This window comes from Lytechinus pictus, chromosome 7 (assembly GCF_037042905.1).
Source record: "Lytechinus pictus isolate F3 Inbred chromosome 7, Lp3.0, whole genome shotgun sequence".
NCBI classification, from domain to species: domain Eukaryota; kingdom Metazoa; phylum Echinodermata; class Echinoidea; order Temnopleuroida; family Toxopneustidae; genus Lytechinus; species Lytechinus pictus.
The window spans coordinates 24,138,052-24,210,140 of record NC_087251.1 but is presented as its reverse complement, the minus strand read 5'-3'; the positions used below and the strand labels follow the sequence as shown (position 1 = coordinate 24,210,140).

The following is a 72,089-nucleotide window of genomic DNA, read 5'->3' as shown; positions in this document are numbered from 1 at the left end:
TTGTAGAGGCAGTTGAATATTACTTCTCCTATCATTAACCAGCTCCTCATCCCAGATTAGAAGACCTTTGCGTTGATGATATCACAGATGATGTTAAAAGGTTACGCCTTCGGGTCTTCTTCTCCTGCATGTACTGTACCAAGCTCTTTGAAGATGGAATCTTGGATGCCATCCCAGATCATCACATCCTGCTCTGCTGCATCCTCCATTTTCTGCTCCTCCATGCTCCAGAGTCTACTCTAAGGTCATGTGATATTGATGCCTTCATAGCACAAGCCATATGCTTCCAGGGTCATAGCCCATCATCACTGAAGCAATTGCAGGTTTGTGAGATTATTAGTTTTCAAAAGTGTCATATCATATCATATCATAACTTAATCACAAATACAATAGACAAATGACCTACCATTGTAAAGCTTAGAATTTCCTCTTTCATCTGATATTACTTAGATTATTCCTCATTCACGCATGAGTGAGCAAAAACAATTTGAAGAAAGGATACCAAAAACTCATTTGGCGGGGGGTATCTGAATTTCAAAAAGAAAATCACATGCCTAAAAAGTTCAATATCTGCTCTTTTATTACCTTAATCACAAAAAATGGTCAAGAAGTAAAAAAGTTATGTTCCCTGGAAAGATTGCTTGTATTTCCATAATTTCATAAAATAAACGTGTTTTCACCGGTTTCCCACAGAAGCTATCGCATGGTTAACAAAAGACTTAATGCATGGCTGATCGTCAACAAAACGCAGTGTCGAGTGAGTTTGGACGCTAGCCTGTAAAACCTCTTCATTTTATGAAATTATTGAAATTCAAGCCTTATTTCAAATAACCAGAACTTTGTTATTTCTTGACCATTTTCTGTAATTGAGGTATCAAATTAAAGAGCAGATATTGAACTTTTTAAAAATGTGGTTTTCTTTTTGAAACCCAGATACAGCCCGCCAAATGACTTTTTGGTATCCCCTCTTCAAATTGTTTTTGCTCACTCATGCGTGAATGAGAAATAATCTAAGTAATATCAGATGAAAGAGGAGATTCTAAGCTTTACAATGGTAGGTCATTTGTCTATTGTATTTGTGATTAAGTTATGATAAATCATCGATAAATCTCGGTTTCGTTTTTTGTGGGACGCACTGTATAGGTTTTGGGTAGAAGTAAAGGTTTATAACCCACTGTCTGGGCATAAGAGAGCATGTGTCACCATCCTGGTTTACTCACTGCAAAGTGCTTGATGAATTCACAAAGTGCATTAATAATTGTAATAATTGATAAGGCATTTCTTTTTTCTTTGGAGTGAATTGTTAAAGGGGGCGTGAATTAAATTCGCAAGTTCGGTGTTCAGTGGCCCCTTCCTTACATAATATCTCAAATTTGAAAGGAATATGTAAACTGAAATAATCAGCTATGATCCAAGGGGGAGGGGGGGGGTGTGACCCCGCTATTTTAAAACCTAATGTAATGTTGTTTTTTCTATTTTCAGCCCGAATGCTAAAGTTAGAGCAATCACTTGCATATTTCATAGGTGAAGAGTCAATTTTGATGGCAAAAGTATGCCTTTCTATTATTATTATTTGACAAAACTTTTCAGTCGCTCGTTTTGCTCACTCGCGGATCATCAATTATCCAGCTTTGACTTTTAGCAACAAATTTGGCACAGTGAAATTAGTTGCTGTATACCATGACATAGGAAAAATCACTTCTCCTTTATATGATCAATCTTTATAATAAGAACATTAAGAATGATGTTAATGTTGATATTTATAATAATTAATGAAAAATAGTAATAATGATATTAATGATATTTGATGTCTGGTGTGTAACCTAATTATTGTACCTGCAGGTTCCTAGAGTAAGTTCCAGGGGAGTTCACCGAGCAGCCATCTTTGTGAGAGGCCTAACTACAGGTCTCTTTGCCAACTCAACCTGTTGTCTTCCATTTCGTATGGAATCACTGATGCCATGGTACACGTTTGATGGCAAACTCTTTCACATTAAATACATAGCGGCAGAGGACGGAAGTACCCTGGAGCAGCTTTGTGAACATAAGGTAGAAGATTCTTGTTACTCCTCCATTCAATTTCAGTTTCAGTATTTTCCATTCACCATAAAAACATAGATGATATGAAAAGATTGCAAAATATACATATGAGATATAGTTACAGATCGAAAATGAAACACAATTACGATTTAGGGGGTAAGATAAAAGGGCGTATATAGTATAATTCAACATTGACCCTGAGAATATAAGGAATTGGGTAATACATTACAGAATATAAGCTAAAATAGCGTGACATAAGATGCAATATATCATGTTCATATATTCAAGATCATTCCTATCACAAATACATTGAATTAAATGAAAGGGTTTGTCTCACAGTTAACCTAATCTAAAATAAGATCAAACTTTTCTGGATAGTTTCAGGGTCAGTAATGTATTCTTTAAAGTCCTACGGAATGTTTGTTCAGACTGTTCTTTCTTAGTGAAATATTTTTTGAAAAAGTTGGTTCTTGTGCGTAATGTATTTGAACAAATTAATTCATATCAACAAAAAAATAATTCAGAACAATAAGTCTTGTGCTTTTGCACCTTGAACAGGGGCCTGTTTCATAAAGAGTTACAACTGTTGTAACTTTGCCACTATGGCAACTACCCTGGCAACAGGGCTCAGCAGCCAATCAAAATCAAAGTTACCATGGTAGTTGCCATAATGGCAAAGTTACAGCAGTTACTATGAAATGGACCCCAGATGTGAATATGTTACTGCCTAAGCAGTTAAATCGTTATCAATTAGTTGTTCAAATATATGTAGAAATATGGCAGTCAATAAAAAAGGTGTGATAGACTTTGTTATACATGTTTGTTTTTCAGGTCTATCACCTCTGGTTAAGCATTATACAATACTACCAGATAAGCAAGTGAGAAATTAATATAAAAAGAAGGGTCAAGTAGTTTGGTGACAAAAGAAAAATAAAATCGTTTTTTCTGAGCATAGTTTGAATGGCATCTGCTGTATTGATAATCTTACACTAGATCAATACAAAGGTTATTTTTTTTGGGTGAAATATTTGTAAAATGTTTGATAGTGATAAATGATCTCTGAAGAAGTTGAGAGATAATATGGTTGCTATGTACATGGATCTTCAGTTCTGTGTGGGATAGCAGCTGCAGGTTGGGATGATAAATGACACCTTTTGGACTTTTATTCTTGTGGAAAAAAAGGAGATAGGGATTGATGAGTGAGAAAATGAATAGATGAAGACCAAGTGAAAATATGCATTGATATAGATAAAAAATGATGATTAGAAAACAAATCACATTTCGGTGTATTGAAACTTCAGTACACCACAAAAGCCAACAAGTTGAGTTCTATCACTGTCTTTCTCATGTCTTTCAAATACATCCATTATTACAATCAAGAGAAAGTTGGGCCGGTTTGTGTAGCAGTCAATGTCATTGTTCTGATTTCGCTATATTGCCATGTTGAGCCATGAATTATGGTCGGAAGCTGTGATGGCACTTCTACGAGCTTGTCACTTCAACCAAGTGTGCACAGAGTAAGCTAGCATGATGATTAATAGATGTTCATGCCATGTTGATGGAATATGATGAATGCCTTCATGAACCAGGTGTAAATCAATTTTATGATTCCACTCCGGAGTAAACGATGAATTTTTTTATTTACTAAGCGCTCCAAAAGTGCAATAAAACTTGTGAGATGAGAACTCTGACGTAAGAGAAATTGTTTCAAGCAGACAATATCATTTAAAAGAAAATTTTGTTATATCATCTGTAGCAACCAAACTATGTCACAAGCTCACCTTTTACATTTTGCAGCTTTATTTGCTTGATTTATTTTTATTTCTTCTCCTTCCCTTACAGTGTATTCCCCTTCTCTATCTTATTTTCCATTCTCTTTCTTTGTTTGGGAGATGTGCACAGGATTTTCCTCTGATCAACTCTCTGTTGCTCATTTTAACACAAGGTTTGAATATATTTGTATGATGAATAAATAATTCATTGAATTTTGAGCTTAAAAAAACATAAATTTAATATTCATTCCTGCTTGATGATCTGTGCGCACATTTGATGTAAAAAGCTCCCTGCACATTCATCTGAATGTTGGATAAATTGTGACTCTTGATATGCATAATTTTTGTGAAAATGTCACCAGAATACCCGGGGGGGGGGGGGGGGATGGTACACGCGTGTATATTGCATTCGGAGATGTGACGCTCCAGTGGGTCGATTTTTGCACAAAAAAACATCCTTAGACATCGGTCCTATTTTTCAGCTGAATAATCCTTAGACATGGGTCCATTTCTGAAAAAAGACAAATACTTATAAGAATCCCCTGTAAAAGCCCCCGGAAATGTCTATGTTAAGTCCCGGTCAAGAGTACGAGTAGCCGGGACCCCCTGACGAGTAGATTCTACCTGTAGTATTTCCACACCTTAGTATGATAGCAATGGGCAACGGGGTACGTCACTCTATGCATATCTGGCACACTCGGCCGACTGTATACAGTACCTTACATATATAGTGCACGCATGCAACGGATGCATGTTTTTACCCCAGGATTTACCCTAGAATTTATGAAATTCCCGGGTAAATCCGGTCTGATGCAAAATGGGTCTATGTTAAAGAAAATCCTTAGGTTTGGGTCTGTATTTTGAGAAAAAATATCCTTAGACATGGGAACCTGTTTACGGTCAAATGACCCTCAGAAATGGGTAAGGGTTTAAGCCCCGAGCCTCACACCCCCGTCCAATCATAATCCAAGTACCCCCCCCCCCCCCCCGGCCAGAATACATGAGTAGAATGTTAGATGATGTTTTGCACAGATGTTTTCATGGAATATAGACAATATTAGACCACTTTTGATCAACTTTATGCCAATAATGTGAGCATTGAAGGTTTGCATGCTTGTAAGAGTGGATGGAGAGTTTTGCTGTAGCACCATGTAGGTTAGTCCTGAAAAGGACTGTTGATATATCTTTCTGATAGTAGCTCTGAAAAGAACTGGTTTTCTTGACATTTTGAGCACATAAGCTTTCCTCTTCATTATCAAGCTTATGTGCTCGAAACATTGAGAATAACAGTTCTTTTCATAGCTACTATCAGAAAGATAAACCAACAGTCCTTTTCAGGACTAACATACATGGTGTTACTGCAAAACTCCATTTATGCTAATAATCATATAGTTATCACTACTCCTTAAAAAATTCAGTCTAAACAATTACATAATAATAATAAGAATATTGCAAATTCTTTGTACCACTTTTTTGTATCTCTGATTCTACTATGATCCAGTATCAGAAATCATCATGGGGTTCAAGCATAAATATCAGAGATCGATTTATATGTGTATGCCTGTGAATATTTTACCATATTTAAAAAAAGATTGATTACTTTTAATTTCTGCATACGCAGGGTAATATAAATGTAACATCACAAATTAATAATGTAGTTTTAGCCCGGGGGGGCCACTTACATTGGCGAGTGGATACCATGCGCAACCAAAAAAACATGTAAAAAGGATGTCTTTTTCAAGATAGGGCACGTTACGTACGTAACGTAGTAAGGGTGTCAAAAACACTAAAATAATGAAAAAAAGGTATCTATTTTTGCTAGGAAAGCTTCGTGTTTAGGGTCAAATTTGCGAGGGTGTAAAAAATTAAGACTAAAATGTTTTATAAAGGATGTACTTTTTGCCCCAAGAGTCAACACTGTTTAGAGTATGATTTTGCGCGAGATGTGCAGGGGCTGTACTAAACCCAATCAGGTAAAACCGACGACAGTGCACATAACAATAAAAGTATCGTTCTACTTGTTTAGGGGGTCAATTCAGGGAATACTTGCCAAGAGTATTGTTTTGTTTCCAATACTTGTTAAGAGTAGGGTTTCACACACCAATCCTTGTTAAGGGGTGCATTTTCAGAATATGGAAAATACGTGTTTAGGGTGCTTTTCGAGACCCCATGGTCGCGCATGGTTTCCACTCGTCAATGGAAGTGGCCCCCCCGGGAGTTTTAGTATAAGCATTGGATCAATAATATTGAAACAAAATGATTTATTCATTAAACAAAATGACAAATAAAAGGAATGCAGAAGACTACCACCATGAATGATAAAGCTTGATAATGATTTTTAAATAAAATATTTAAAAATGACTTTATGATTTACATCTTAATGAATTGAAATATTACATTATTCACATCCTTGTAAAAGATACATGTGTGAAGGCTTTCTGCTTCTAAATTCGGCCCAAAATATTATCAATAGCATTTCATCCTAAAGTGAGAAAAGGATTTTAACTCTCATGATTACGATGAGAAATGTAGATCTCCCATGTTTTTAATCCAAACATTAAACCTCTGTGAAAGGAAATATTATTGGGCTATCTTCAGAACACAGGAAGTTATCAAGCAACAATAAAAATAGTGGTCTAATGGGATATAGTAGACCGTGTGATTTCAGAAAATTCCCATTAGTTAGGTAGACTTTCATGTTAGCTCTACTGCCACTTATCCTCTCAATGGCCATGACCAATTTATTTCTTAATGATTTAGCCATAGTCACAAGTAACCTGTTACCTCAACAACCATGACAGTATGGGAATATATCAATATTCTGAAAGGAGAGATCTTCAGCTTTCTAAAGATAAATATATATATCATTTATACCAAAGTATTTCTATCATAACATCCTTAAGATATCAAATTATCCAAGCAGCAATTTCCATTCAGAATGAAACGCTGAGATTCTTTATAAGATAGCTTATTTATAGTACCATACCATCACATGCTATTCAACATGAAACCCATTATACTCATGGACCATGATTTGGGCTCAAGCAGGAATCCTACACTATGGCCAATGAAAATGGGGTTCTGGAATCCTGAAATTAATCTCTAGGAGAATTAGCCAAGGGGGGGGGGGGCAGTCAAATGTATTGCTGTACACATGCGTGACCAAATTATTTCCAAACACCCCCTAAACGAGTTTTTCTCTGTGTGCAAAATAACCCCCTAAACAAGTTTTTTGCGGGCTTCATTTAGACATTTTGGCCCCTAAACAAGTTGTCGCCAGAATATGACCCCTAAACAAGTTTGACAAATTTCACGACTGTTTTCCCGTTTCCCAGGCCTGTTCCCATGCAGGATCGTTGCTTACAATCGGGAAGAACCCCAAAACTTTTCAGAAACAAAGAGGAAAAACCCCGGGGAAAAAGCTTGAGGAAAAAACATACCCCAAACACGTTTGGCTAGTCTTAAAAAAAAGCTTTGGAAAAAAAATACCCTAAATAAGTTTGACCCCGCGATTGACCATTGACCAGTCTTTCAAAACCACTTTTTTTTAAATCGTTGTTTTTGATACACTTAAAGAGTGCACGTGCGGCCCTCGTCCAAAACTGAAAAAACACCCCTTTAAACACGTTTTTTGGGTCACGCGTGTGTACAGCAATATATTTGACTGGGCCCCCGGGAGAATTAGTCAGGTTAAAACCTTGAAAATGTGCAAACTTGGACAGATAGAGAATCCCTTATTGAATAGGACTAGTTTTATTACCTTATTTTAAAGCTTGCCACTACTTTTCATGACCTTAACTCAAGCTCCAAAACAAAACAAAACAATGGATACCTAACATATTCTGATAAACTTGTTTGTTTCAAGGCAGATTCCCATGATTGTTTCCAAAGTATTATTGAGCATACATATCACTTGAGTCATTACAGGAAACAATCGGGTGAATTCCCATGCTTTTTATTACCAGGATCATCAAATAACTTCCGTTTTCTCAGGGTCACAAAAGGTCTCCGAAGCCATGGTCAACTACATGTAGAGTACCTAACGACATACGCTATTTCATTAATAATTCTATTGTTTTAGATTTGATTTTTTTATAGCCCTTGAGCAGAGGGAGTAAGTGTGATATTATGCAGTATTTCAAACAATTTGTTGTGTTACGATATGGAATGTAAAGTCTCATTACAAACTCCTGGTCTAAATAAAACTTCTTCTTTTAAAGGGATGGTCCGCGCTGAAAGTATTTATAGCTTAATAAATAGAGTAGAATTCACTGAGCAAAATGCCGAAAATTTCATCAAAATCGGATAACAAATAACAAAGTTATTGAATTTTAAAGTTTAGCAATATTTAGTGAAAACTGTTGTCATGAATATTCATTAGGTGGGCTGATGATGTCACATCCCCACTTGTTCTTTTGTATTTTATTATATGAAATTAGGTTTATTCAAATTTTTTCCTCCAAGAGCTAGAAAAATTGGATTGACAACTGATTTAGTGCGTTAGATATTTATTGCTGCAACTTATGTAAGGGAGACATATTATTCACACAAGTATGAAATAATGAAAAAAAATATGATTTGATGTAATAACATAAGAAAACGTAAAGTGGAGATGTGACATCATCAGCCCACCTAATGAATATTCATGACGACTGTTTTCACAAAATATTGCTAAACTTTAAACTTCAATAACTTTATTATTTGTTATCCGATTTTGATGAAATTTTCGGTATTTTGCTCAGTGAGTTCTACTCTATGTATTAAGATATAAATATTTTCAGCCCGGACCACCCCTTTAATATTCAGCAAATTAAATAATTATACAATCTTGCGTGACCTTGAGTAGGATACATGGAGCCTATTTCATCAAATGCCAATATTTCCATGTATTCCTGAAAAATATGACCATCCAAAATTATAGTAATCATTTATGTACTTCCTAAAATAAAAAAAATACTGATTTTCCTGTAGGAATCTCAAAATATGTGATGATCATGATAATGATTTCGATTATCAATTTTCTTTAGATTTTTTTTTAACATGGAATGAAAGATACTGAACTAATGATTCAATAAATGTGGACATAGTAAGTTTTTACGTTCTTATGTGATGAAATCCAAAGTTATTTGGCCAAACCACACAATGTGACCACTTTGTCAGGAATTGGTCCATCAAACCTACTCATAAACATGTTATTAAATCACTGTCATTGTTGTTGTTTTCTCTGTGTGTGAACAGGGAAAAGTGTACAGTCTCAGAGTTATTTTTATGTTTCATTCTTCACTTAGGGGACCAAAGGGCAATGTTTAGTGCTCTTTTTACTGCCGATTTTCACTGATATCCGGCTTTGTGATCTTTTTAAAGAAAGCTACCAGGAAATTCACATGCTCAAAGTGTACTTTCATTCTTCAATAGTAGAGAGGAAATTCTTAACAAATCTACCACTTAGTGATATTCAATTTGAATATGTGAGTCATGTCATGAAATATGATTGGATCTTTACTCCATAGTATCATTTGCAATATGAGCTATTTCTTTGTTTTGCAATTTTCATACTTTAAAGACCAAACATTTGGTACTTTTTTCAAATTGATTCCAATTATTTCAAATGCATCCACTTCCCACTTTCAATTCAATTCAATTTAGGTTTATTGCAAAAAAAAAACATGATTGGCAGTCACAGACTGAATTGTACATGTTTACACAACGCCAATATATAAAAAATAATCAAAATAACTAAGATTAACAATGAATATACAAATTAAAATTACATATGTGCAGCTAAAAATGGAGTTAAAATGGATAAAAATAAAATTATAGATAATACAATATTGCACATTCATTTCACAAATTGCAAACTTATTTACCATGGTACTAATTTAATAATCTTGTCAGACTTGGAAGAGCACTGTTCTGAAATATTTTTGTTTTACATGGAATCTCCTTAAATTTATTCATATGTCGTAAATAGAAAGCGTTTGTTTTCAGTGGAGGTAACCAGTTTTTGTACAATTGATTCATTTCTAACTTTAAAGTGAAATCTGTGTTTATTCTTCGACTTTCAAGTTTTACTCTTCGACTTTCAAGTGATGTCAAATTTAAGGTATTTAGAGCCATGTCATATGATAGATACTTGGTTCCCAATATTATCTTGCATGCTCTTTCTGGACAGTTTTGATATTTGAAGTAAGCTAAGGTAAATTTGGATTGTAATATTAAAGAAGTGCATTTTACCTGGATCTCCTTTCATAAAGACATGTTATAATATCAAATGCACAATTTCTATAACAAGTTTACTATCAGCCAATCAAATTGAATGATTTCAGTAGCTTTAAACTGTTATTGAAAAAAAAAACCAAAACAAATTTGTTATTGTAACAACTTTTATAAAACAGGCCCCTGCACTTGAAGAAGTCCTATCATTGAATCATGATTGAGGTCTTTGTAGTACTGTAGAATTGAATTTTAACGTGCTTGACACTGCAGTATCCCTTTTCAAACCCCATTCTTTTTGCCACTTAATATTTGAGTTTTGTAGAGCTCTATTTTACAACAAATGAAAACTCACTAAAATCAAAATAATGCTGATTGAACACAGCATAAAAGTTTGTTGTTGATCTTATGATAATGATAATTAATATACTAAAATAAATTTTATGGTCAAGTTCAAGGGTTCTATATGTTCAATATTTGATGAGCTGCTGAAGAAAGAAATACAGTTCCTTTAGCTTCCTCATTAGAGGTCCACTGTTTCTCTTATGTAATCTGTATGTAGAGGTGCTTCTCAAACTGTAAAGAACATTTTCATTCTTCCATAAATATTTGATAATTTTCTTTCCCATGAATGTGATTATTTTCCATATAGCCAAGAGCCGTGGAAATGTTTCATAAGATGAAGGGGTGGATCATCCGAGGAACAAGACTCCAGAGCCACTAGGAAACTACTGATAATACAAGTAAGGAAATTGTTTTGATGGATTTTTATATAGTTGGTGTTAGATTTTGTATGTTGATTTGACATGTGGCTGCAGAGGGGGGGGGGGCACTCAGATTTGGAAAAGGCAGGGCGTGCATCCCTGAAATCTGAAACTATAGTCTATGCCATTAAGAACTGAAATTTCTTTAAAATGAGGGGCTAAGAACTAAATGGCCCTTTGCAAATGGGGGTGCTTGGGAAGTGGAATTATAACATGAAATTAGGGTCAGTGAGAACTGACACCTGAAATAAGGGGCTTAGGAAAAGCAGTATGGTCAATGAAAAAGGGTAAAAGAGATATGCTTGGGAACTGCTGGCAAGGTGTGAACACGGGGGGGGGGGGGGGGGGTAGGCTTAAGGGCTAGTGCACATACTCATACTGCCATTATACATGAGTCCCCCTCCGAGTTTCATGATTTAATGTGATAAAACATCCCTTGAAATAACTCCCAAATAGTCATTTATCGTGTTATTTTTGTGGTTAGATTTTGTTCACAATGTCTTATAATTGGTTATTAGATGTGATGGAAACCCTTGGAAATTTCCCCAGTAATGAACAAAAGAAAATATTTAACTGCTTCTTATACTTACTCTACATGTAGATGAATGAATGGAATTTTTGAATTACACAAAGAAAACATGTATTAATGTCAATATAACCAGAAAAAGCTCCTCTGGTATTCAGTGTTAAATCAATGACTTATCTCTTTGTTAAGTAAGTTGATAACTCATTATATCTCGCTAAAGAAATTTGAAACTTGCAATTTTATTGTCGACTTCCTACACCAAATCTTATTTTACTTGATATTCGTATGATGAAGCACATGAGAGACAAACAGGATGCGTTTCTTCCACTCCTATCTTTCAAATGCATGATATTGAAAAACATAAGTAACTATAGAATTCCACCCAGTCTTGGAATGATAATAAAGGGCCGTAAGCATTCCGTCTTGATCTTTATTGGTATCAAGAGAATATTGAACCAGTATGAAACTAGGTCTGTACTCTTCAAGGAAGACACAAAGTCAAGAAATCATATCGAAAAGTTAATACCACCTTCTAGATGTTTAGTGTTAATAATTTGTTTGAAAAAAGAAACAAAGGTTTGCTCTATTTTGTAGAGCATGAAAAAATTTGGATGTTATTAATTCAAGTTCTTCAGTTTAGTAATTGCAGTGAATTTCAGTATCACTAGATATTCATAAAACAAATATCAAATCCAATCTGTGAGCATGAAGAACTTGTCAAGTACTTACTTCAAAGTGAGTTATTATTTTTCAGTACCTGCACTAAAATCATTTATTACCAAATAATGATGAAATCAAAACCTGAGCTGCGATGATCCTGATTCCCAGCTGTTTATTTTATGAATATGAATGGGGTAAGAATAGGAGGGGACAGGACTGCCAAAAATCTTCCTCCTCTCCAGGGGTCAATAAACACGTAACGAGATTGATGCTTCTGGTATCATACCATGTCTCTAATATTTAAAGGTAGAATCCTCCTGGCAAAAAATTAATTTTTCACAACTTACTGCCTACATCTGCAACATTGGATAAGCTTCAACATTGCAATGATTGAGGATTTTCCAGGGGAGCGTTTCATGAAGGACTTGTCGGAGATTTACTCCGACAGTTACCATAGTAACAGTGACTGTCGGCCAATCAGAATCAAGGAAAGTTGTCAGACAAGAATGTTGATGAAACGCTCCTGGGCTGCTTTTTTAGTTTCCAGTGCTGTTTTGAGTATTTCAAGGGCTAAATTGCCCTGAGTCCCCATGTCATTTTTTTCCCTGGAATCACCTACATGTAAGTATATCAGGGATCTGTTTCACTGAGATTACATTTGAACTTGGCTTGCACTTATACTTCCATGCTCGGAAACTAAAAAATGAGCAGAAACTCTCATCGTAATCACACTTTCATGGAGTAATGTTTTATGCTTCTTTTTTTTTCCAGACGCGTGTTACCCTTACCTGTAAGGAGAGCTCAAAATACGCCGTGTGTTTCGAAAATTGTTGTATTCTTATGTTGTGATCTCGCTCCAACTGGAATTTTTTTTTGTAATGACTTCATTTCAAAGCATTTAGAATTAATGATGCGTTTATGCTCTCTTAATTTTGTTAGTTTACAAATGCATATGTATAGAAATGAGAAAGGATGCAGCCACAGCAATGGCTTCTGCCCACGACCCCAATTGATCACAATAAATTAGACTGGTGGGAAATGACTAGTTGCTACTTTTTTTCACGTTACAGTTATAAGACGGGTGTTTTCACTGATAATCCTATAGAAGTTGTGAATGTTATATTTGAAGGAAATGTTTGAGTGACAAATATTCAGGAAAGAAGAATAAGGCGAAATACCTAGAACCCCCCCCCCCCCCACTGAAAAACACAAACAAATCAACCCTCAAACTTCTTTTAAGAGAAAGGAATCGGTTTGTTGAGTTAATATAAGATGGGTGCACAGTTGCTGATTCTCACAGTATGATAGTGGTATTTGTCTCAGCAGTAAGTGACTACAAGTCCATAGTCTCAGTGAGATGTGCATGGTTCTCGTGCCTTCACTACATGATAGCAAGTTGGTTGCTAAGCAATGCAAGGATGATACCACCATGTTGTCTTCTCTAGACACAGTCAGGATGATTTATGTCAAAGAGTCATTGGAATTTTGTAAAGAATATGGTTAATAAGTGGGTTCCAAAAGAAACTTATCAAGCTTCGCAAGCGCACTACACAAATTCCACACAGTCAAAATGAACAAAATTTTGACACGGGATAGCTTCAATGATATTTACTAAGCACATGTCAATAATTAAGAGATTGGTTAAGTAACAAAGATGCTGTAGCCCCTCAAATCAATTGGTTCCGGAATCCAAAGTCACAAAATGGCAAAAGAAAGACCAATGAAAATGAGATGCGATTAAACCAAATGGTCATTCTTTGCTTGACTGCTATTGAGTCCATTCATGCATTATGCTTCTTTGACCTCAATAGGTGTGTTTATAAATGTTAATTTTAACTTCTTTAACTTCTTAGTTATTGAGGCAATCAATTTAACATGCCAATGGTCATACTGTGAACTTTAATAAACTGGTAAGTTTGTTTAATCCCATCTCATTTTCATTGGTTGACATGTGCTTAGAGAAGATTATTAAAGCTAGCCTGTGTCAAAATTTTGTTCATTTTGACTGAGTGGAATTTGTGTAGTGTGCTTGTGAATTTGATAAGTTTCTTTTGGAACCCAGTTTAGTTGGTTAAAATGTGGTAAATAAAGAGAGATAGATTGTATATTTTTCCCGATCTACATATAATAGTTACTAAAATACAAAATAAAAAGATGATGAAGAAGAAGAAGATGAAGAGGAGGAAGAGGAAGAGAAGGGATAAAGGAAGGATAATATGACAGAAGGAACGAGGGAGGAGAAGATGAAATCAAGGTTGAATATGCTGTTGATTTTAATTATTAGGATCCTTTTAGATTTTTTTGAAAGAATATGGTGTTCTCCTGAATTTAGAAGTTTGAAGGTTGTGATCCATTGTCCTGGATACTTTAACTGTCCTTGTACAGCCTACTTCTAGAGAATGGTTGTGTCATAGAAAAGAATAATAAAGAAGTAAAGTATTGTGATACTTCATTTCATAAATAAATAATTGCTGCTGCTGTTGGTGATGCTTATGGCAATAATGATCTTCATCATAGTGATACGAGTGAATGAAAATCATATAAAAATTGACAATAGTTTGATACAATATGTTCAGATTAATTTTATGATTTTAATTAAGGTTCACTCCATCCAGTGCTCCTGATAAGATCTATAACTCAGCTCTTACCAATCATAAACTTGCATCGATGCAGAAAATGGATAACCCTGGAAAATCAGTCCTATCCAATGCATCCTTTATTACTCCTTTTCAATATCACAAATAAAATTAATTTTCCATTAAACTACAAAAACCTGTTGTTCCCCATCACCAGTATGCACGAGCGCACACATCTTCATTTATCATCCATATGAATTCCTAGAAAATCCTTCATTTTCAAAACATCTTTATAACTTTTTTCAGCATCATTTAGAAATGCACATTTTTAAATTAGGAACCTGTTGTTAATCGTCAGCATGGTACTCTCTCTAATGGCGGAAGGATGCCATCGTTAGTCGCTTGAAAGCCTACATCTCTTAACGTAATCATCCTATTCTTTCTGGTTGGCACGTGGAGCCACGGGCCACGGCTTGAGGCGTGGTCACCTCCCCGTGCAGTATAAACCCTTTTATAGCTGGACACAAAAGCTCTAAAAGGTTGTTATATATACACCATCAATTCGATCAACAGGTTCATCAAATCACTAATACACAATGCCTTTTCACTCATATGCAGCGAGTCGCTTGGATGAAGATTACTGTTTTTTATTTGTTTGAATTATAATGTTTGAAATTATAGGATTGAGGGCATTTTATCCATGGGGCAAGTGGACCAGACCTCAATTCCATTTACTGATTTTAATTAAGTTGTTAAAAGTTTAATTATCTTTCAAGCCTGACTAGTTTGTATCAAGGATAAGGAAATTATAGATCCTCCAATTATGCTGAATTTAGAGATACACTTTAAAAACTTAGGTGCATTCATTCCATCCAGAGTTCTGAGAGAACTGCACTCTCAGGTGTTAAAAATACACCATGGAGTTTGAAAATAACACCAAACATTGCTTGGTGTTATTAATAAGTAATAACAAACACATTGTGCTATGATATCACCAATGAGTGTTGAATTAACACTATGAACATAAGACTGGTGTAGATTGTTTGGTGTGATCCTCTGTGAACACTGTTAATGTAGTGTTAACACCACTGTTTTTGCAGTGTAAGGATCTGAATTTTGACTATTCCAAGCTCTTCCTTTACTCTAGCATCTTGGAGGAAATACTGTTTCTCTCCTATTCATGAGGCAAAATCATTCCTAATTTTCAATAAGAACGGATGAATGGTCTGCATAAGCAGCAAACCAATTATTTGATTTTAAAAAATAATTAAAAAAATAATAACACTGACAATATAATCAAAATTGGAGGTTGAATAAGAAAGTATCAAAATTTAAAGTAAGGAATTTTCTACCTCACAACATGGTTTGAAAATGAGAGAGCCAATGATGTCACACATTTAATATATGCTGTTGATTTTTTAGGTTCACAATATAAAATGAAGTATTTTTCCCACCAATGTCAGACTTCTGAACGTATAAACCTTTATTATTCCTACTTTTGAAGACTCATTCAAGGATTTATTTATTATTGAAGTGATATTTCTTATGATTAAACACAAACGAAATAATGAGTTGTGAGGTTATCCATTTACATTTAGAATGTCATAGCTTTTTTCATTCTTGATGAAACTTTCAGTCTTGTGTTCAATGACTGTACTCTATTTATTCATATCATTTTGTTATTAGGGTAGACATCACCTTTAATTAACATCAATTTCTGATTAAAAGTGAAACCAAGGTTTCTTCCATATCCCCTGGTAAAACTAAACTTCCAGATATAAATGGCCTGTGAATTCCAGTTTATTAAGATGACCTAATCGTTTCAAATGTTATCTATTTGCATTCTGGATTGTGCCTTAATTGACCTCTTCTGCAAAGGTTACATTGACCTTTGATTTTACTGGTAGGAATTACATCAGGTATAGACGACTTAATAGGATCTGACAATAAAACAAAGAGAAATAAACCAGTGTCAATTGTATCTTGTAATTGGAGAATTGGACAGTGAAGCATATGTTAAAGCCCTCTAGGTGAACACTGACATTCATAAAGATCTTTATATTGGTTTGAACAACTGTGAAACAGAAATACTTTTTGCTAACATTTTAGACCGCAAAGGCTACAATTTATTGTTTGAAATGGTTTTAGAAATATAAATTATTTCAGAAATACTGATCTATATGTCTCATCTATGATTTTTAGAGAGTGAGAACCTGAACAGATTTTTCAAAATGATATTGTATTGGCCCTTGTAGTGGTTGTTTCAATTTCCTTTTAAGATATTCAGAAAATTGGTTTTGTTTCTTTGAAATAACATAAACATCTGAGTTTAAAAGCCCAGTCCAATTGTCTTAATGGTCAAGTCCACCCCAGAAAAATGTTGACTTGAATAAATAGAGAAAAATCAAACTAGCGTAACGCTGAAAATTTCATCAAAATCGGATGTAAAATAAGAAAGTTATGGCATTTTAAAATTTTTCTTATTTTTCACAAAACAGTGATATGCACAACTCAGTGACATGCAAATGAGTCAGGCTATGTTCTCCATCACTCACCATTTCTTTTTTTTTTATTGTTTGAATTATACAATATTTCATTTTTTACAGATTTGACATTAATGAGGACCAACTTGACTGAACCATATAGTACTGAACAATGCTAATTCCACATGTTCCGGCCTTCCGGGAGGAATCAATCCTTGTTTCAATTGACAATGGGGAGAAAATTAGAATATTTCTTATTTCATATAATAAAATACAAAAGATATAGTGAGTGGATGACGTCATCGGTCTCCTCATTTGCATACCGACCAGGATGTGCATATAACTGTTTTGTGAAATTAAGCGAAACTTTAAAAATTCATAACTTTCTTATTTTACATCTGATTTTGATGAAATTTTCAGTGTTATGCTTGTTGGATTTTTCTTTTTTTATTCAAACAAACTTTTTGTTGGGGTGGACTTGTCCTTTAAATTGTATGTTATATTCGCTGGAAGTATTTAGCCATTGTTTGAGAACAATGATGAGTGATATCATTAACCAGTTTTGCTAATGGCTGCTTTAAATTTCTCTTGTGGGGAGAATATATTCTCCAAATTTATTTTTCAAACATATCTAACCCATATGATTTAACATTTTTTGTTGGTTTAATTTGTTTGTGTGTGAATATATATATAAAGCAATCCATACAGTTGCAGGTCTCTCATATTATGATCTGATTGCTTACAATGTATGTGTGTGTGACTTATTGTATTATTTGCTGTAGGCCTATATAAGAAGAAATGATGATGCCAATTTGCCTACAGGTATATACTCTGTTCATTATCCAGGCTATAATAATCAAATATGCTTTTCACATTGCATTTCCTTAACCCCATACTATCCTTAACCCCAGACTATCCTTAACCCCATACTATCTTTTTTTGGATTCACACTGTCTTTCTTAACCCCATACTATCTGCTTAGCCGGGGTTAACGCCTTAACCCCGGACTATCCCACAGCTCATTAATATTGATGATTTTACCATACAGAGCGTGATTAAAGTGCAATTTCGACTTCTGTGATTGGCTATTGCTTAGCCCCACTTTTCCTTAGCCCAGTTTCGTTTCACACTGCATCTCTCAGCACCGTAATTGTGGTGCTAGCACCGCAGTAAGGCGGCTAACCCTGCTTTTTTGCAGGGCCAGATAGTACCGTACTATTTACCGTGCTAGCCCACTTTGCTAAAACATAGTGTGAAAACGAAGTGGGCTAAGCTTAACCCCGGGAAATTGGTGGGGCTAAGGCCCCCCTTAGCCCCACCAATTTCCCGGGGTTAAGGAAAAAAAGTACAGTGTGAAAAGCATAAAAGTAAAGCTTCATAATATTTGGCATAGTGTCAAAATTTGCAGGTATTATGTTTCCCCATAGATTTTTAATTGCCCCTTTTTTGTAGAATAATTCCCCTTTTTCTGTAACAAGTCTTTGACATAAAAGCTGAATTCCCATATACAGTACTACACATGTATTTCCCAGAAACAGATTGTTTGACATCACTATGAAGAAGATATAAAAGTTACAAGTAGGGATGGTTAAAATAGTAACAAAGAGAGATCTTTTCCTAGTTGAAGGTGAAGAGGATTTTATATTTTAGATTTTTTATGCATTGCTCAGAATAGTAGTTTCAGGAAAAGTTTGTGGTAACCTATTCATTAATGTTTAGAATGAGGGAATAATAATAATGATATGTCCATATGTATGGTTACTTTATATAATATTAAAAAAGTATACTTTCAAAATTATACTTTCACAATTTATACTAACTTGTATTAGATGGCTATTTCATAAAATATAGCAAATCACATGTAATAAGATAAGTCAAGGTCATTTGAGGTCAACGAATTTAGATTGTATTAAAAGAATAAACAGTTTTCTCAGATTTTGAAATGTATTTATCCTCTTTGTTTTAATGTGTTTCAAGCATGTCTAACGTTCAGGCCTGTATCATATATCAGCAATTTGATGTGAGTAAAATCACAAGTGACTTGATCAAGGTCATTTGTAAATTCTGTTTGATAAGAATTGATATTTTCCCCCAATTTCACAATTAATACATTGATTCCTTTTAGTTTGTGGGGAAATGTGACAAGTATAAAGGATGAATTAAAGAGGAAGAATGGTTGATATTTCATTTTCACAAAGTCATCACTACTGCTTTACTTAAATTGCACAATGTACGCAAGACTGTCAGGGGTATTCCACTTTTATTATGAATTTCTTGCATGCAGATTGGACATTCAAGATACTTAGATTGGTGCTCATGTGGAACTTCACCAATTTTTGTATTAACCCTCAAGTACCAATTTTGGTTTGGTAATTTGCTATGCATGCCAATGAAAGGTAGTGAATGCCAAGTGATTGAGGTAATATATTAAAGTGTTTGCATTAGTTGACTAATTCATTAACATCAGAAAAAAAAATAATTGCGAATCTTTCAGCCATCATTCAAATTGCCTCATTTCCTCAAAATTAAAGCAAGTGTGTTGTAGGGGTTCAAAACCTTCTTTATAGCATGCCATTGTTTATAAACCCATTAGCAAAACAAAATGAAGAAGGCTCTCTTCATTTTTGACAGTCAAGTACCATCCAATTGAACGCTTGTCTGTGCAGCTAATGTAATTAAGCAACACTGATTATAGTAGCTAATTGATGACTCTCCAAGATTAGATGTTTAACCATGCCTTTAAGTGCATGCAGTACCAGGCATTTCTTCTGCTGCCGAGTGATAATGATGTTTGCCCATCGTTATGGTGCAACAAGGCAAAGATTTCCTTTAGATATTAGGAGGATCCATAGAAGTCTCCCATGATCTTCCAAGACTCTTTAGAAACAAAATGGTTCCATCTTAATTGATGATTATGAGCGAGTGTTCTCCATACTTTAATGACTTGGTTAAAACCTAGGCTATGGCAAGGACCAAAGTCATGACAGAAGTTTCCTCTGGTTCATTCATAGTCGTTTGTATTGACCTATTTTGATCAAGGAGTATATAGGAAGCTTTGTGTTATGTTCATCAACTATGACGTAGGCTATCTCGTGGGATGATTGCGTTGAGTCAAGTACGAGCAGTTTTGAGTGGGAAATGGTTAATCTAGGTGTCATTTTTATATTCAATTTGTGGTGCATGAAACCACATTTTTAGAATGTCAATGTTTATCCCATTTGTAATTCTTTTGTTTCTTTTCCCTGAATTTATTAGCCTCAAAATGTTAGTTGGAGGATGGAAATATCATTAGTTATCTTTGTTTGTCAGGATATAGGCAAGATTTATCTTTCATTTCTAAAAGAACAGTAAGATGTGACATTAAAGATAAAATCTGGTACTGGAAACAATAGAAAATGAAATGTTCACAGTATTTAACAAAACTTACACAGCATTGTAAAAAAAACAACTATAAATCAATGATATCTGCCAAATGATTTTTCAAGAAAATGTATTATTGCAGAGTATTGAGCAAATGAAGATCAGATAAATTACTGAAAAAATGCCTGCCTGTTGATAGTGTGGCTCTACATGTTGTTTCCTCTGTTAGCTACGTCAGGAAAAGCATGTGGCGATGAAATGAATATAATTTCAATCAAGCCTGAATTGTTTTTTATTAAATTTTGTTGTTCTAAATAAGCATTCTGGCAGATGATAAACACTTTAGGATTGCTTCCAACCATATGATTAAAAAAAATATGACATACGTCTAATTGAAATTAGATTTTTATACTAGAACTCAAACTAAGCATTCATCTTTTGGTTATAAAATACAGAGTCCTGTTTGATTGCATTATCAGTAGTTAGAGAGCCTGTGGGAGAGTTGGGGCTTTGGATATTAAACTACTTTTGAAGATCGATATCTCCTAAAATTTAGTGAAAACGTTTACCCTAAAACAAGCGAATTTGAAGAAAAGTGAATTTAGAGTGAATATTTTCACTCATTCTAAAACTACCTCAGGGATTACTCAAAGATTAATCCAAAATGAGTGAAAGTACACCCTTTCCACTCTTTAAAAAATATCAATGAATCAAAATATAAATTTGTTGCTTTTATATCAACGATTCAAAATCCTATCCTAATATTCTTCAATAGTTGTGAATATTTGAAATATTATTCTCTTTTTTCTATATTTTCCATAAAGAACAGCATTGCAGCATTTACTTAGCTACTGTATTAAAAACAAGATACAAAGTAAATACAATATTTTTAAACTACTAGTGAATTATTGTTGACAATATGGTCCATGTACCATGTGTACTAGTTAGTACTCATAAAGTGCTATTGATGTGGCATTGAAAACAGTGGGATAAATCAATAGGCTTATCACCTACTTCAATATATTTTGTTTGTTACATAAACCAGAACTGCTCAGTATCCCTGGGAATAGACCCACTAATATGGCTTCAATCTGCTAATATTAACTATTATTCAACTACTACTACTTCTACATGTACTTCTTTTACTAGTACTACTGCTGCTGCTGCTGCTGCTACTACCACTACTACCACTACTACCACTACTACCACTACTACCACTACTACTACTACTACTACTACTACTACTACTACTACTACCACCACCACCACCACCACCACCACCACCACCACCACCACCACCACCACCACCACCACCACTACTACTACCACTACTACTACTACTACTACTACTACTACTACTACTACTACTACTACTACTACTACTACTACTACGACCACCACCACCACCACCACCACCACCACCACCACCACCACCACTGCCACTACTGCTGCTACTACTACTACTACTACTACTACTTCTTCTACTTTCTACTTCTACTTCTACTTCTACTTCTACCACTACTTCTACCACTACTACTTCTACCACTACCACCACTACTACCACTACCACCACTGCTGCTGCTGCTGCTACTACTACTACTACTACTACTACTACTACTACTACTACTACTACCACTACTACCACCACTACTGCTGCTGCTACTACTACTACCACTACTACTACTGCTGCTGCTGCTACTACTACTACTTTTCACTTCAGTACAACTTTTTCTTTGATTTTCATGATTTTTACTTTGTATATCCACAATTCAAATTGTTTGGCCTGAAAGACTGTTTTTCATGATATTCTATGAATTCTGTGATTTTTTCTGTTTTCCATATTGCAGAGAAGTAGGGACTCTGTTGTAATATCAAAATAAATTATTTTTTGAACAATGAAACTATAAATTCAATCAATATGCCTATTTTATCCCAATGTGGGTTTTTAAAAAGCATGTGTATATGCTCACAATATTATCCTACAATCTCTTGAATGAAAAGTTAGCATGCTATATACTCGTCAAATTGCACATTATTGTAATCCTTACTATACAGATTGTATATTTCATTATAAAACTTAAAAGGAAACAGTTTTTCTGCTGCATTACACCTATAACATTCTTCCAAGATTTAATGACATGTAAACCTTTGTGTATACCCATTGCCCTATAATGAACTCATTGGCACAACATTTCTTTGTAGAACTATTCTTGGCTAGGGTCATTTATCTCAGATTATTTCTCCCTTGTCCTGCTTCATTCAAAGCCATTACAGAGCATGTGCCAATGATAATCATCATACGTTGCTCTCCAGGGCCCAATTACGTTGCACCTGCAGGTCTTGTTACATTAAGGACTATGAACTAATTATAATGATTATGTTCATACATTCACTCCAAATAACATGTAATTAGTATCTCTAAGCTATATTCTCCAGAGGTAATTCCACTCCTTCATTCTGAATGAAATGAAGTAAGTGGGGGGGGGGGGAGATTTTTCAGATTATGAATATGACTATAGGCCTAAATATGATATGAATAGATACAGATTCGATTATGTTTCCTTGACCCAGTCCTTGTCCAATTAAGATGCCAGAGTCGTTAGTATATTTCCAATTAATTCTTGATTTCAGTAGAGTATGATGAACTCATATTATGAAATATTATGCAATACTTTTATATTATCATACAGATGGCTTCCTTTTGTGCAAGTATTTGTTGATTTGTATATCTGATTTCTGAATATGGGCAGACTTCTGCAGATAAGCCAAGTCAAACTTCTCCAAAATTTCCTCTATGGCCAAATTATCAAATAGTGTTAAAGGGGGGGGGGGTAGTGACTGCTGAGACTGAGAATGTGGAAATGCAGTGTGCATAAATGGTATACATCTACACTGGTTTGGACACAGACTAATGTGGACATTCGTCTGGGTTTATATTTCAATTAAAACAGCTTTGTCTGGTCTGTTTACACTTGACAGGAACGCGGGACAGTTTTTCATTCTTACACGAATGTGGCTGAGCCAATAACTGATAATTATGCAAAATAAGTAAATATGGCCTACCATTGGATCCCCACAAGCTTCAAGCATGTTTTACAAATAGAGTAAATATAGTTTTATACAAGTTGGGATTTTTTGGTTGTACAATCAACATGTGCTGTTGTCTGTTTTTCACCAGTAGATGGGGCTCTTTCATAGATCATAATGTTAGAGCCATTAATATTATCATTATGGATTGAGAGCATTCTTAGATTAATGTCATGATAATTATGTCCAAGTAGCTAATTGACAATTCACATTTAAACAGAAATAACAAAATTAATAACTGAATCTGAAAGTCAAATTAAAGAATAATCATGAAGCCAAGATCAGTGAATCAAGTTGATAAGCATTCCCGCCTGTTATTAATTTGTAACACTGGTGACTTGAAACTGAAGATTAACGTGTTCCTTGTTTATCAATTGCATTGAGTCTCTGTTTCACATTTGGATTTTATTTATTTTCCGGGACTGCATTCTAATCTTCATGAGAAGCTCAGCAGCTGATGCTGACATATTTCTCTTGATTATGTCCATGTTTAATCTTAATAGCCCCTACTAATGGGTGTCAAAGGTTATTCTATGGGGAGATGTTGGACTCTGATAAAATTAAAATCCCTTTATCAATGTCTCGGTTTTGATTCAATACTCGGTTGTGTCGTTTGGTGGGGTTATTACAAGTCAACTCAGAAATTGAATCTTAAACAGTTAATGGACATTCAGTACAGTCTCACACAGGACCTTTTGAGCCAAATCAACATTGGAGCATTATTTTTCAGTTCTTTAGCATCAGACAGTAATGTTATTATTGTTCTACATGTTGTTTTATGTATGTATATATAAGCCAAAGAAATTATAAGATACATAAACAGAAAATGAATAGAGAATTTTAACTGTTCCTGTCAAGGATACTTATGAAGGGAAAGGCATGCAGCCCACTGGCTAATCTGACGTATATCACAAGATCTGTAATGAAATAGACGGCTTCTCGCCTTTGTGAAGTAAAATTTTAAGCCTTCTTCATTCCCTGATCTGTGATATATTACATATTGATTATTGAACTTCTGAAATTCACATAAGCTATCATAATCTGATTCAGAAAACTTTGTGCCATGTGACATTTTTTTTATTGCATAACAGGATTGAATAGCAATGTGTGACTAATAATAGACATTATTTGCATCTCTCTAAGCTTCTTAAAAAGTGATTAATAGAGGTGAACCTCTTACTACTTTGTAATAACAAAGAGTTCAATGACTTCAATATGATGGATATTCTTCTGAATCTTCTGTTTTACCATACAAGATATTGGCATTGTTGCTCATCCACCCTTCCCTCCCATCTCTCTGCAATGTTCTCCTTTCCTCCTATTCATTCCCTCCTCTTCTTGTCTCTCCCCATCTGTCTCCTTCTCTATCCAATTTCTCATCTATTACTTACCCCCCCCCCCCCTTCAATAAATAAATAAATCAGGAAGAAATATTGTGTGTAGCCATTGGGGAAAAACCCAACATTTGATTTCCAATAAATCATTTTTTATCTTATTTCTTCTCATCCAGGTCCCTCCAAGGAATTATGTGTAACTTAAGAAGCTTGTTTGTTATGCAACAATAAGTGGACATCCCATTTCCAGGTAGAATCTTCATTAGTGAATGAGCACCAATGGTTACCTTGGAGGCTAATCAACAAATACTACTAGTATCCTGCATGCTCTGGAAAAGAGCATCAAATTTCTAAAGAGTGTTGTATTCCCAAGTTAGCCTTGTAGTAATTAAACTTTAAGGTGATAATTAAACCATTCTTGTTCCTGTTGTGGGTGTACTAATGAGCCCCTGGGGTGTCAGGTCAGAGTACTGTGGCCACCAATCTACTCAAGGGCCGTCTGCACCATCCCGAGTTTTCAAATTAGCGCGCTATTTCTGATCCGGCAAATTATCCCGATCTGAAAAATCTCGAGATAGTTGGCGGTGCAGACGCAATTATCGCGCTAGTTCGTAGGATTAATCTCGAGATTGCAATCCCAAGTCAACTCGGGTTTATTTGCAAAATAGCGCGCTATTTTACGAATTATCCCGCTAATTCGTCGGTGCAGACGCACTCGAGATTGGACTCGGGGTAATTTATTCATGACGTCAGTCCATAATGCAATTCGCGTTCCACTTCCGCCTTGGTCAAAACATAAACACGTGCGAAAGTCAACTTTATACATGCGAATAGCGTTCATAAGCAACGATGGTGTCCCACCAGTGAATGGATTTTGGGAGAGACCAGACCGAAGGGGGGGGGGGCGCTCATCGACGATGGTCATATTCAGCAGTGTTGTTACCTTCGCAAAATGTGAGCAAATAGCATTTCTTTCCTCCTTCTCTCCCTCTCTCTCTCTCTGTCGTTGCCTCCTACTCCGCCATCATATTTAACGAAGAATACATCACTTCTTCACTCGCTGAGCTGAGAGGATTGTTGCATAACACCGGTTGAATTCGGCGAAAGTGCTAGTGAAAGGAGTACATTGCTTGCATATCGCGGGAAGTTATTCAAAAGCGCGGGCCGTTGAAACTCCAAGATCCGAAAGTGCGCATGCTCGTAATATCGGGCTTGTTGCCTTGCTCGAGCAGGAATCGCTCTTCGTGGGATGGTGCAGACGGGGTTTCTTGAATCTCGAGATTAATCGCGAAGAGGGCTGATCGGGCTAAAATCTCGAGATTGAGCAAACTCGGGATGGTGCAGCACCGCCTATTGTTTCAGGCAAGCTGTAACCATGGCTTTTCTTGGTTGAGGATTTTAATGAACTGTTGTTTGTTTAATGATTATAATATTCATCATTGTTCAGTCAAACTGCGACCATGGGATTCTTTTATTCTACAGAATGTTCACTTTGAAGAAAAAAAAAATTGGCATAATTACATTTCTTCACACTTTTTGCCATTGAGCAAGTTAAGCTACTACCGGAGTATACTTTGACATAGGTTTGTGACCAACCAAAATTGTAATCATTAATAATATAGTGCTTCATATTAATTGCGTGATGGTCATGAAACCCTACAATCCTTTGTGATTCTTCACAATGATTGGGCTTGAATTCACAAAGGTGGTTTTGAAAAGGCATTTGAAACCATGCAGTACCGGTATATGCAGTATGCTTGTAGATTTTTTGCACTGAAATTTGTGCTTGATTTAGCATATAGATAGAAAAGGATGCATTGGTAGGCCTATATGTGAACACATGTCCTGGATGCTAAATATATGCTTTTTTTTGCTCTGGTTTTAAACAAGTTTATTTAAATCAATAATCACGGGTTATTTCAGTAGTCTGAATACCAAGAGCAAATTAGGCTCCCTCTGTCAAACACTTGCATGCACTATCAGTGTAGTGCAGAACCTACCCTTCATATCTAAAAACTATTTTTCAAACTCAATTCATTGGTTTTGACACCAATTTCGTTAATTCAGGTCTTCATGATTATATTGTTAGAACTTGTATTTTTACTTTGATATTTTTTTTTGGGGGGGATAGTGCTTTGAACTTAAATGATACCCCTTTACTTTTTCTGAGAGTTATTTGTTTTTTGGGTTTTTTTTTATAAATAAAATGCTGGGAATATTATTTGTTCAGCCAAGCTACAAATTTCTTTCCAAAATCATGAAATGTTTTCACATTCTCTCACATGAAAACTTACACCTTTATTCGTTCTTGTAAGGACTAACTATTTTTCTTCAAGGTATACCTTTGAATTTACAAAGCTCTAGAATGTGTGAGAGAGAGGGTGAAAGAGATGTAATGATTTGGGGATATAAAAAAAATTTTGTGCAAAATATGCTAAAACTGTGGGGCAGTTTGAAAAACCTATAATTATTCAATTTAAATCTTGTCTTACAAAATTTATCAAATGAAATTAAGATCATAATCAGGCTACAATAGTAACTTCAACTTGAACCTTATTTTCTATCACATTGAACTATTTTCTTTCTGTATACAAAATTCATTATTGTACAACCACCGGTATCATTCATCAATGAATATATATGTATCTCTTTTTTAAAATGTTAGAGAAGTGGGATTTATCTATTATGTATTGCCAATTGACGACCATGACACGTCTAGAATCAAGAGAGATTGATATTGTTTGATGGAATTGAATAAGTGCCAAGAAAAAATCTTGCCATATGGACAAAGTGAAAAAAAATTGTGGTTGCTCATTGTTTATATTATTTTTACTTTTCTGATATCTATCATTTGTAAAATGAAGCTGGCATTGCACGACAACATGACAAATGACGAGAATTGAATACTGGTACATATATACAGTATTTTTCTGTTGAGATGAAAATCATGATTTGATTAAGTTTTGTTATCACAAAGGTGTGTCAAAGATGCTTTCATTTGTTATATTTGTGGTAAATGAAAATACCGGTATATCCAAGTTATAGGATAAGTAAACAAGTAGTAAATGTAGTATATTACATAATACCTATTTCCAAATAATAAGGATTGGAAAATATATATTCTCACTTTTAGCATGAACTTATCTGAATCAAATGTGAAATAAATTATAATGTAAGGAAAACCTTTTTCATGCATGTACTCCAATTAAATGTATTTGAATAGGTAATACATTTCCTATAATCGCTATGACAACTCATCTGTGTATGTTGGGGGATAAAATAATTGTTCATAGTGTGGTTGACTACTGAATCAATCAAAGCTATGTGACCTCATAAGTGTTCATATTTGAAATGAGTGAATTTCAATTTTTATGCAATATGATCGTGTTGAAATAATTGGAATTATTATGCCAATTTAGCTGTAGAAGAAGCAGCCTCCAAATGATTGGGAAATTTTGATTATGATGCAAATGAGAATGAGTGTATACCATCAGAATTGTTTTAATCACAAAAATAATCATGAAAAACTCTTTATTGTGGTTATAAATGTATATACTGCACACAGAAATGTTTGTCATATTTTGAAAGTTAGGGCATCTGAAGAGCATTTTTTTGCAAAGAATATTTTTACTGCAATTTGTAGTTAAGATGAAAACAAACAATTCATCAGAGTTTTCACTTGGTCAAGAATATGTTCAGAAAACTCAGCATAGCACATACTACTCAAAGAAACAAAATGTAGTTCTTATAGGCAGGTGGTCTTCATTGGCAGCTTTGCTGTCTAAATTAGAACTATACTACCGGGTCATACAGCCTTTATAGATGAAAAATCTTTAATTTTACAAGGGGTGTTTCACAAAGATTTAAGTATGACTTGGAGTCGCACTTAAATGCCTAATTGCGTGCGTTATAAAAGGCATGACCATATTGGTCAGTTCATGCCAAGAGAATGTGCACTACCGCGTATTACTATTAATAAGATTGCGCGTTGCATATCGTGTATGCGTCAGGGTTTAAGTGCAACTTAAGTCACACTTAAATCTTTGTGAGACACCCCAACAGGTTTCATTTTAATAAGCATGTTTGACTGTATTGATGTTTGGTACTTGACCTAGTGTCTCTTGTATCAGTCTCTCTCTATCTCGATTACTTATATAATCATACAGTTGTGCTCGATAGTTAGTAAGCCATTTCAAAAAATGCATTATTCCATGCCAAGTGTTGAATGTAAACAACAACACTGCAATGTTCGGTGGGTCCAGAGAAACAATCTTTATTGAATGTAATATTTAATCACCTGACTTCAAAATGAGGAATCTAAATGCTGGCAGAACTCTAAACAACTTTAAATATGTTCATTTTTGGGTGGGGTTCACCAAGTTTTGAGCACCACTCTATATGAAATAGTGTACTGAAATACTGATACCATTTTTATCAAGTAGGTAGAGGCTGAATAAAAGCCTTGATACAATATGCAAGAGCTTCTTACTAACTGCAATTTGACAAATTTTGCACTTATCACTCGTGTTACAAAAGGTATATGATATGATTGTTATAGCCACTGCCAAATGAAAAATATAATTATGAATTACATACAGGTGAGCCTGCTGAAGTCATGTTTTAGGACCACAGATATCTTCTTGACTTTAGATATGAATAACACATGCTTTGCAAAATCTAGTCCAGAAAAATTGCTTTAACCTTGGCAACTATCTTAAAAGAAGATTGACTTATGCTGCTATTACACTTGCACGATTTTGGGTTCCCGCATTGGCACGATTTTATCGTGCCAGTTTGTGACAATGTGAGGCATGAAATGGGTCATTGCTTCGTGCCATAGTCCCGACTAGTTTACGCATTATTTACAAATAGTTCGTGCACTGTTACCAGGTGCTTATCGAGCATCAGATGGGCCCAATATTGTCTGGGGACAATAGTAACTATTTTGCTTGTGTATGGCCCTTACATTTCTTTGTCAAAGTTGATGCTGTACATGCTATTGGTCACGTCATTCAATTCATTATCATTCATTGGAGCATAAAATCAAACTTCATGAATTGCTGTTTGATATAGCAAAACTGCGCATGCGTATGACTTTGAGGCAATTCTTATGCGAGCGTGAACTATGCGCAAACTATTGTTTAACTTGTCACAAACTACTCGTAAACTAGTCGTGAACTAGTTATGAAATGCGTGCCATGGCACGAGGTTGCGCACCACAGTTTACAAATAGTTCACGCCAATAATCCCAGAAATTTGTCGTGCCAAGATTTTAGAAATTCTAAAATTTTGGCATGACACTTCAAGCATTGTCCGCACTGGCCCGCACACTTCACAACATGGAATGACGTGGCACGACTCGATGCGTGAACTAGTCGTGGCCCAATATCATGCAAGTGTAATAGTAGCATTGTGCAGACAGCAGACACTAGTACTGGGTAACCATTATATCTGCTTCAAAATATCGTTTGAAGTCAAATGTAAAATCTGACAACTGGGACCTGCTACATAAAACTCTGTGATTGATTATATGGCAGATTTTGACAGTGATATGATCAATAGTTAAGCTTTGCGTTATGGGCCCCAGGTGTCAGACAATACTGAAGAGTCTAATATACCAGTATATTTGGCCCAGTCCTTAACAGCACATCCATCTTTTTTTTTTACCTGTTGTAATCAGAGGAATTCAGGAAAGTCTTGCAAGTAGTCATTTAAACTAAAAAAAAAAAAACTGAATACCGTTTTGAATTATCATCGTTTTACATTTAATTTCCATATGTAATTTTATTTTTATTTGGTGTTTTTCACTGTAAAAAGCTGCAAGAGTGCTCAAGTTTCTATCATTATTTTATTTTATGTATATCTTAAAAAAAAAAAGGTTAATGTAGCATTGCTCATAAGTGCACATTTAAATAAGAAAATACAGGTATAAAGTGTGGGACTTCATTTATACAGAAGCAGACCCAACAATTTAAGTTTGCCCTTGCTCATGGTTAGAAAATAAATACACAAATATTACACAAGCAAAAATGTAGGGGTCATTTAAGTAGACTTCAACTCACCAATTTAAAGTATCTACCTTAAAAGCTCCGAAAATGTTGGTAAAACTTGTGTTATGATAATATTCTATGCGCTCTGTAGCCGTCATGCACTCAAAATATTCAATAAGATAAAATTGACCAACCTACCGGCCTAATCTTGTATTTAAAAAAAAGACAAATTAAACCCCATATGACCAGTGTGGTTTTAAGAATCAAACCATATAACAGTTATAATGAGCCTATATAACAAATGTATAGTGTCAATATATAAAATACTTACTGGATAAGACAGGCCACGTTTGCCTATTTTAACAAGTAATTCATAGAATTTTCATTCGACCCTACAAACTAACAAATTGTCTTTCTCTGACATCAGAGAAATCCTTGGTTTTGATTGGCTAATAAACTTGAGAAAAAAATCAGTACTTTATTCTGGTTTATTAAGATGAAATACAAGATTACTACTTTGTCCAACCAGCAATTCCCAAGGCCTGAAACTTGTACTACAGTCACAAATACATGTACCTTTACAAACACCATACAAACTATTTTTATACATAGCAATAAATGGTATAAAATCTTTTGTACAGTGATCGTAGAGGTGTATATGTGAACGTAGCTTTTAAGTAACAACCATTAAAAATTGTCATTACTGCAAAAATCTGAAGATATTTTGATAGTTTGAAATCTATTATAAAATCATCACATTCTCTTGCGAATTGTTATTTAATTATTAATGGCATGAAACAATTCACTATCTAAATTACATCCAAGAGACCAAAATTTTGGCGCAGGGATTTATTCCTTTACAGTACATACATACACATTCTACATGCACTGGTTAATTCTACCAGATTCAATATTCAAATTCAATTATCTCACAATTGACAATTGTCTTGAGGGGAGGTCCACCAAGACTTTTTTGGGGAAATGTCACATGCAAGCCGCTCTATGAATTTCATGAATTGACTTTTTATATGTGGTTCATCGTGATATTGCATTCCATTCAGCGGGTGCTGCTGCTCATGTGTTCTTAACTCTGATAGTCTGTGGTGGATTTTCATTAAATCTCTCATTTTCCCCTTTATCAAACCAACTTGGAAGTCAGGATGGACCCCCATTAAACACATATATATGAAGATATAGAAAAAAAAACATATAGTACTAGAATTTGAAGATGCTTTGGGAAATATGGACATTATTACCAACTGGTATGCAAAGCTAGTTATTGATGACAAACAAACAAAGGCCTTCTTTTACAAGGATTCACAACGAATTTCATTAATCTTACCCATGGAATGCCAGTGATGACCTATCTATCATATAGAATGATTTTGCCCTCTTATAAGCAAAATAGAGCATAACTGGTTGAATCAATGTCAAATGAGTGAACTATGCTTGGACACTTCATGCAATTCAACATTTTGCCAGCAAGCTTTTTTACCTGGCATTCATCACAGCAAACTCTGAATAAGAGAATTATCACTAATCATGCTAATTCAATTTTCAATTATTGCCACCATTCATGAATCCGTGCAGATAATTCACCCTATTGACACAAGGGAAGTGCAGCATGAAATATACATTCATTTTCATCTTCTGTGAAAATTAATTGCAGGAAAAACAAGAACCAGCTAGATGAACAAACAGATCAACACAGACAATGCAATTACAGTGTAATATGACTGAATGCACATCTGATGCACGCACATGCACAGGAACTGATGCTGTCTTGAATTAAACATTTCATGCCAAAAATTTTGGAATATTTAAGTATTGATCAAAATCTATATTTTTTTTAAATAGCGGGTCACTCGAATTCCATTCTAGATGACAAATTATGGTGTCACTGGCTTTCCATAGTTGAGATCAATTTGAATAAAGTGCAGCAAGACTTTGATATCAATCGACCAAGAGCCAGATAGGTACTCATTCTCCAACATAGAAACAAATTTCTTCAAAACCTGAACAGCCCCAAATTCGACTCTTCAGTAGTGTCTTATACGCGAGTCTTCCCCGGTCCAATCGGAAAGTGCAAAAGGAAAATACAATTGCTGCATATGGAGGTAAAAACTGGTTTCTCCTTGACAAACATACATCTGAGATAGTAGACAGGCAAAGTTTGAATGAATAAGGTGATGACAAGACGGATTTGTTTACACAAGGAGTTTCATCTTCTTCCAATCAATCCCTTGGTCAAGCCTCCTACTAGTGATGTACCACCTTTCTCTTTGGCTTCTGCTAGTCTCTTTGCCTCTTCCTCTTGCTCTCTCTAAAATACATCAAATGAAGATGAAATATTAATCATCAAGAGTATGTTGATCTAATATTCAGGGGCCTGTTTCATATAAAGAGTTACAACTTCAGTAGCACTGCCATTATGGCAACCACCATATCCTTGATTGAGATTGGCTGCTGAGCCATGTTACTACAGTAGTTTGCCATAATGACAAAGTTACAATCAGTGGTTTAGTGAACCAAAAATTGAGGGGGGCACAAAATAGTGTGTGACAAATTTCTTAAAAGTGCCAAGCTAGCGAAGTGGGGGGAAAATTTATAACTTTTCAAATGAAAATTTCATTTTGTGTTAGATTTTGACAAAATATTCAGAAAAAAAAAAAAACTACAGCTTTGGTAATAATTATTAGACCATACCGTATGGAACATTAGTAGGAAAGTGGTCTAATAATTCTAAACTGTAAAACGTAATATTCATACATCCCTCCTCGATGAGATTTGTTATTTTCCTATTGCACCTCTGTACTAAATTTCAGCCCATAATATCCATATTCTCAGCTGATCAAACCCAAGCATAAGGTTGTGTGCACATTGGATGCGCATGCAGCGCATCGTTCTTGCCTGCACGATAACAATTTATGACATGATATACCGGTAGCCAGGATTACTTCATTAATAACCTGAAATCAGCAGTAGGAAAAAAACAAGCAGGCATATAAACTGCTACAAATAATTGCTTGAATGACATATCATCCAGCTGTAGGTATTAATAATATTGAATGGCGTTAGTTTCTGGGAGATACCACAAATATATTTTCCTCGGAAGACCCATATTACTCCTGTCACAACTTGGGGCAATATGAGACTACTTTGGGAAATATATACGTGTGGTATCCCTTTCAGGACAGTCAATATGATATAATTATTCTGACCTGTAATCTAGCCTGGTTAATCCTGAAAGCTTCCATTGGGTCATCAAACTGTTGGTAGAATTCCAGTACTGTCCTGACATCTTCAACATTACTAGCAGCAATGGCTTCGCAAAGGGAAGAAAATATGAGAATTTTTTTTTTTGTAAATCATCTAATAACGTCAGCAAAATTGAATACCATTGATGTTTAGGAATCACTGTAAGAGAGTGATATAGATCAATATTTTTCATACTTTATAATCATGGTCATCTTTTAAAGAAATAGCCTAACATAGTATATCAAACTGATTGAAATTATGACTGAAGATTTGTTTCTCTGACATAGGTGATCATTCTACAAGGCACATTTTTAGTTTATGGGGGATGTGACTATCACAGCATTCATTCTCATCTCTCCTTTAAAGAACTAGGAGTTTCTATATCAACTTTATGGGATGGGATGTGACTATCACAGCATTCATTCTCATCTCTCCTTTCAAGAACTAGGAGTTTCTACATCAACTTTATGGGATGGGATGTGACTATCACAGCATTCATTCTCATCTCTCCTTTCAAGAACTAGGAGTTTCTACATCAACTTTATGGGATGGGATGTGACTATCACAGCATTCATTCTCATCTCTCCTTTCAAGAACTAGGAGTTTCTATATCAACTTTATGGGATGGGATGTGACTATCACAGCATTCATTCTCATCTCTCCTTTAAAGAACTAGGAGTTTCTATATCAACTTTATGGGATGGGATGTGACTATCACAGCATTCATTCTCTTCTCTCCTTTAAAGAACTAGGAGTTTCTATATCAACTTTATGGGATGGGATGTGACTATCACAGCATTCATTCTCATCTCTCCTTTAAAGAACTAGGAGTTTCTATATCAACTTTATGGGATGGGATGTGACTATCACAGCATTCATTCTCATCTCTCCTTTCAAGAACTAGGAGTTTCTATATCAACTTTATGGGATGGGATGTGACTATCACAGCATTCATTCTCATCTCTCCTTTAAAGAACTAGGAGTTTCTACATCAACTTTATGGGATGGGATGTGACTATCACAGCATTCATTCTCATCTCTCCTTTCAAGAACTAGGAGTTTCTATATCAACTTTATGGGATGGGATGTGACTATCACAGCATTCATTCTCATCTCTCCTTTAAAGAACTAGGAGTTTCTATATCAACTTTATGGGATGGGATGTGACTATCACAGCATTCATTCTCATCTCTCCTTTAAAGAACTAGGAGTTTCTACATCAACTTTATGGGATGGGATGTGACTATCACAGCATTCATTCTCATCTCTCCTTTCAAGAACTAGGAGTTTCTATATCAACTTTATGGGATGGGATGTGACTATCACAGCATTCATTCTCATCTCTCCTTTAAAGAACTAGGAGTTTCTATATCAACTTTATGGGATGGGATGTGACTATCACAGCATTCATTCTCTTCTCTCCTTTAAAGAACTAGGAGTTTCTATATCAACTTTATGGGATGGGATGTGACTATCACAGCATTCATTCTCATCTCTCCTTTAAAGAACTAGGAGTTTCTATATCAACTTTATGGGATGGGATGTGACTATCACAGCATTCATTCTCATCTCTCCTTTAAAGAACTAGGAGTTTCTATATCAACTTTATGGGATGGGATGTGACTATCACAGCATTCATTCTCATCTCTCCTTTAAAGAACTAGGAGTTTCTATATCAACTTTATGGGATGGGATGTGACTATCACAGCATCTATCACAGCATTCATTCTCATCTCTCCTTTCAAGAACTAGGAGTTTCTATATCAACTTTATGGGATGGGATGTGACTATCACAGCATTCATTCTCATCTCTCCTTTCAAGAACTAGGAGTTTCTATATCAACTTTATGGGATGGGATGTGACTATCACAGCATTCATTCTCATCTCTCCTTTAAAGAACTAGGAGTTTCTATATCAACTTTATGGGATGGGATGTGACTATCACAGCATTCATTCTCATCTCTCCTTTCAAGAACTAGGAGTTTCTATATCAACTTTATGGGATGGGATGTGACTATCACAGCATTCATTCTCATCTCTCCTTTAAAGAACTAGGAGTTTCTACATCAACTTTATGGGATGGGATGTGACTATCACAGCATTCATTCTCATCTCTCCTTTCAAGAACTAGGAGTTTCTATATCAACTATATGGGATGGGATGTGACTATCACAGCATTCATTCTCATCTCTCCTTTAAAGAACTAGGAGTTTCTATATCAACTTTATGGGATGGGATGTGACTATCACAGCATTCATTCTCATCTCTCCTTTAAAGAACTAGGAGTTTCTATATCAACTTTATGGGATGGGATGTGACTATCACAGCATTCATTCTCATCTCTCCTTTCAAGAACTAGGAGTTTCTATATCAACTTTATGGGATGGGATGTGACTATCACAGCATTCATTCTCATCTCTCCTTTCAAGAACTAGGAGTTTCTATATCAACTTTATGGGATGGGATGTGACTATCACAGCATTCATTCTCATCTCTCCTTTAAAGAACTAGGAGTTTCTATATCAACTTTATGGGATGGGATGTGACTATCACAGCATTCATTCTCATCTCTCCTTTAAAGAACTAGGAGTTTCTATATCAACTTTATGGGATGGGATGTGACTATCACAGCATTCATTCTCATCTCTCCTTTAAAGAGCTAGGAGTTTCTACATCAACTTTATGGGATGGGATGTGACTATCACAGCATTCATTCTCATCTCTCCTTTAAAGAACTAGGAGTTTCTATATCAACTTTATGGGATGGGATGTGACTATCACAGCATTCATTCTCATCTCTCCTTTAAAGAACTACGAGTTTCTATATCAACTTTATGGGATGGGATGTGACTATCACAGCATTCATTCTCATCTCTCCTTTAAAGAACTAGGAGTTTCTACATCAACTTTATGGGATGGGATGTGACTATCACAGCATTCATTCTCATCTCTCCTTTCAACAACTAGGAGTTTCTATATCAACTTTATGGGATGGGATGTGACTATCACAGCATTCATTCTCATCTCTCCTTTAAAGAACTAGGAGTTTCTATATCAACTTTATGGGATGGGATGTGACTATCACAGCATTAATTCTCATCTCTCCTTTAAAGAACTAGGAGTTTCTATATCAACTTTATGGGATGGGATGTGACTATCACAGCATTCATTCTCATCTCTCCTTTAAAGAACTAGGAGTTTCTATATCAACTTTATGGGATGGGATGTGACTATCACAGCATTCATTCTCATCTCTCCTTTAAAGAACTAGGAGTTTCTATATCAACTTTATGGGATGGGATGTGACTATCACAGCATTCATTCTCATCTCTCCTTTCAAGAACTAGGAGTTTCTACATCAACTTTATGGGATGGGATGTGACTATCACAGCATTCATTCTCATCTCTCCTTTAAAGAACTAGGAGTTTCTATATCAACTTTATGGGATGGGATGTGACTATCACAGCATTCATTCTCATCTCTCCTTTAAAGAACTAGGAGTTTCTATATCAACTTTATGGGATGGGATGTGACTATCACAGCATTCATTCTCATCTCTCCTTTCAAGAACTAGGAGTTTCTACATCAACTATAGAGATTCAGTTTAATTGCAAACTGATCTCACACAATTCTATGTCAAAATTGACAAAAGGTTGACCAATGCGGTGAGGTTACCAAATCCTCTATTAAAGCATCCAGCCAGGGGTAATTCATGTATTTGCGAGCAATTCGCTTTCTCTGGACTGAAGGCATTATAATCTCCATATTTAGGACCAGTGAAATTGAACTGAACGAATTGGGATATCTCGGCTATTCGATTTCGCTGCGGCGCGTATGCAGCTGCATGCAAGCTACCCCTGCCGGGCTGTGGGCCTGCAAGCCATGTAGTCCACTAAAGCCATGGCCATGGAGAAGGTGGAGGGCGAACTCTTCATCAGATTGCCCAAGCCTGCTTCTGGGCCGGGATTTAAGAAAGCTGTCCCTTTGTCGGACCCACTCTTTGTAAGCATTGTGAAGATATATCCTTGCACTGGGTTTTGTCCTTTTTTCGGCCTCTAACGAATCCATTATTGCCACATTCTGCTGTCTTTGGTTGAATTTACCTCACTCGGTCTGTCAACACTCACATAATTGCAGCATACATGCACATGAAATATCCTCACGGTGCCCCGCGGCAGGCTAAACAGCTAGCTAGCTAGGCTAGGTGTTCGGTGCAATCGATCAGCTTCGTCAAGCTCGCATCCAGTGAGAGCGCAAGCTGCGAATTTTCTGAACGTGTAGCCTCAAACTTTGGTCACTTTCAGATGTTTTCGGAAACATTCCGAGATTGCTTGACTAGTCCGACGAACACCCATGACATACAAGGTTTGTGTACAATTGAATGGGGCTTACGGAATCGCGCATTCTACAGTATCTCGCGATTGCTTTCCCCTTTAATTCCTAAAGGCCATGCAGACAAAAAAAATATCCATCACCCCTTGCAGAGACTAGCCTTCAATCTAGCTCAATACCTTCCTTGAAAATTGGAATAGGCAGAGTTGCCTGGCTGACAAATCCCACACATAGCATATCTTTAAAGAACCCTACTTTTTTTTCTTGATTTAATTCATGTTTGCATGTGGAAAGCACATAATGAAACAAATACAGATGATATTCTAACCTAAAATGCCATGGAATATCAAGTAAATATTAAGGAACAGATGTGACAAAAGTGAAAAGAGACAATATTTCTTAAGGTACTAAAAACAAACTATACTTTAAATATTTAGTTTTGACTAATGCTATTTCAATTTTGTATGACATTTTTTTATGTAATAGAGACATTAGCAACAGATGCTTTTGTAATCAAGTTTGCTACTTTATTTTTTCTTGAAATCTCATCTAGGCAATCTAAAAGGAGCATTAAAAGACCTGACTAGTAGTGAAAACTTACTTCTAAGGAAAGCAGCTAATTCAAAGAGAGTCCTGTCATCATCATTGCCTTCCCATTTCTTGAGACCAAGAGCATTCTTGGGTTGTAGCTGATATGACCTAGCATTGCAATCAACGATGATTACCTTGGAAAGATCACGATTCAAACTTGACAAATCCTGTAACAAGAAGGGTTTAAAAATATGACTCCTGATAAATGAAATTTGTACAAAAATCTATTAGAAAATAACATTTTGTTGTTTTTCAGTTTCAATTTTGTGATTTTTCTTGCTACCTGCTCTCCTATATGTTGTAAAATTCTAAACATTCAATATCTAAAACTTTACCCAAGGCTGATCTTTACACAGAATTGTGTACAATTAATGTGTCTGAATTTTTTTTATGCACAATTAATTCATTGGATAATCTTTCTGAGAATATAAATGAAAATATAAAATGAACAACATATAACATAAAGATGAATAAGATAATAAGATAATAATGTGATGCATAAAGTAACTGTTAGGCATTCATAACTTCTTTTTTTAAAGTTGATCTAATTGATTCCTTATGTTTCTCTAATTTTTCTGCAAGAAAACAGAATTCAAATTGTGGGTAGATTTCCTTTTCTAGTTTAAAATAAATACTAACCCAGTTGTATAATGATCCTACAGTTATAACATACCTATGATGCTATCTTTTTTAAATATCTGCTAAAAATTTAAGTAATGAAGGAGTCAGAGTATCATTAAGAAAAATAAATAAAATGCCAAACCTTGACATGATGACCGTTGACATACTTGGTTGCATCTCTGAATAGTCTATACATGATACAACCCTTAGGATCTAAGGAATCCAGGATGGGAAATGCAGTCTGAAACATGAAACAATAGCACATGAAAATAATCTGATGTAAACAAATCTGATTCGTATTTAACAACAAAAAATTATCCAATTAGGATTTTTATGGTTGCCTGACATTTGTTTTCTTTTCACACACATTATTTTCAGTCCGGTACCAGCTTGTGTACTATAAAATCAAGTACGCTGTAAGGAGTTAGCCCTTCCATTATTCAAGGCAAGCTCATGTGGGGCTATTGGTACTTTTGGTCGGTCTAGCTTACTTTTGTCAAAACCAGTGTAAACTGAGAGTGGGTTAAGCATAGCCTTGAGGACTCCGTGATGATATTTATAAACATACTTTTACATCACGAAGCCTTGAAACACTCCCCATACATGCCTAAGCAGGACATATAAACACGGATGGATTTCCCTAGGAAATCCATCTTTAAAGCTAGAAATCACATAAATTTGTTGGCTTAGGCATGTATGGGGAGGGTTTTGAGGCTTCATGATGTAAAAGTATATGTAAAAATATTTTTTAATATCATCGCAGAGTCCTCAAGGCTAGGTTAAGCATTGTCATATAACCCAACAAAAAGTACCTGATTATTATAAAGCAACAATTCCAATATAAGAAAATTATTGCTTTAATCAGACCTCTTGCACTGTCTAATACTATTTGGTATGCAAAGTAATACAATATGGGATACACATTAAAGATGCACTTGTAATTAAATTCCCCAAAAGACTTTTGATTTCAATGAATCGTTTCTAATATGAAGTAGATTCAAATTCTGAGATAAATCTTACATCATATTCTTAAATGTACTATTGATATTGACTTGAATCAAAAGGCACTTCAAGCTTTGGTAAATCAAAAGATTATCAATTTTCTAAGCTTTAACCATTATCAGATAAAATGAAAGATTTGGAATGTATGTTGTGTGAGATGTCATCTAAAATGTAATAAAAACGGGTAAAGTTTAAAATCAAGATATCTCAATTTAATTGGGTCAACCAATATTTACTTTTTTATATGAACCAACTTTCAAGCATGGAATTGGACAAATATTTCAGGATATATTTCAATATTGCTTTCTGTTAAAAAATTAATAATTTCATAGAAAAGTTTTTACTAAAATTTTTTATTAAAAAAGGGTGCTCTATCGGATTTCATGTACAATCTTCCCTTACTAAACCTTAATAAGTTCAGTGCGTGAAAATGCCCTTTCACTTCTCAACAGATGAACGAACAATAAAGTTTTCCATGACATTTGCTCCAGCGACAATTGCTCTGATGGAAAATCTACACGTTACGCCAAACATAAAATCTAACCTCTAAACCTAAATAAACCCTAATTCATATCTTTAAACTATTCTAAATAAAACTCTATTACAATCCAAACTCTTACCTTATGCCCTCTGAGACATTAACACCAGATTAAATGTCGCAGGAGCAAATGTTGCGTCACCCGATAAAGAGTCATGCTTTACAAGCATTTGTACAATTTATGCATTACATTATGAATGACTATAATTAGACATGCCAAAATGAAAGCAAAATTATTTTCCCGACAGCTTAAGAAAGCTCGACTTTATTTCCAAATATCGATTTGGGAAACTAGGTTTAGAATAAAACAAAAAAATATATGTTCCCTGAAACTGCACAGAATAATAATCAACATCAAGATGTTCAAACTTTAGCGAATGCTATTCAAAATTAATGAGACACACATTTCACTTGCAACCAACCAAGTGTTTATAAGGTTCTGTATATAACTTAAAAAACAAATTTATGAAACAGTCCCCTGGAGGCAGTACTTACAAATCCTTGTTCTGAGGTGTAGATGACAATTTCAAATAATGGTGGGCCGGCTTGCTGTAGGAAGTATTCTACTCCAGGTCTCTTCTTAAATCTCCAACCATTTGCATACTGAATTATGAAATAAAGAAAAATAAAGACACTTACTTTATGCATGAGTGAGTAAAAACAATTTGAAGAAAGGATACCAAAAAGTAACTTGGTGGGTGGTATCTGGCTTTCAAAAAGAAAATTACATTTTTTAAATGTTCAATATCTGCTCTTTAATTTGATACCTCAATCACAGAAATTGGTCAAGTAATAACAAAGTTCTGTTTATTTGAAATAAGGGTTGAATTTCAATAATTTCATAAATGAAGAGATTTTACAGGCTAGCATTCAGACTCACTCGACACTGTTTTGTTGACGATCAGCCATGCATTAAGTCTTTTGTTCACCATGCGATAGCTTCGGTGGGAAAGTGGTGAAAACACGTTTATTTAATAGCATTATTGCAATACAAGCATTGTTTCGAAGGAACAGAAGTTTGTTTCTTGACCATTTTCTGTGATTGAGGAATCAAAATAAAGAGCAGATATTGAAGCATGTGGTTCTCTTTATGAAATTCAGATATCCCCTGCCAAATGACTTTTTGGTATCCGTTCTTGAAATTGTTTTTATTCACTCATGCTTGAATGATAAATATTCTATGTTGTACCAGAAGAAAAAAGAGACTAAGCTTTACAATGATAGGTCATTTGTCTATTGTATTTATGACTAAGTTCTGATAAATCATCGCTAAATCTTGGTTTCGTTTTTTGTGGGACGCACTGTATATTATGTATATGAAGTATAGCATCTCTTAAGGCTGGCTCCCCCTTCTTTAAATATCATACCAAAAATTACAATTTTTTATAGTGACTGTACTTTGGCCTCTGTTTATATTGTTATATAGAGCACTATCCAGCTGCTTTCCTATCTTGAATGCAAGTGAGGGCATACTAGAAAGACAATCGTGAAAGACTGAAAACTATGAACAATTTTTTTTAATTGCTTTGGACAATCATTATGAAAAACAACCCCAAAATCAATGTCTTACCCATTTTTCAAAGAAAAAATTTGCCTTAGCAACAGGTTTAGACAAATATTTAAACACAAAATGTTTATAGGCAAAAAAATCAATGTTTATTTCCAGGGGCTATTTTTGACGACCTACTGCTTGAGCCTGCAACATCAGATAAGCTTTAAGACTATGTGAATGAGGATTTTGTGGGGCTCTTTGTCAGTTTCTAGGGCTCTTATGAGCATTTTGGGGGCAAAATCACCCCAAGCCTCTGTATAATTTTTCCCCCCTGCAATAAAGCACTTCATAGCAAAGATGGACCATTCACATTAACAGATGAGGCAAGCTTCTATACTTTCTGTGAATTTCTCAGATGAATTCAACATTGTAAATAACATAATTACAAATTCAAGTATAAGTTCAGAAAGTACTGGTCATTAAAGTGATAACAAAAGTTATGAGATCATGTACAGGAACCAAGTAAATGTATGTATTTTGAGATAGCCTGATGGGATTTTCTACACATAGATTAATATGAGTATGTAAAACTGACCGTCCATTCTGGATGAACTAGGACATCTTTCATCTCTAGAACGAGAGTGTATGGTGGCTGGTAATATGGTTCTACAAGAGGATCTGGAAGGAGTTTCTCTGCTGATGGTTCTGCAATCATCTGGACAAAGAGAGAAATGAAAGAGGGGCATGAGTAAATGTTTCCTAATTGCTTACCAAATATTAAATTGTAAATGACATATAGCATTCAGGTAGAATTCATCAAGAAGAAAATCAACACTTACTTTTTTTTCCAAATGAGGAGTACATCTGTACATGAAATATAATATCAATAAACCAAAGCAAATTTCAAAATAGCAATCTTTCCAGAAGAAGGCTAAGACAATATAGCCAAATTATTATTTTTTATGACTAGCTGTATAGATTTAAACCATGTAATTATGTACAGAAGTTGTGAATGACACAAAAATTACAAGTCATTTGTATGACACTTTCATAATTTATTTGAAAGTGCTGTTTGAAAAAAGGGGCATTATCTTAATCTGCCAGAATTCGTAGACACTGGACATTTCTTCTATAATTCCTAGCACACAATTTCAAACAATACTTACTGTTTTGTAGGTGTTCATTTCTTTAAATGCCCTCTTCAAATAGGCCAAGACGATGAAATCATTCTCAAACTCACCAACAATCTGCATAAAACAAATTAAATGAAAATAAAGTAAAAGAAATGCTTTCCAGGAATAGGCAGTGTTAACATCTCTGGTGATGATGCGAAATAAAACTAAATCAGTTTTATTCCTGCTCATAATGAAAAAAATATTGGGATTCTCAGGGTGTGTGTGTGTTTCCTTCCGTTTTAGCATCTATGGGCAATTTGAATTGTAATATACATTTTATCCACATCATATTTACAACATACAGTTGAGTTAATGTTTTTTTCTCTAGTCTATTTTGATAGCTTGTTTGATAGTAAGATGTTGATATTTCAATGTCAAAATCACAGTTGTACCAAAAGTGGTCAAGATTTGTTAGGAATTATAACAACTTTTGTAAGAGAAAGATAGCTCATTGGCATTTCTTTTAGAAAAAAAAGGAAATACCGTAATAAGTACATATCCACAAATCGATTCATATGAATGAAAGAAAAAATATATTTGGAACCTTACCACTTTTCCATGGTCATCTAGCTGAGGTTGGCCTGCCAAACAATAAATAAGAGGAATAGTATAAGTAGATAATCAATATTAACAAATATCTTTGACTGTACTGTGATTATTATTGGGTGGTTCTATAGAAATTTATTTTACCATGTACATGCCCTGAAAAATATAATCTGTTTCTGTTCTCATTCATATCCTATTTATATCAAATGGGTAAACATGAATAACTAAACCCAGTCCAGCAGCATCTTTCCTTTTCATCTGATGAGGCAATAATCCCTTCAGTGAATTAAGCAACAAACTAAAAAAGGATATATAATGCCTCATCTACCAAACAGTCACATTAAATGTTGACAATATAGTAAAATGTTGCAAGGTTTGACTTAAAAAAAAAAGAGTTAACCTGCTAAGCCCCTTAACTTACCAGAATGAAATGTAAAGAGTGACTTGAAATTAACATTTGTATCTTAATTGAATATATATTGGGCAGCGACAAATAAAAAAAGGGGTAAGGTAAATATTTTGCATAGGTCATGTTTCTATATAGCATCAAAGTGCATTGAGCAAATGTGTCAATATAATAAAGTTTTATCATTAATATGTCATTGCTTTTCAATTCTGAAAAAGGCAAAACAGCATAAGAACTGAACTATCATCCTTAATATCCATATTCTTTTTTCTTTGGGGGGGGGGGGTGTGGTGATTGTGCATGAAGTCTCAACTAAACAAAACAAAAACAGTTCAAAAATTGGCTTGAATATGAAATTTCTGTTACATTTAGAAAATAAATACCCATGGACCTTTCGCCTACTGTACAAAACTGTTAGAAAAGAATTATAACAATAAAGACGAAGGTGTTATTGTTTATAAAAGTGGAATCGTTTGAGAGACCATTCACATCATTCATTCAATATGTTCGATACAATTTAGAACATGACTGCACAAGAAATATTTAGAGACCATTTTTTTTTTGGGGGGGGGGGGTTCATATTTGCTTCAAAGCGAATACCCTGGCAGCAAACAACAATATGACAAGAAGTGAACCTATCATCCACACATAAAATAAATGAGCAACTGAGAAGCTCCGAGTCTTCTGACCTCAGTGAAACAAAATTGCCTTGTTTAGTGGTTGTTGTTGTTTCTTCAAGTTGAATTCTTTTGCAAAGGAAGTCTCCAATCAATATGTAAGATTGTCACCCATATTGACTTTGGCCAATGTCTAGGTGGTACTGAACTTCTTATTATTTTTAAAAATTGAATAACACCATCACCTTCAATATCTAATTGATAAAAAATGTGTGTTATAATAATTAATATGGTCACCCATATCAGATAGCATCTAGCTTACTTTACTTTACTCAAAGGGAAGTTCACCCTGAAAAAAAGAACTTTGTTATAAAAACAGCAGAAAAAAAAAATGAATATTGGTCTGAGATATCCATTTAAAATGACAACTCATTGATGATATGTAGGAAAGCTGCTTGCATATGACGTCACAAAAGACACAAATCAAATAGGCCTAGATCTAAGTTGTTTATTCTTTGTTGGTTTTTCCTCAAACCTTCACCAATATTATCCTGATTTGTTTTTTATCAAAATTCGCTATTTTCCAGCATATTTTTCGGAAAGGAGGTAAGCTGATTCATTGTATTTAATATAAATTTATCTTTAATCATTTCTTCCTTTTTTCCCCCATCAAAAAGCAAAATTTAGGAGTAATACAGGAGGGTGCAAAATCGCACCCTTTTCTCCATTAAAGCTGTAATTAAGGCATCAGTGGAGCTCCACCATTACTACGGCCAAATGGCCGTCATCCGTCAAAAAAATCAGAAAATGTTGAAAAACTCCTCCGAAACAGCGGATCTAGTATGGCAGTGAGTCCAAACATCGCGGACGGTCATTACCTAAAAAACTAGCCAATATCCTTAAAATCTGACATCATCAACGTGAAAAGCGACCTAAAATTACCCTTCGGTGTAAGTTTCTTTAGGATGAGTTCAGTATTCATGAAAATATTGGCAAAAGATCGGCAAATTTGTCACCGTTAGCGCCCGTTTTGAAGAAATCTGATATTCTCAACAAGCATCACGATATCACCATTTTGCAAGCAGAAATCATCAAAAGTGTGAGTTAAATGTGGTACTAACCGATTCTATGGCATTTTGCCATCAATCTGATATAAATATGTCACTTTTTGAGCTTGAGTTTTTTTTTTAATTTCCACAAAAACTTTGGTCCGCGAAATAAGGTCACACTTTTTCTGAACGGTTTTCCAGCACAGCGCACATTCGCCGATCGGAATATAAATTTGAGATCGCGATACCGGCGAAACCCCTTGACCTACTTTACATTTTCGTCCATGATTTTATAGTTTACGATCTTGCTGTCAATGTGGTAACTATTTCTTGAATTGGTTTTGTATAAATTATGAATATTTTGTGGAAAAATTTTTGTGCCTGATGAATATTTTTGAAAAAGGGCGCGAAGTTTGGACACCCCATCAACATATGTTATAACTAACTGGTTAGGAATAGTACTAAGACTAGAGTAGACTCAAAAGACAAGTAAAGATTAAAAAGAACAAGGTGAAGGTCGGGATACCTAATTCATAAACAGTCAATAATGATGCTCCAACAAGCATTCCCCCCGTGATGCGCATTGCCCACTTCTGGATGCGTGCCGTTCTCTTTTTTCGCTCCTCCTTCTTCTTCCGGTCATCCTCTGTTTCTCGTTTCGCCTTCTCCTCGGCCTCGCGGAGCATTGCCACCAATGGCATCGCACTTTCCGTCGGCTGATTAGGCTGTTTTTCCTCATTTCTGAGCAATGTAGTCACTGATAATGGGCGAACTAATAGCCTGGCATGATTATTTGAAGACGGTAAAGTTCTACAGTTAGTGCTATGATCCGCAGTCCTTGTTCTTGCTGCATTCGTACCCAAAAATCGTAACCATTGCCTCACGCACGTTCCACTGAGCGCTGCCATTTTGTCAACTTCATATTAACTCAACATAAGAGGGCGACATGACAAAGCGATCTTGTGTAACCAAAATTTATGCGCGATGCGGCCGATGTCGACGCTGTCAGCTGATAACTTCTGAAAAGGCAAGTACAAGATCTAGATCTAAATAATTTATATTTCTACCAATCGAATAGGAACATAATATGGATTCTTAAATATATCACAATCATGTTATGATTTCAATCTACGGTAAGTAGTATTGGTCCCATCGGATCTTCCAAGTTGCCATACCAATTTCACATTTTGTTCGGTCCCACATATTGATATTCTTGTGACCAGTAAGTAAGGCGGAGAGAGAGAAGGGGGGGGGGGGGCTACCTCACTTATTAAATGGACGGATGATGTAACATTCATTTATTTGTTATTCCTAATTCTGCCAACAATATGGCTTTTAGGAGAGGCTTTTACTCTCAGCTGCCATATCCACAAGATCAAGTGCAACCACTGCAAGTCCATGATATTTTGTCGGTTTTCGACATGGTCGGTCATTGTCAAATAAATAGGCCTATATGTCACAATAATTGTCTTATTGAATAAATTCACCATTGGCATGGCATTGGCATTGCCTGAATTGTTATCAATTTACAACTGAAAAAAATGTATCATGTGCTGGATTCAAACCATGCCAATCATGCAATACAACAATAATGCAGCATAAAGCTTTTACCTGACACCCACTGCTAGTTTAACCACTCAAACATGAGCAATTGACAGCAGAAACTGTTCTAAAATATTTATTATAGAAATTTTCACCATATCACTCTAATGATATCGTAGGTAGGCTTTTTGCCAATTTGTGGATTGCTGGGTATAGTGTGCTTATTCAGCCCTTAATTTGATTCTGTAGAGTACTCCTTTCATGACTTAGTTAGTGGATGGGAATTGGATTCGGCTTATTTTGGTGGAGGACATGGGCACTCACACTAGTGCGAGGTTAGAATTTAGATAGCTAAAATAACCTCGCACACCCGACCATGTTTGGGTTGTCAGACCTGACAACTTTCCTTGATTGTGCTGAGAAGCACTGTTTCTTTGGTAACTGTCGGATGAAATACGACTTAGTAAATAAAGAGGCTTTAATATGAGGTAATAATAATTTGTGAACAAATTTTCGGCATTACTCCTATGTGTTTAAGATGCTCGATCTGTAATGAAAATGGGATAAAACGTCCCACAAGTCCTTTCATGAAACGCTCCCCAGAAATCAGATCCACCTGATATGAGTGCTGCTTTAAGTAGGAGGACTCAATCTCATTTTATCAGGACATGATTTGTCTTAGACTTGGTTAACGAATGATGAATTGAAGATATATTTTTTTTCTATTGCAGAGTCATTCAAGACTTGTTTCTTCTGACTTCTGGTAACTTGAACTTGATGTACTCCTGGTCTGAATAAGATGAAGAACTGAGGTTCCATCTAAAGTTATAAACTAATCTTGATTTATTTTACCCTTTTATTTCAGTTTGTTGCATTTGAGTTCTGAAAGAGAAAGAAAACGTTACCTGCATCATGAATCCACCAAAGAAGAACTTTTTTGTTCGTAACAGGGTACTCTTTGTAGGATTAATAAGTATTTCACTCATTCACGTTGGATGGTTCCACATTGCCAATGATCCTGTCTTCAATAAAGAAGCTGGACACTCAAAGAAGAAAATTTCAGATCGTCTTCCAGCTTATATCAAATCAAAGGCTTTGAAATCACCAGCTGAGAAGTCCAATTAGTCGTAAGTATAGTTCTGTAGTAAGAAAATGTGAAATTTATCCATTTTAAAGTAATGATATATAACAGCAATGCAATATTTTTGGAACCCATTTTCACCATTTAAGATGGATGTATTTCATAAGGAGAAGGGAAGTAGTAATTTTTATTTTAATTTTTTTTTCAATATTTGACAGTTCACTGATAATTTTTTTTCTCATTAATTTTGCTTGGAGGATGTATTTCTTCATTATTATTGTTAAATTAATTTAATATTAATGTAAAGCAATGATATGTAAAAGAATATAATGCATGCAGAGCCCATGTGTTCAGTATTGTATTTTTAGGTTTGACAGTCAGCAAAGGGGAGTGTCCTCCAATTATGAGCTAAATCACACAGTAGGCATCCTGCAATATGCATACCGGTACATACTTTATCGAGTGTCTTGATGATATCCTTTTTAAAAACAGTTGAAAATGTATTGTGACTTTTAATTTAAACTTAATGACAGGAATGTTCGGAAGCTTACTTTGATCCCAGTACCTTTGTCAATTTTGTCCGTGTGAATGTTGAAAAGATAAGCAGAAATTATTCCTTCTTGTAGGGATATATTATAAGACTACACAATCAAGATAAAATCAAGATTTTGCATGGATTAGGACCCAGGAATAATAAAGTACTATCTAACCTTGTTTATCTGAATGCTGCAGGAAACATTTTCCATCCTTGTAGTAAGATGTTGAGCTATAAGAGTAATATAGTAGGACATCAGTTGAATAGATAAAGGAGTTTATTGCTGTATATTATTTTTTTCGTGGGGTTCTGGATGATAACAAAATTACTGCCTATTTGAATTTGTGTCTACAAACTGAAATAATGAAATAATAGAAAATTACTAAGGTTTCTGGGTCTATTCAGGAGAAAGATGTGGCTAGTTATAGAGTTGTCCAAGTGAACAAGGTTGATAGTTAAGGATTTGAGTAGATGCTCTTCAAAGTGACTGCGGACTTTGGCTATAAATGTCTATTTTGGTCTTCTTTTTAAAACAAATTAAAAAAACTGACTGATGTTCATGTATACTTCTTGTCTTTTGTTTTTTGCAGATCACTGGAGTACCAATACCTGTGCAATCAGTGGAGAATTTAGGACATACCAAAAACTTTTGAAATTTAATATCTCCGAAGGACATATTATTACCATGGGTCTCAAAAAGATTATAATGGAACACAAGTTCATGAGTGTTGGAATTGCTTTGGTCACGACCCACCTTTTGATCTACAATGTTCAGAAGATAGCAAAAACTTCAGCTAGGATTGAGGATAGAAAAGAACACGATACTGTACTTGTTATTGGGAAAGATGAGAAGTAAATCATCTAGCTGATCAAGGTAAAATTTTATTGCAATCAATTTCTATGTTTTGTGGAAAGATATTTTTTGTCTCACCTGCATAGCAGAGTGAGACTATAGGCGCCGCTTTTCCGACGGCGACGGCGGCGGCGGCGACGGCGGCGTCAACATCAAATCTTAACCTGAGGTTAAGTTTTTGAAATGACAGCATAACTTAGAAAGTATATGGACCTAGTTCATGAAACTTGGCCATAAGGTTAATCAAGTATTACTGAACATCCTGCCTGAGTTTCATGTCACATGACCAAGGTCAAAGGTCATTTAGGGTCAATGAACTTAGACCATGTTGGGGGAATCAACATCAAAATCTTAACCTAAGGTTAAGTTTTTGAAATGTCATCATAACTTAGAAAATATATGGACCTAGTTCATGAAACTTATACATAAGGTTAATCAAGTATCACTGAACATCCTGCATGAGTTTCACATCACATGACCAAGGTCAAAGGTCATTTAGGGTCAATGAACTTTGGCCGAATTGGGGGTATCTGTTGAATTACCATCATAACTTTGAAAGTTTATGGATCTGATTCATGAAACTTGGACATAATAGTAATCAAGTATTACTGAACATCCTGTGCAAGTTTCAGGTCACATGATCAAGGTCAAAGGTCATTTAGGGTCAATGAACTTTGGCCAAATTGGGGTATTTGTTGAATTACAGCCATAAATTTGAAAGTGTGTTGGTCTAGTTCATAAAACTTGGACATAATAGTAATCAAGTATCACTGAACATCCTGTGCGAGTTTCAGGTCACATGATCAAGTTCAAAGGTCATGTAAGGTCAAAGAACTTTGGCCACGTTGGGGGTATTTGTTGAATTGCCATCATATCTCTATAAGTGTATTGGTCTAGTTCATAAAACGTGGAAATAAGAGTAACCAAGTATCACTGAACATCTTGTGCGAGTTATAGTAGTTTTCAAAATCAGCACTGCTGCTATATTGAATCGCGTGATGCAGGTGAGACGGCCAGAGGCATTCCACTTGTTTCTTTTTTGAGTTCTATAAAGATATTATGAAATTGTACTTACTATTGGGCAAATCAGCTATCAAAATGTAGAAATTATATCTGTTGCTGTTTATTTTGATATATCAGTCAGTGTTCACATTCTAATCCTAATTTCAGGTGATTTGATTTATTTGGAAAATAAGACTAACTGTCTCAGCTTCCTACATTGAATTTATTTTACATTCAAAGGATGACAATGATATCATGTTGAAGATGGCTGCCAACTAGTTAAATGAGTGCAGATCTTGTATCAGAGTTAGCCTTGAATTAAGAAGTGTTTTATTTTATTTTTCCAGATGTGTGCTGCATCTCCAGGAACAAGTATGGCCTATCAAACTCCAAAGGAACAATCTCGCATCAGCTCTTATGACCAGCAACATCCATCCAACATCCGTGCTCTCCAAGCCTTCAAATCCATCATCAAATCTTGCTACGGACCGCAAGGGCACTTGAAAATGATTCAGAACCAGTGTGGAGGTCATGTTACCCTGACTTCCTCCAGCCAGAGACTACTGTCAACCCTGTCCTTATCCAAACCACTGCTGAAGATGATATCTACAGCAGTGGAGGGACATCTGAAAGTGTATTCAGATGGAGGTCTTCATGCTGCTCTTCTGGCATGCTCACTCATCCAAGGTTGCTGGGAGACAGGACTACATCCTATGATGTGTGTAGCTGTCAATGAAATAATGCAAGACATATGCAAGAATACTATGATGTCCAGCGATAGCTGTAGGATTCCTGTCAATGTGGCTTCCATGGAGACGCTCTTGTCTCTTGTTCGCCCAGTGATTGCTTCAAAGCCAGGGTGCGGCCTGGTCAAGCGGGACCTTCGCCTGGTAGCAAGATTAATCGTACAATCCTTCATATCCTCCATTCCCAGTGTAGACCACGGTCAGCCACTGACCATTCCTGAGGTCCAACTCATCGGAGTAGAGGGAGAGATGCCTTCAGAGTCACACATTGTAGAAGGTATATTGATAGAAGCTCCAGATATTCCTGCTTTCTTTACTAAGGATTTACAAGTGCCTAGGATAGAGACTGGACCTGATGCTGGGTGTGTTAGAGTGGTGCTGTTCAACATATCTCTGTCAGGGGATAGTGAAGAATACACTGATGTTCGGTAAGACATTGTTAGAGCAGTTTAACTAAACACATACCCTGTAGAGTTGGTTTATTCTAGTGTGTGCTTTTTGTCTTTGTTTGTATATTTTGTATGTCAAGGATGAAAGGCGTATCACATGGAATGTTGCCCTTTGTTGATATCTTTTAGACAAAAGCTCTGATATGTCATGAAGTCATCAAATTTAAATTAATTAAGTTTACCAGATACTAAAAATGACAAAACATCCAGAGCTACTGAAAGATTTAGTTGTGAACTGTATCCATATTTCACTAATCTCTATATTAGATGTATGTAAAGGTTAAATGTTTGGAATACATAATGTGTTTTTTACTGGAATATTACAGGCAAATGCATTGAGTTTTTGAAGAATGAAAATTGTTAGAGATTAATTTTACTGCATTCATTACAAAAACATTAGGCTAAGTATAATTCTCAGGTTTCATGCAGCCAAGATCAAAAGCACAATAATTCTCTAGTACTCTAAATTGTTTCCTTTATGTGATATTCAAAAGTGCAAGTTATTACACCTATGTTTCACGCCTGCATTGTCTTACCTATGTATACACCTTCGGACCTGAAAAATGAACAATAGGACACAGCTTGTACAAGCAATATGTTTATAAATGTTTATATTTGTCATTTCAGTTTTGAGCTGGCCCCAGGAGTGACAGCTGAAGCTAGTAATCTTAAAGCCATGAGGGATCTGTTTGATCAGCTTGTGGACATGAGAGTTGGATTAATAGCATGTCAAAAGGTCATACACCCATCCATCAAAAGCTACCTCAGACAGAAGGGGATGTTAGCTATGGATCGTCTGTCCATCCGTCATATTGGAGCAGTACAGCAGGTCACTGGTAAATACTGACACTTCTTTGCCTGCAGCAATGCTGGGTTAATGATACTGATTAAATAGATTATTCAATCATTGAATTGGGAAATTAAATGATTGAGTATTCCTTGCATTAAATGTTGTCATAGTTTTAAACATACTAAATAAAATATAGAATTTTTTGGACAGATTTCACATTTTAAACCTTTGTATTTGGAACTGGGTGGTCTCTGCAAAATTCAAAATTGTCTTCATGTTCAGTTTCTTGAAGCAAAGAATATAGGTTCAATTTACTTTATGGATATGATTTATTATTTGTAAAGGGTCTTTGATATTGATTGAAGAAGTGTCAGATCAATTGTAGCCCAGAGGAGCTTAACAGCCACCATGAATTGACTTACCGATTAGTTTTACTTGTCTAAGCTAAAAGTTGACTGTACGCAATGTCTTCATCATTTCTCATTTTTAGGTGCAGAAGTTCTTGGTTCTTTCAGCTGCGCAGTCCCATCGTCCAGTTTAGGTAAGGTGTCGGATATCCAACATCTTGTCATGTTTGATAGGAGCTATCTTCATCTCCAGAACCATTCTTCATCACTTTGTACACTGGTATTATGCAATCACACCGAGCAGAGTCTGGAGGAAATGAAGGTAAATGTCAATTCGTGCTATATTCATGGGCTTGCAACCACTTGTTCTTCTCGTAGATAGTCTAAACCTCAGATTGTCTTACACCATTGTTTGGTCCAGACTTCACTTGGTTTACTCACTGGTGCTAACTGTTGTTTAGTCCAATGCCCAGATGGTCTAATACCCACTTCCTTTACTTACTCTTTTGCACTTTGTCAAATGAGAATTCAGTTCATTATTAATTCATCTAATCATATATACAGTTGTGCTCAAAAGTTAGTGAACCCCACCACACAATGCACTCCTTCATACTGAGTGCATGTTAAATGTTGACAACACTACAATGTTCGGCAGAGAAACAAAATTTATTGAATGGAATATTGTATCACCAGGCTTCACAATTAAATATCTAAAACATGGTAGAAATCAAACACTTTAAATATGTTGATTTTCTGGTGGGGTTCACTAACTTTGAGCACCACTTTACAAAGTGATGTTGGACCTAATGGATATTAGACAAAATGAGTAGAGCCTTTAGAATTGGAAATTAGACAAAATTATAAATTGGGATTTGTGGCAATTAGACCAAATGGTTAGTTGAGGAACTCGTTGTAGATGATAACTTGTGCCAGTTCATTGTAGTTTTGTGCTAGGTGATTATACATACATGATTAGAATGACACATTCTTGTATCAGTAGGTATATATACATTTACATCAAATGGATCTAAATATTGTCTTTATACATCCTGTCCAGCGAATCCTAAATCACTTTTGAATGCTCAGTGCGAAAAGATAGGACTGCAATTACATTGTTCAGCACTCATTCAGTGTGCCTATTCTTTATATCTTGAATAGTTCAATTCCATTTACAGTGTTGTAGAACTTTATCTTTGCTTACACATAATACTTAAACAGTCAAGTATATTGCTTTTTTTTCCCCTGTACAAGCAGCATGTTTGTAATGTAGCTCATCATACCCTGGCCTTGACCTTGAGTGATCCCACCACTGTCCCTGGAGCAGGCTGTCTCCATGTTATCCTGGCTCATCATATAAGAGAACAGGTCAGAATCCAATCCCTCTCACCCTTCACATGTGATTTCTCATGATTATTAATTAATTGTGGTAAAATTAAGATGACAGATGCCTGCAAAAATAATACATCTATGATGTTTCTTACTTGATGATGGTGCATTATGTAAATTACTTTTATATATGAATACTTTTTATGTTCACTACTTCGTCTTATTCAGAATAAGAATGTTACCATCTATAAGACATTCCACAATAGCTTTTGAACTATTTTAGAGGTTATTTACATTGCTTTTAACCAATTTTAAGTAGTTACTGAAAATTCTTATGATTATCTTTTTTATTGTTATGCATGTTCTGTATTACATATTCAATGTACAGGTAATGCACATGGATGAAAGCACATGGAGAGATGCAGGGTGCTCCAAAAGCCAGTTTCTGAAATTATCGGATACCTTTGCATCCAGCTTAGAGGAAGTCACCATGGCAACTTCTTGTACAGATACCAGCCATATTGTGACAGACTCCACATCTCATCACTGCTGGTCCATCCCACGGGAGTCCATGGAGGATCCTGATTGGCTGCAGAGGATGGGTGGGTGTGGCTGTGGCATGAAGCTAGCCAATCAGATGAGGCAAGGCTCTTGGGGCATTGTTGGAAATCTCAAGTATGGAGAGTACAGGATGGAAGAGCAAGCTACCAAAGATGCCAGCATGACTACAATTGACACTGCTTATGGAGAGAAAACTGAAACTAGGAATGATGATGATCCCACTAGCACAGATCGGACTGCATTGCATAATGGGATGTATGGTCAGAATCCTTCCATGGGTCTAGATAGAGACAGGACTGGCCTGATCTTGGACTCCTTTGCTGTGAGATTCAATTCATTTTGTGTGGCTGTGGACATTGCTAATGTCGTGTTGAGGATTGGACATACTGTAGAAGACATCAACTGATATCATTACTTTAAATGGACAATTTACAAATGGTTCACCTGTCAACATTTTTAAAGGTGAAGTTCAGCATTATATATTTTGCAAAATCCAGCATTCAATACCATTGTTGACTCATGTTGTTATCATGATATATCAATTCTGTTGTTCTTTTTCTCTTACAATTGAGCAGGGTTGGGCTCAATTACAAGGTAGTTGATCAATTATGTAATTAATTACATTTTTTCCAGTAATTGTTATTTAATTGAAGTTTTGAACGGGAAAGTAATTGTAATTGAAAAAAAAAAGTAATTTACTTCAATTACTTTTAATTACATTCAATTAGTTTACAATAAATTTACTTAATTTATGATTTAATTTCTTGGCCTTTTTCATGTCAACTGCTTCAGCATCAAAGAGAGTAACAGGGAGAATCCGTGCTCTTTAACCTAAACCTTCATCTTTTCAGTTTCTCCGTAAATAGGTGGTAATATGTTAAGAATAAAAATTGGTGTCTGTTATGACTTTTCTAGAAAGCAATTGAAGTTTTAATTGACAAAAGTAATTGGTAATTGTATTTGTAAATGAAAAGTAATTGTAATTGAACATTTCTTCAATTATGTACTTGTAATTGTAATTGAAGAAAGTAATTTAGCCCAACCCTGCAAATGAGTGATATCATTTTAAATTCTTGACATTCTCCATAATGTTTTCACCTCTAATTGTCAAGAAAATTCACCCAATATCCATTGACCAGAATCAGCTTTTCATTTTCTAGTTGCCTCAAGCTGATCAATGAATAGCTTAACAATAAATTATTTGCTAGTAGGTCAGTCTCCCATCAGTACATGGGACATGCAACCTTTTGGATCAAACATGACAAATTTTTGTATTTTCATTGTAGATTTAATATGTCTGTGCAACTGCTTCAAAACATGTTATTTGATTTTACTCTTCAAAATCTATTTACCTGTGTGTGTGTTGTACTCTAACATGAACAAGTTCTGAAGCTGTTGACAGAACCATTTCTGAATTATCAAATGAAATGTGCAATCTTTATCATGCTCAGTTGCCTCTATGTTTAAATGCAGTTACAGTAGTTTTTCTACAGTATTTTTTAGAATACTAAATGCAGTTAATTTTTTTTATTATTATTTACCCATAGCCATTTTAAAAAACAAATATTTCTTTCAATATGTCTTATGTTTCATGTATCAAACTCGCTGGCATATTTTCATTTATGATCTTTTAAATGTAACTAGAAAGAATCAATTGTCAACATGATAAATCAGATGTGGTTGCCAATTTGAATATGATAGAAACTGTCTCAAAGTGACTGTAAAAGGCTTTTTATATTGTATTTTTAACAATAGGTTTTTTTTTGTTCCAATAGTTATGTTTTCATGAGTTCTGATACAATTTAAGCCAGTCAGAAGTGAAATAATGATTGCTAGCAGAGAAATTATTATACTAAAATTTTACAAATGTGCATAAGCACCTGCCCTAACTATAGCTTTGAAAATGAGCAGAATACTCACAGATGTCAACACTAATTTCTATAATAACGCAACAAATTTTAATCTATTAGAATCATTTGCTACCTAATTATACTGAGGTCATTATTGTGCATTCTGTTTGAGCCAATTTTATGATTACCTCAACTAGAATTTATCTGTATGTAAGAGTTAATGCTCTCCTCACTTTTAATGATTTGTTTACAATTGTTTGTGTAAGTGTGTGTTCACTCCTCTTGCAAATAAACATTACAATTATATTTTGATGTTTGAAATGAAATTATCTCTTGCTAATTAATGAAAGTTCAGACTACCATTCCACAAGGATGAAAACTGGAGTCAATAAATGACAGTCTTTGCAGAATCAGAAGAAGGTGTTGATAATTTCAATTAGAGTTCAATTCAGTACAAGCGTCTTTATTTCTCATGTGTCAAATGTTAAAGGTAACAATATAACAAAAAATGATGCATAAGGTTTGAGACAAATTGGCAAGAAATCTTAGATACATATACAAAATCAATAGCTTGATTACACATGATGTAGAAAACATGTGAAACTAGGCACTAAAAAAGAAGCAGAGCTTGACAAAATTTAGTACCTCTGAGATTTGATACAATTTGTAAGTCATATAATCAAAATAAGACTATATATGTAAGATTATTGACCACTTTACATTGCCTTAGAAAAAGAAAGAACATCAATTTTAAAAGTTTATTAGAGATAACAACTTTGAGCCTCCAAATATAATGCCATTATTATTTTTTCTGACTCAAACTGATTTTTGCAAGATGTTGTCTATTTCATGTATTACTTTGATTCAAGAGGTTTTTTTCAAATATAAATACTATTGAATGTGGTAATAGAGTATAAACATAAATAATGCACTGATGTCCTTGAGTAGATTTGATGGCATGGTATGCATCGTAATCTGAAATCTAATAAGATCTCAAAAAAGAGTATGACACAAACAATTTGTGCATGACTGAATTGAAAGGTCAATTATGTATGTTGTAATTGAGCATGAGTATAAAGAAAATAATTTAATTATGCTTTTTAGACAGGCTCATACACTGTTGGTCATAAAGGTGGAATAAAATATTTTTGAATAAAAATCGACAGTTTTGTTGGTATTTGAAAGGCTACGCGTAGACAAAATGGTAATTGAGTGATTACATAATCATGATAACGTTTCCCCATTACACAGGTGACATTATAACATGAGAAATTTTGATTACGTAATAAATTATTTTGTTGTAGACTATAAAAGCCTATGCATATGATATTCTGTCCCTTTCCCTGATTTAGCACTGTGTATAAGAAGGTTGCATTTTTTCGAGTTCCTTGTACCGTTTGAAATAAAAATCGGTAGAGACGTTCCATGGACTATGCCTGGTCCAACGGCAACAGCAACACGCGAGAGAGTGGTAGCACTGCGACAGGAGGGCTACAAGCAGACTGATACCGCAGAAGTCCTAGGGATATCACAGAGTGCAGTCTCTAAGATCCTGAAACGTCAACGTGAGTCGGGGAATGTGCAGCCACGGAAATCTCCAGGACGTCCCAGATTGACCACAAGAAGAGATGATCGCCAACTGTTGAATTTCAGCCGCAGAAACCGGAAATTGCCCACGAGCCGTCTCCGTCGCTTGTGGAGGAGATATCATGGGATTAACGTTTCCCGGTCAACCGTTAATCGCAGATTGCTCCAACATGGTTACCGAGCACGACGGTTAACCAAATGTCCACGCCTGTCTGTTCACCTCAGAGTAGCTCGTCTTCTTTGGGCTAGGGAGCACAGAAGGCTTCATCCAGGACATTGGCAACATGTGGTCTTCACGGACGAAAGCCGGTTCATCCTTGACCGACAGGATGGGAGACAACGAGTTCGTCGATTAGCCGGGAAAACCTTTGTGATGAATGTATCCACGAGACGACTCAAGTCGGAGGCGGCTCAGTGATGATATGGGCCGGCATCCATTATGGAGGGAAAACGCCAATGGTGGTTCCGGACTGAAACGTCAACGCCGCCGCCTACAGGGATATCTTGGAGTATCACTGTCTTTCATATGCAAGACGAGTGTATGGGCACAATTTCCGACTGCAGGATGACAACGCTAGACCGCAAAGGGCCGCTGCAGTAAAGGAATTCCTGGAGGCAGAGGGCGTCGTACAGTTGCCATGGCCAGCTTGTTCGCCGGATATGAACCCCATAGAGCATGCATGGGATGCCCTAGGCCGAGCCATCAACGACAGAGAGGTCATTCCTCAAAATCTGCAGGAGTTGGCAGATGCTCTGAGGGAAGAATGGGACGCTATGCCTGTTGACGTCATCAACAAGCTAGTGGACAGCATGTAACGACGTCTGCATGCGCTGGTTCGTGCCAGGGGTGGACATACCCGATACTAGTGACTGAGTAAGAACAATGACTCAAGTTTGATGCAAATTTGTCCATGAAATCACAAAAAAAAGTCATCTGGAAAACTGAGAGAGATTGAAAATAAATATCTCATGATCCTTTAATTTACTGTATATTGTCGTCAGTGTTGTTCTATGCTCATGACATCCATCGCTTAGGACATAAACTTGTAAAATATCACTGTCAAACGTGTGTAAAAGGCAGAATTATAAAGCAAAGTGGTTATCATGCACCATAAATGCCATATTCAAATCATGTTGTAATAATTACGCTGAGAAAATTTGGTGAAAAAAAATATTCCACCTTTATGACCAACAGTGTATTTTCTTTAATGTCTGATTATCATCTGTTGTCATCTTTTATATTTGTAGGTAAAGATGTAATACTCATATGTATAACATTAAAGTAAGTACGTTTCATAGGATGAAAGTATTTCCTTTCCCCTTTATTTACACGTATTAGTCGGCCAAACAAGTTAAGAGAAAACCTTACCATTCACTGTCCAGTGCTACTGCACAGTGTTCATGTCACTTAAAAAAACCCAAGATCAAAGAAGTGGTACATACAGGGTAGACAGAGAGGTTGAAAGAGAGGAAAAGAGAGAGGAAGGCAGAGAAAGAGAGGCAGAGGCTAAGGGGGGAGCATAGAGTGTGTGGGAGGGGGGTTTTGAGCTTATGTGTGTGTATGTGAGAGAGATGCATTTATAGCTTAAAAAATTGAATGGTCTATGAATATGAGGCATTTAGATGTTGATTTAAATTAGAAGAAAAAAAATGAATAAGATAACCAGCCAGGAAAGTACTGTTACAAAGGCTTGGTATATTTCTGGTACATAATGATTAGACTCATCTTCATCAGATAAGAAAGGAAGTGTTCAAAGCGGGTCTAAAAGGCCTAATCATGGTAAGTAAAATATATCTTATTCACCAAACAACATTTCGAAGACAACCTATTTCTTATCTATGAATCTTAAAAAAGGTAGAACTGGTGTCATATGCAATGGGTTGCTAAGGTTGTTCATATTATTTATTGAAGTTGGAATTATTATACCAACATGATAAATAAATTGAATGAGTTCTATGTTTATGTGTTCCAAAAGGCCTTTCATCTCCTCTAATTGCATTGAAAACTGACCTTAACACATAAATATAATATCTGCAAAGCTTTGACATATTGTCAGAATTTTTTTTCAAAGAATACTATATTTTGCAAACGTCGTCATCTTTGATATGCTATCTCAAACCATCTAAAGAATCAATTCTCCGTTAATAGCTTTTTACATTCCTTTCGATTATTTCTTATTAAATTTGAAGCCCGTAACTTAAATATACATAATAAGAGCTTATTTAAACTTTCATTTCTCTTCACTTTTATCACCCCCCCCCCTTCGTGTATTGTGGGGGGGGGGGGGGGTCGACGTAAGAAGGCTAATCTCTTGTTGAACCCACATTCGACAGATTGTTTTCTTTATTCATGCTTTATGTAATAAACATTACATGAGCATAAATACTAATACTTATACAAGTATAAGGTTTTTCATATATTCATTAATTGCCTTTCTTTTATGGTTATAAGCCCAAATATACCATGGATATATTTATGATCATACCATATAATGAAAACAGGAAAAAGAAGTATACTAGAATAAGGCCGGAGCCCTATTATCATAGATCAGCTCGGAGCCCCGATAGGAGCTCCTATTGTGTTTTCTTCCGCTCTACAACTACTACCAGTGCTTCGGACGCGGTGGCGTGCGTTCTTTGTCCTGGCCTGGATAACCTTTAACCCCCCTTATCAACACTCGACTCGAGCTGTATATACTGCCTAGATGTTCACAGTTTCACGTTTGCGACGATTAAAGGAGTGCAATTTGTGTACAAGTCTAGATCTAATGTGATCAACAATGTTTCTAAGATTTCCTGTGAACATCTAAGATAAATATTTAGGGAATAAGACCTTAATAAAAATCTGTTCAAGCGCGGCTGACTAAAACGGTCTCCATGTCATAACACAAGACTAGAGACAGGTTGAATGCATCTATCTTGAATTCACATGTTGTGTATGTAGAAAGGGGACATTATCACCATGGGACTCATTCACTACGTCGCTGTGCTGGTCGGGTTTTTATTCATCTTCGCAGGTCTTCTGAAGCTCACACCGATCGAGCTTGGCAATGGATTTAGCCAGTCAGAGATGAAAGCGATGTTCAAACGTTATCTCTCCGTCCTCCCTGTACACCACATCTTCGGAGTGACGATCACGACGACCATTTACAGGTCGGCTGTCGGATTTGCCGAGACTGTATTCGGGAGCATGCTTGCATTCGGACGCACGTTTTGGAGGGTGACTGGCGCCTTCTATCTTCTTATACTCATGATTGGAGCATTCCTGACACATCAGAAGATTGGTGATCCCATCGCAATGGCTTCTCCTCCGTTGTTCCTTGGTATTGTACTCTTGATTATTCTTGTAAATCGACGTGATCTAAATACCACCTATACAAGGACTGTCAAGACGAAAAGTGACTGAGATCATATATATGTCAACATCAACGAAGCTGCCAACCTAGCTGCCCAACTTTTACTAGTATCCGAGATCCGAAGTTGTAACACCAATCCTTCGATTTATTGTAACATTTTATGTTTTTATTTTGTATATACCTTTTCTCATTGCAGTAATCTACTGCAGCTTGTGCTTGTTCATATTCAGGGGGCCGCGCCTGAGGGGGGGGGGGGCAATTAGGGTGCAATGAGGCGAAAGGTTCGTATTCTCAAAATTTAAGTGAACAAAAAATAGAAAGGAGAAATTTACGAAAATGGGAAGAAGTGAGAAGAAAGTAGCAAGACGAGCATCAATGAGTATTGGGACATTTACCTTTATAATTCTGTGAGAAAATAATTACCTTTAGGTCTTCAACTTTCTCCCCTCCCTCACACGAAATATTATGGTCCCCCGGCATGTTTACGTATTCGTACACATTCGTTGTTATCTAGGGATCACTTTGAAATCTGATAAAGTTTTAACTTTATCAGATTCAAACAAAAAAAATTTGAATTGTGCGAAACTGAGAAGGTCCGCGGTTCGTGAAAATGGTTTGTCGAAATACTGCAATTTTTTCAATAATTGTTTTTTATAAGGTTGGTCTTAAGAATATCTATAGTACTCGAACGTAATGTATAATACATATATTCATAATTATTGAAACTGATTCTGTGTGGTCACTGGTCAGTGTGGCTTTTTCTCTCTCTCTTTTTTTTCAAATTGTATTCTATTTTCATTGCTTTCAAATAAACAATAATATCCTTTATGATCCTTTTTACAATAGTAATATTTTGTTTGAGATACGGATTCTCTTCATGAATTGAGAAAAAACAGTCCATAAACAATGCCTTCTTTTCAGGTCAGTTTTTTAAAGTATAATAATTCTGTGCACTATATAGTTCTGTTCGCATATATATATATAAATATATATATATATATATATATATATATATATATTCATTCCAATCTTCACGAAAAGTGCTTAGACTAGAGTATCATGATTTCAGGAATAAATCTCCAAAAGTTACAATGATATTAATGAATAAATATTAGCAGCTGAATGAGTATCAACTGGGTGAATATTCTGTCTTTGATATCTTAATTACTTCTGTATTATTAGGCATATCCTTATTATGGCCCAGATCTATGCAAAGGTTAATAATAATGATTGCAATTAAAGCATGAAAGAACAAACGCCGATTATTGAAGGAGTGTAATAATGGGTTAAGTAATACTAAGTCAGAATACATACATTGTTTGTGATTATGTACTGCACTTTTAAACAAACATAATTATAAAATAGCTCTTATGGCTCAGTTTACTTTATTTCATGGACTTTCTTTTCATTGTGACCATGAAAAACTATACCGTTTAATAGATGTGTTTTGTATTAACTGACCTCAAAATGTCACTTTAAGGTCATAGGACACCAATTAATTCTATTAAGCTTAACAAAATAATCCCCTTTTCTTTTAAAATCATTCTCTAACCATTATTTATTATGTAAATTTTATGTTTATGTAAATTGGGATCATGTGTACAAGTTTTTTTTTTCAAAACTTGTTATGATCCCACCATATTTCCATTGTAATCTTCTTGTTTGTTCAAAAATTGTTTCTTTTGCATTTTCTTGACTAAATTGTTTGTTATGCTTTATATTTACATGTTTTTAATGAGGATGTGGAAAAGAAAATTCAACTCGATTAAGAATTAAATGGCTTTTATGTTTCAAGGGCAATATCGGAAAGTGATAGAAAGAAATGACTTGCATATTAAAAAGTGGGTCATGAGCATGTATCCAAACACATGATAATTGTTTTGAATAAAAACAGACATACTTCTCCAATATTCCCGAGTCAATTATGTCAAACCATGGAATTGTTAGTGAGGCTATACATTCATGAATGAGGCCTACATAATTATAGGAAGGTAGCAGCAGCGAAAGAGTGAAAGGATCGAATTAGAGGAGGGGGGGGGTGAGACAGAACGGAGAGTGGGGGTGGGGAGAATGTGTGAAAAGAGGGAAAGAGAGTGGTGATGAAAAAGGGAGTTGAAGGGAGAGAGGGAGGGGAAAGGGAGTGAGAGAGGGAGGGAGATCGACAGAGAGAAAAGAAAGTTGCAGACAAATCGAGAGATCACGGCATAGGCATATCAGGAAAACAAAACGAAATTGGCCGAAAATAAGGAATTGGCTTGCTTGTAGCAGGTTATAGATAACAAAAACTCATTTTATATCAAAATATTGATACAATTTACGCTTTATCAAAAAACAAAGTGCATCTTTCGCCCGTTTGCCTTGAATGTGAAAGGTCAAGTACACCTACCCCACCCCCCCCCCCAAAAAAAAAAAAGTTGATTTGTGTATGGGACCTCATCAAGTCCAATTTAAATGCCCTTTTTCAGCGTTTTATTTTTTATTCAAATAAACTTTTTGCTGGGCGTAAGATTGGCCTTCGAGAAAGAACATAGGCAGGCATGCAGGGTACGTATTCTCATTTTGCTAGTATAGCAAAAAGATGGGTAGAGAGAGAGAGAAAAAAAAAGAAAACCATAATTTGGAACCCTTGAATTACGATTTCCATTTCAGTAATATCAATTAGTTTATCAAAGCAAACAAACAAAAGGCTAAACATATGATTCCAAGTTTCTGACTGAAATAATCGTGAGGGGAATACTTTGAACCTTATAAGTGGAAAGCTATAAAACTTACATATAAATGGTTGTATTATAATGAATGAAAAATCTGCTTAATGTTATTATTTTTTAGTAAAATGATGAAATGCAGTGCCACAGTAGACTTATTGCAGGGATTATTGGGATAATTCACAAATTTATTGGACCCCACTGGTGTTCATGATTCCCGGGCCTCATCACTGACCTGAAATAATACAGATCAGTGACACAAACTTTCCGTACCGTCAACACAAAAGCGGACAATATTACCGATCGAGTTCCTGACCAACCATGGACCATAGAGCTATCTCATTTCACTCGGCCCTTTCCCTTTTTATTGATCCTTTTTAAGGTGGGGGGATGGTCCAATAGCTCTATGCATGGACAATGGTCAGTCCCGGTGGTCAGTATTGAGGTGTGTACTACAACAAGGCACTAAGGTGCACAGTATACTATACGCCTGTTGGTTACATTCTATACTTCTCAGTAATAAAACGAAACATCCCTGAATTGTTTACGATTATTTCATCACGTATATTCTTATCTTCTTGACCTTTGAGTCTGACTAGAGGAGGCGTATTGCAGTATATTTCACCTGAGGTTATATATAAAATAAACAAATCATACGAATCATCATTATCGACAGAGAACTTTGCTTCTCATAGCTTAGCTCCTTTAATTGCAACAAAGTTACAATGGCTACCAGTCACTATCTCGCCTTCGTCTTCGGAGTGCTATTCATGCTCGCAGGACTCGTCAAAGTCCTACCCCTCGACAAGGATCAGGTAGGACATGGACTTCCTGAAATGTATGATGGATTCGAACAATTCATAAAAGTTTTGCCACTGCGGGACTTCTTAGGCATCAAGACTGCCACTATGTATATATCACTGGTTGGCGCTGCAGAATTGATTTTGGGAGCTCTACTTGCATTCGGGAGACCTGGTTACAGGATGTTCGCTGCCGTGCCTCTTCTTGGCATCATGATTGGAGCCATCTACACACTCTTGATGGTAGGAGAACCCACATCTCATACTATACCCGCCACTGTATTTGGATCTGCTTTGATTTATATTTTGTTGAATCAAAGAGGACTAGATGTTGGGAATATCAGCATCAAAACGAAGAGCAGTTAACGTAACCAGTTGACAGCTTCATAACGATACACCTTGACGCCCTTTAGCATGTTAAGGATGAATTACTCCCAAAACTTGACCAGAAAATGACGTGAAGAACGTAAGTCTAGTGTTGGTCTGCTGGGCTGCTAAGCCGTTCTCTCGATCTTGAGATGCTGGAAGATCATGAATAGCCTTTGAATGAGCTTAACATTAATGACTGGATGAATGGATCTAGGATGACGATCAATGTAACGGTTTTCACTATTTTGAACTAATTATGACGACAATCAAGCAACTATTAATAGACCTATATCTTCAGCCCCCACTTTTGAAAGCACTTGGGCCAACGCAGTTGAATATCATGAAGGCGATGAGTATTAATTTCAAAATGCATCCATGGATAGTGGATTGTGATCGAGAAAAGAGTCATTTGTGGTCAAGAATTTATACTTGGTAGTCTTATCTTACTTTTGTCTTTTGTGTCTTTAATTTCACATTGCTTTAATTTCACATTTATAGTGAGCTTTTGTAATGAGTATACAATTCCCAATCATCGCATTATGTCAGTTATTGCAAAATTTGAAAACGCATTGAGATTGTTTTCTAAATGTTTTTTCAAACACATTTAAAAATATTATAGTATCATTATATTCATCATGTTTAACTTTTTATCAAGTTGATACAAACATTTTCTAATAAGTTTTCATGTTTCCAAATGTATCATAACGTTTTCAGGAGAGCAAGAAATAACAAATAAATAAATTTAAAAAATCCGACTTTCGAAAATGAATTCATCTACAATGTTGGTAATAAAAAAAAACAGTGCCTTATTCCATCAAGTCTCAAATGAGTTTGATTCAAAGGCTTAATGCTTAAAAAGTAATACAATGGAAATACCCTACGTTAATATTATTATTATTACTATATGTTTTGAGAATAGTTTTGTTTATTTTGACAATTGAACAAAAATCAGTCCATCCCGTGACCTGCGTCCTTCTTCTTAAATGTAAGTGTACGATGAGCGTAACGAGCAATGAAAATAATGACCAATTTCGTGTTAGAAATCAAAATGTACCATTGTCAATCATCGCATTTGCTCAACCATCTTTGCGTGAGCTTGATTTGAATAAGCGTCTTTTTCGTGCTAAAAAATAAAAAATTATTTCTGATAAACATCGCATGCCGTGTTTATTTTGTCTGAATATTTGAGTGATTAATTAACATTTATTTTGGTAGTGGTTAAAATCCCGTGGCCATGTATCGCCTTGTAATAATTTTGTACACCTCGTCTGCCAAAAGCATTGGATCTTCGTTATATTATAATACACGAAAAATTACAACGCACTGAAATTATTTTCACGGAAGAAGTGTTATTTTGTGATAAAATTCATTACCAGTATAGCCATATTTCATAAGATATTAATGTTTTACTTTTGATCATAATTTATCTACCTTATGATCGTGACTCTATTTGGGTACCTTGCTCTCTGCCTGAAACCATTTTGTGTCTACGAGCAAGCGAACAAGGACAAAATATGCTTTCTTTTATTTCAAATGTAATTATTATAACAAATAATAAACACTCTTAAAAATATTTGGCAACATACTGTCCACACATCAATTGGTTAAAACTTTATCCAATTTTGGGAAGTTTTAAACCATTAATATGTGCTTTGGGTGAAAACAACACAGTATTGGTTGAAAACTACCCAGAGTTGGATAATTTTTTTAACCAATTATTGTATGGACAGTATGTTGCCCAACATTTTAAGAGTGAAGGTGGTATTTAGAACGCGTCCATTTCAATTTCTTCTTTTCCGAGGCTCACATTGAGTTACTTGAAAAAACAATGAATATCACTTGCTATAGATGGGGACATGGGGGTGGGCCCTTCCTTGCAAGACCAACGGGGTGGGGGGGGGGGGCTGGGGAGACAATTGCAATGCGCGTCTTCCACCTCTCGCTGCTAGATATTAGTAGACCGGCCAAACGTCAAAAAGGGCTCTTGGTAAGGATTCGACGGCAAAATGTGTTAATGCTTGGCATCCCAGCTAAAAGTCTTGCTAAAATACCAAGGAATAGCGTACGGCCGGATGCCAAGCGCACTTTTGCGTGAAAGTGTCATTTTAGCGTGAAATCTGAAAGAATTTCGAAAATCACGCATTTTTATATTTTGACGGAATAGGTTAAGATTTTTGATTACCTTTGATATGCGATCCTTTTTATTTGAATTGTCAAATTATAAGTCTGATAAATATACATTTCAAATTTGAATATTACACACACGTATATGGCGCAGTGAAACATAAACCGCGATTTCCTCAAAATAAAAGTTTGTGAAAACTATCAATAGTTTGACATTTTTTACACAACTTAAATTCTTCGATTTACCCATTGAATGTATAGTAAATGTCCTATAATGTTACAAATATTACAAGAATTTTCAATTAAGATGGAATATATCTCATTTTATGTTATCCGAAAAGGGTTGATGTATATTTTACCAGATGCGCATTTTGAATTAAAAATTAAACATACCTACATTATGTACATAATTACATGTATAAAGTACATACTAAGAGTTTTTATACTTTGGAAGTTTGGATAGCAAAATGTGTCATTTCTTGGCATCCCAGCTTAAAGCCTTACGGAAAAACTGAGGAATAACGTACGGGCGGATGCTAAGTGCACTTTTGTGTGAAAGCATAATTTTCGCGTAAAATCTGAAAGAATGTCGAAAATCACGTATTTTTGATATTTTGACGAAATATGTTAAAGTTTTTTATTACATTTTTTTTATTTTGATATGCGATCCTTTTTATTTGAATTTTTAAATTAAAAGTCTAATAAATATACATTTCAAATTGGAATATTACACAAACATATATATATGGAACACAAAATCGTGATTTACTCAAAATATAAATTTGTGAAAACTATCAATAGTATAGAATGTTTGTGTTCCGCATCTCAAATTCGTCCATTTTTAACGCGTTCATCGAATAAACACATAACAAATGTTGTCGTGTCACATATAGCGAAAAAAATTGAAATAAGATGTAAGATATATCGTTTTATGTGATCCGAAAGAAAACAATGTACATTTACCGGAAGCGCATGTTTTATAAAAACAAACGGCGCATAATACATCTATATTGCACATGATTATATACTATTTATACATACAGTATATAGATCAGTGCGATACCCGTCATGATTTGAGGGTTATGTTTACGTTTGTAGAGTTATGCTGCTATGTTTATTGAAGAAATAATATCTTTTCGTGAAAATATGAATAAGTATAATCATAAATGTTTCTTGGTCTATTGCATTGCAAGTTAAGATTTTTACTCAGTTCATTTTACATGTTTGACTTGATTATAACAAATCTATGTTTACCTCCAATTTTCGCATTTGCTGTTTATAGGTCCATGCTCATATATCATAGTCTGATAGTATACTGTACGTGCAAAGGTAAAATTATACATTCAATCTATATTACAATATCTGCGCTGGATTCTAGTTATCAGCCTTGTTTGTTTGTCATGATGTTCATACGACTGCATTTCGCAACATGACAATGCATGTGATGAAATGAGATTTGAAGAAAAAGGAGAATTAAAATGTGAACTCTAAGAGCCTACTCTTTGGGTATTTCAAACATCTTTCTCCACATTATGAAGACTTTTAGCTCATTCAAATGGTTATAGACCGATCTATTTATTATTTCTGGTCTAATGAACTCACTCTAAAAAAATATTGGGTAAAAGTGCCCCATGAGGGTAATTATGTGTCCAACCAACATTGGGCATTTCTTTGGGGCATTTTTATTTATCCAGTGTGATGAAAATTTTGCCCATTCTAAAGTAATTGCAATATTTCCGTATTGGGTAAAATACTGCCCCAAATTGGTTGGACACATAATTATCCTCGTGGTTAAAATTTTACCCAATATTTTTTTACAGTGCTGATCAATTAAAAGAGACCGTAGTTGCATGAAACAATGCCTTCTAGATTCTAAAATCAGAAAATTGGGCTATGGACACTGACGTAGGCCTTTTGATAAAGATGCATGGAAGTGAGGGGGAGGGGGGAAACTTGCCCCAAAAAGTTTAAAGAAAAAGCATAGAACAACAGAAGGAAAAGAATGGAGAGAGTTGGGGAGGGGGTCAGCGGATTGTCTCGCTTGTCGATTTTTGCTTCTCCAGCCCTCTGTTGTTTATCTCACTTAATGTCGACGACTCGCTTATTTTCTAAAATTTTCTATTAGCCCTTTCCTTGATTGCTTCTTATATCTGAACTCCAATATAAGGGTCTTGCTCATATAACTTTACAAACTAGATAGAAATGTGTATTTTTTGTTTGCAAATTTATTTATTTATTCATTTATTTAAAATGACCTAAATTGAGCGTAATATTGTATTTAAAACATTGATTTCTTATTGAACACAAATTCTGCCCTAAATTAAGGCTTTTGGTTAAAAGACTCGGTCACTCAGTACGCTCACCAGCAGTGCAGTTATGATTTTGTCAGCAGAGGAGCACGGGAGGGGTTGATATTTTGCAGGGGGTACCAAAATAGATTTATTCATCAAGTATTTACTATCAAGTACATATTAGTTTTATTCTCACAAACATGATTAGGTGTCTGACAAGGCCTAATTAAATAATGAGAGCGCAAAGCGCAAGCAGATTTTTGTTGTATATGCCATGAAATTTAGAGCTGAAAATTAAACAATACGTAGGTGTAATTATGAACATAATTCGTATCTACTTATCATATTGAAAACATTCAGAAATTTGTAATATTCTGACATGAAAACGGGGCATTTAATACATATTTTTTCAATAAGCGCAATCTGTTTTTTTCTTATATTCCAATCTGTAAACTGGCCAATTTAATGACGTTTTGAAATAAAGAACACTATGTTTCTATTTTAAAAAACAGTACAAGCGCGAGCTGCTTTTTTTTTTTAATCAGAAAGGAAACATTCTAAGGCGCGATAGCTCAATCGGTAGAGAGGGGATTCCGGTGACCTGGGTTGCGTTTCATCAATATTTTCATCAGACAAGTTGTCAGATCTGACATCTTTCCATGATTTTGATTGGCTGAGAGGCACTGTTCCTATGGTAACTGTCGGATAAAATGGGACTTGTCGGATAAAACGCCCGACAAGTCCTTTCATGAAACGCCCCCCTGGCTTCGATTCCCACTTGGTACGCTTGTGCCCTTTGGTAAGGCATTTAAATCCACATTAAAGAACACTCGGAGAGGACCTTAAGCCGTTGGTCCTCTGGTTGCTTGCTTACAAGCATTCATGCTTAAATGAGGTTAAAAAATCACCACAAAATCATGAACATTATCAGTATCTAATTAAACGATTGATGCGAGCCCGAACCGTGAGTTGAAAATCTCGAATTAAAAACGGAGCATTTTAAACATGTCTTTCATGGCAGAAAAGAATATATATCTCACTAAACAAAAATGACAGCGTGAAGCGCGAGCTAAAATTGGGAGAGACTGAGAGCTAAAAATTGGATAAGCTATCACATTTGTTTAATAATTAATTTGATGCGTATTTACCTAAACAATGCGAGCGCGAGGGGCAAGCAAAAAACTTTGCATTTTCTAACCAGACAATAGCATGTCTTTTAACAGATAGCAAGCTGTTTATCTCATTTGTGAAAGAAAAAATGCCAGAGTGAAGCTCAGGTTGAAAATTTATTCGGCATCTTTTGTAATCCTGAGTAGGGTGCCTATCTCGCTAAACTAAAAT

At 35.3% G+C, this 72,089-nt stretch overlaps 4 protein-coding genes across 5 annotated transcripts in view; 3 read left to right on the top strand and 1 right to left on the bottom strand.

The window, feature by feature from the left end:
• LOC129264711 (constitutive coactivator of peroxisome proliferator-activated receptor gamma-like) overlaps positions 1-11,876 on the top strand; it is a 24,124-nt gene extending 12,248 nt beyond the window's left edge. The window contains exons 4-6 of the mRNA XM_064101426.1: positions 43-323; positions 1,843-2,049; positions 10,678-11,876. Of these exons, the coding sequence (XP_063957496.1) occupies positions 43-323; positions 1,843-2,049; positions 10,678-10,749 (560 nt within the window). The 3' untranslated portion in view covers positions 10,750-11,876. The remainder of the gene's footprint in view (positions 1-42; positions 324-1,842; positions 2,050-10,677) is intronic.
• Positions 11,877-28,439: 16,563 nt separating this feature from the next.
• LOC129264712 (mitochondrial import inner membrane translocase subunit TIM50-like) lies at positions 28,440-47,677 on the bottom strand. The gene is made up of 9 exons (XM_054902635.2): positions 46,961-47,677; positions 44,366-44,397; positions 43,808-43,888; positions 43,237-43,356; positions 41,645-41,752; positions 39,752-39,850; positions 38,999-39,155; positions 34,027-34,130; positions 28,440-33,128 (listed from the first exon to the last, which is right to left on the bottom strand). Exons 1-9 carry the CDS (start codon positions 47,340-47,342, stop codon positions 33,027-33,029), a joined length of 1,185 nt encoding a protein of 394 aa, XP_054758610.2. The 5' UTR covers positions 47,343-47,677; the 3' UTR covers positions 28,440-33,026.
• On the top strand, positions 47,106-58,863 carry LOC129264715 (molecular chaperone MKKS-like). Of its 2 annotated transcripts, none has more exons than XM_064102289.1 (8): positions 47,106-47,461; positions 48,842-49,103; positions 50,183-50,466; positions 51,795-52,621; positions 53,270-53,478; positions 53,923-54,101; positions 55,034-55,144; positions 55,494-58,863. In XM_064102289.1, the coding sequence occupies exons 4-8, from the start codon at positions 51,795-51,797 to the stop codon at positions 56,070-56,072; spliced, it is 1,905 nt and encodes a 634-aa protein (XP_063958359.1). In that variant the 5' UTR covers positions 47,106-47,461; positions 48,842-49,103; positions 50,183-50,466; the 3' UTR covers positions 56,073-58,863. The 2 variants fall into 2 exon arrangements, with proteins under 2 accessions (XP_063958359.1, XP_063958360.1); XM_064102290.1 differs by having other exon boundaries at positions 47,368-47,567.
• Positions 58,864-62,065: 3,202 nt separating this feature from the next.
• Positions 62,066-62,509, top strand: LOC135154614 (novel acetylcholine receptor chaperone-like). The gene has a single exon (XM_064101400.1). It carries the CDS (start codon positions 62,066-62,068, stop codon positions 62,507-62,509), a length of 444 nt encoding a protein of 147 aa, XP_063957470.1.
• Positions 62,510-72,089: the final 9,580 nt, after the last annotated feature.

Bases quoted from the DNA above. Each gene is read 5' to 3' on its own strand.
- LOC129264712 (XM_054902635.2), bottom strand. From the start codon at position 47,342: ATGGCAGCGCTCAGTGGAACGTGCGTGAGGCAATGGTTACGATTTTTG. The intron at 43,889-44,365 runs GTAAGGTTCCAA...TGTTTTATGCAG, and splicing joins TAGATGACCATGGAAAAGTG to ATTGTTGGTGAGTTTGAGAA. The intron at 41,753-43,236 runs GTCAGTTTTACA...TTCATAATTCAG, and splicing joins TAGTTCATCCAGAATGGACG to TATGCAAATGGTTGGAGATT.
- LOC129264715 (XM_064102289.1), top strand. From the start codon at position 51,795: ATGTGTGCTGCATCTCCAGGAACAAGTATGGCCTATCAAACTCCAAAG. The intron at 52,622-53,269 runs GTAAGACATTGT...TTGTCATTTCAG, and splicing joins GAAGAATACACTGATGTTCG to TTTTGAGCTGGCCCCAGGAG. The intron at 53,479-53,922 runs GTAAATACTGAC...TCTCATTTTTAG, and splicing joins AGCAGTACAGCAGGTCACTG to GTGCAGAAGTTCTTGGTTCT.
- LOC135154614 (XM_064101400.1), top strand. From the start codon at position 62,066: ATGGGACTCATTCACTACGTCGCTGTGCTGGTCGGGTTTTTATTCATC.